This window comes from Amborella trichopoda, chromosome 12, assembly GCF_054954075.1.
Source record: "Amborella trichopoda isolate Santa Cruz 75 chromosome 12, AtrichopodaSantaCruz75HAP2 v2.0, whole genome shotgun sequence".
Lineage (NCBI taxonomy): Eukaryota > Viridiplantae > Streptophyta > Magnoliopsida > Amborellales > Amborellaceae > Amborella > Amborella trichopoda.
The window spans coordinates 8,322,390-8,394,478 of record NC_142347.1 but is presented as its reverse complement, the minus strand read 5'-3'; the positions used below and the strand labels follow the sequence as shown (position 1 = coordinate 8,394,478).

At 36.9% G+C, this 72,089-nt stretch overlaps 1 protein-coding gene across 3 annotated transcripts; it reads left to right on the top strand.

The window, feature by feature from the left end:
* The first annotated feature begins 12,756 nt into the window (after window positions 1-12,756).
* LOC18445598 (Nucleotidylyl transferase superfamily protein) lies at window positions 12,757-62,538 on the top strand. 3 transcript variants are annotated; one of them, XM_011629254.3, is made up of 13 exons: window positions 12,757-12,886; window positions 13,057-13,155; window positions 23,473-23,557; window positions 24,355-24,424; window positions 30,471-30,531; window positions 30,640-30,693; window positions 33,299-33,358; window positions 42,516-42,672; window positions 42,798-42,894; window positions 53,211-53,320; window positions 53,751-53,857; window positions 62,043-62,153; window positions 62,235-62,538. In XM_011629254.3, the coding sequence occupies exons 1-13, from the start codon at window positions 12,794-12,796 to the stop codon at window positions 62,349-62,351; spliced, it is 1,221 nt and encodes a 406-aa protein (XP_011627556.1). In that variant the 5' UTR covers window positions 12,757-12,793; the 3' UTR covers window positions 62,352-62,538. The 3 variants fall into 3 exon arrangements, with proteins under 3 accessions (XP_011627556.1, XP_006855797.1, XP_088710588.1); XM_006855735.4 differs by lacking the exon at window positions 33,299-33,358; XM_088854462.1 differs by lacking the exons at window positions 30,471-30,531; window positions 30,640-30,693; window positions 33,299-33,358.
* The last annotated feature ends 9,551 nt before the right edge of the window (window positions 62,539-72,089 follow it).

The following is a 72,089-nucleotide window of genomic DNA, read 5'->3' as shown; positions in this document are numbered from 1 at the left end:
AATGATAAAAACCATAAAAAGAGGGAAAAGTTTATAAAGAGTCAAGCTCTAAATGATCAAATTAGAGCCTACCTCAAAAATTTCACTAGAAGAGATTGTTTTAATGCCCAAATATCCTCAAATTTATCATCTCGACATCAAGATACATGAACATGACAAAAAAAATAGATTTTAAGTTTTGAAAATAATGTATTTTGTAACGCATTTTTGAATCGTCAATTTTCAAGATTATCAAGTTTTCGGAGATCAGCCCATCAACACTATTTTGAAGCTTTAAATTTCATAAATAAGGATAAAAATATATTTTAAGGCTGTCACAAAGATTTCAAGTATTGAAAACACATTTTTTGGCACTATTTGAAGGTAGGCTCTAATTTGATTGTTTAGAGCCTAGGATATGTACAAACCGCACCCTTAAAAAAAACTTATTACAAATAGACTCTTTATTTTTGGGATTTTCTTTTTTTAACTTTTTTTAAGTTCTCTGAGTTAGATGCTCAACTCGGTTATGCTCGCCAGGGTCGCAAGCCTGAGTGCTTGGAACTCGTCCCGAGTAGGCAAACACTTTTATTACTCTTTTTTCTCTCCGGGGTGCGGCTTGTATGAAGCCTAGGCTCTAAACAACAGCCTACTTTTAAATAGTATAGACATGTGGTTTCAATATTGGAAATCTTTGTGATAGGCTTAAAATATATTTTCATTTTTATTTATAAAGTTTAAAGCTTTAAAAATAGTGTACATCAACAAATCTATAAAAACTTGAAAATTAACGATCCAAAAATGCATTATAAAATACACTATTTTCAAAACTTGAAATCTATTTTTTTCTTATGTCCATGCATCTTGATGTCAAGATGATCAATTTGAAGATATTTGGGAAACAAAACAACCTCTTCTAATGAAATTTTTGAGGTAGGCTCAAATTTGATTGTTTGGAGCCTCAGCTCTATATACACTTTTCCCTTTCTCTCATCACTTTAGGATTCACTCTCGCTTCACTTCTTGAACCACATGAACCCGTAAATCAGCCTGTTGCTCCATCAAAAAAAGCCCTATCTAACTCCTCAAACTCATAATCCTTAAAAAATGTAGCCCATGTTCTCCGTCTAAGGCACAAACCAGTCTCCCATGACCACTTTGGAGGACGAGAAAAGGCAGTACCTGTCAGCCTAAACATCACCGCTATGAAAGAGGAGGAACTGAGCAGAGCATTGCTTTGTGGCATGTTTATGAAAGGATCCCAATTTGTGTGAGCTCCATTTTTTGGGTCTTGTAAGTCAATTAGGGTGTAGGATTTTGAATAAGAAGAGAAGGATGTTCTTCCTGCAAAGGGGGCTAGAGAAGGGGGGTTTCGGGCTTTTGGCTAGTCAGGATAGCTGAGGAGATCCAAATAATGGCAGAGGAATCACATATCAGCTTCCCCATTTTCTATTGAAAGATGGCTTACGCCGTACTCTCTCACACACATACACACATAAGAGAATTCCTAGAGGTAGAAAGACTTAGAGCAAACATTCTCTTCAATGAGGATCTAGTCACCCTTGATCTCCCATAACCAGTCCAAGATCCACGTATAGATCTTGGAGTTGCTTCTAGGACTAGCCTCCTAGAATTCCATTATGTTGGGTTTATGTGGCCATTAAAAGCTTTATTAGAGTTTGTCAAAGCATTTTATATAGTGAAACATAAACTCAGTGGGAATGCGGTCTTCTTGTGGACCATACTAGGTAAATGTTATTTACCGGTACTCAGATTAGATTCGACGTGCTAGGCAAGTCGAGTTGAAAAAACCTAAGGTACCAGGGCATATAATTAAAATCGATGAGGGTTCAGTGGGTCTACCCTCGATGAGGTTGGAGTATGCTCGAATGAGTGAACCGAGTGACTATGGCTCTTGTGTGTGATGGACAACCTTTAGAGACAGGCTAAAACATCATCATCGTATTATCACACGACGTGTACATAGATAGCCGTATCGAGATAGCAATCTACCAGTGAGGGTGAAGCGTGTACATGTGCAAGAGATTACCCTTATGCACCATGGAGCCATGGTTGCATCATGGTCTGGAGGACCATGGATTTGTCCCTAGGGGAGAATATGAAATCCATAGACTGAAATTACATCCCTTAACCTATTGGCTAACTTTGGTGACTCGAACATAAACTCCTGCAATGGACTGTGAGTCATGAGAACCTCTAGGCCAGTTTGAAAAAGCTAGTGTGGATCGTAGTCCACAGTTGAAAGTGGAATGCTTTAGTATATTAATAATTCCTAGATCTATACGAATATGATTCCCATCAAAATTATTTAGTTTTAATTAATTTATGTTTTATAATTTTTAGAATGATTACTTGAATTTTTTGTGATTCTCTTGATATTTAAATTTTATCATTTGGGTATATAAAATTTGCAAAAATCATTTTATAGTATTTTAAATAATCAAAGAGAAATAAAATATTATTTATAAAAATCAATTTTAATAATTTTATAATTCATAAATATTTCAGAGGACTCATGGAAGCCCACCATTGTGACGTGTGTGGGGCCCACATAGGGCCCCATGGGTGGCACACCCCACTTATTCGGGGTAATTTCTTATTTTCTAACCTTGTGAATCAAGGCAATCAATTAAATTGAAAATTTATGGAAAGTGTTTTGTAGAGATTTTGATTGAAACAAGAATATAATGCTTTGTGATTTAAAGAATTTTGATCATTCAAAGATCATGTGAATAAGAAATGAATATCCATAAAATAGAAAGTATGGGCAATATTTTCCTTATTTAAATAGAGGATAAAGTTATAGCACATTCATTTGAATCTTGATGGTGAATCTAAGGAATAGATGACTTCCATCTCGGTCCCCAGAAGTCTAGTTAGATCAATGGTCTAGATTTGATCTCACTAAAGATGACAAACCCTAAGGCATAAAAAATCTATAAATAGAAGCTCTCCCCTCGTAATTCTCTGCATATCTTATCTCTTCTCTCAAAGAGCGCTCTCTCTCTAAGCTCTCCTTTTCTCTCTTTAGGGGCCATGCCCCACCTAGGGCTGTCTCTCTCTTAGTGAGTTCTAAAATGGGAGGGGCACGCCCCAAGTAAGCTATCTCTCTCTCTCTCTCTCTCTCTCTCTCTCTAGTTGGCTAAAAAGAGGGGGCATGCCCAAGCTAAGAAATCTCTCTCGCTCTTGATTAGTCTCTTATCTCTCTATGATCAAGCCAAGGGGGACTTGAGAAAGACTAAGGCATTGAGACCTTATCAATTTAGTTCTAGATCAAGATTCATATGCTTTTGAAAAGGTTTTACCGTACATAATAAAGTCAAGAGACCGATCATTGATCCCGAGCACTATTAAAAGGAGGAGACTTGGCATGGGGTGGTGTACTAAGTCTGGCTGAGGTAATCTCCGACAATTTTACTTATTTTAAATCTTATTTTTTTATTGTTATTTTTATTCCCATAAAGCAATGTGTCAAGGTTTTTGTTTATTGAATAAAGAGTTGTATTTAAACGGTAGCAAGTGAACACTATTTTTATTTGTTTATTTCAAAAGTGATTTATTTGTAATTGGACATTGCAAGTGATCTCGTTGGTCTAAGAAAAGAAAAATTTTAAATATATGTACACCATGTTTTATCACATAGTCCAACTTTCACATTCAACACCCAGTAAAGTGAAACCAAGAACTAAGCATCGACTTAGATAATTCACCCATTAAGGTAGAGATATCCACATCAATAAGCAAAGACAATGTCATAACAAGGGCAAATAGTGAGGTTGAATCCTCATCCCATGAGTCCCAACACAACACATTGTTAAAACTTATTGTTGATCAGTCAAAGCATAACCTGCACTAATAAGTTGTTTGGCTAGCAAAATCATTTTCCTAACATGTTCAACTACTAAATCATTTTTTATTTATTTTGAAATTAAAAAATAGCATAAAAATAATACCAAAAAAATACTAAAAGAAAATAAATCGATATGCAATTTACTCGGATCTGTCTCTAAATATACGAGAGACTTAAGGTTTCATACCAAATCCTATTGACCAAGCCATTTTGGTGACAAAAAACTTTGAGAGTCCTCTTTGGTGAATCTCATTCACATGGCATCTCTCTTTTTCATCCTTCTTTACCCTTTTTGTATTTCTTATCTTTCTTGAGGGGGTACCCCTTTTTGTAGACAACACATTTAGTTTGTAGATATATTATTCATAATATGTAGGAGTTAAGATCCAAATGTACTTTCTGCCTTAATTCCCTTAAGTGTAGCTAATTAGGATTAACATGTTGCCAACAAACTATTAATCCTATGAATGATTTGAGCTAAACATGTCATTAGTCTACTAATGACTTACATAATAGGATGTTATCCAAGCATTCCTATAGTTTGATAAAATATATTAGAAATTAAATAAAGTTTTTATATCTATATTATAAAAAAATAATTCTCACAAGGAATCCAAACACATCATTAGGTTTTCCCTTCAGTGACACTGGGTTTTCTCTCAAGTGCAACTCTTATTAAAGTTCAATAATGGATCCAAGTATATGACATTGTCTCATGTTAACTACATTAGATATCACATATATTGCAATATGGCTTTTGTACCATTATTAAAAAATAAATTTCAGAGAGAAAAATGCATGATAGGCCATATTTCCAACACACATTACACTTAAGTGCCACCAACCTAGTCCTCCTCTTCCAAGGGTCCCATCAAGGTTCTTACATTGAGGGGTAGCACAACATTGAAATAATTCCAAAATTACCACCAGAGGTACAAACCAAAAAGGACGTGTAGAGGAGTTGGGTTAGCAGTCATCCACTCCCGAGCCAAGTGGCTCATTCGTGCCTCCGTAGGCTCACCACCAAGGGCACTCAAAACCCCATATCATTATTTTGCTTTCAAGCCTTACCTCATAATCAACTCCTCATAGAGCTGTCATGTATTGTTGTATTTTACTTTGAAAATATTATGTATAAATGAGATATTAGTGTTCCAAAGTATAATGTACTGGATAAGGTTTTGTCTTATTTTTAGAGAGAAACGTAGTAGGCTATTTATCCAACATTGAAGATGTCGATGATGGAAGTCTTCCTTAAATCTGAGTTTCCTCTTCATTCGTGTTCTAATAACCAAGGGAGAAAAGGTCTACACGGAGCACATGTAAAATGCAAAGGCGCACACATGTGTGCAAGGATGCAAGAATATTTGATGGCACACTTTTCACTCTGCACAATGTATAGAGTCTTTGGTGGTCAGGTGAACTGTGGCCCACCAGTGACGACGCGTATATCAAGATTGAACCAGTGGCTTGGTATGCTCTGGGATTTATGCCCCACTAGTAGAATTGTGTATAGTGAGTGATGGTTTGTCTCATGCTTCTAAAGGGGTGGTGGTTGGTTTTTTGGAACCCGAAGAATCACTACGTGACTGTTGACTATCTTATTCCATGTCAGTTATAGCAGATGCATCACTCTGATGGTTAAGATTCCTAGCGATAGAACTCTGTAAAGAATTTTAGAGAGAGATGAACTATTTTAGAAAATAATTATGCCCCACAATGTTTGTGGTGGTTCTTTCATTCTATATATAATGGTAATACAATGTTGTAGTATGCACTTTCGTATCTTGTTAAAGGCAATATACATTTTCTTATCTTCTACAATGGCAATATGCACTTCTTATATGCTACAATGGCAATATGCGCTTTCTTATCTACAATGGTAATATTTTGTTTCTATTACTACCCCTCAAACTCGGCTGGGGAGGCATTTGAAGCTTGAGTTTGAAGCAAAGATCTTGAGAAACATTTTGTGGCAAAGTTTTAGTAAAGATATCAGCTACTTGATTGCGAGAGGAAACAAACCGAGTGATAAGTAATACAAGAGCAACATTTTCATGTACAAAATGATAGTCTAACTCAATGTGCTTTGTCCATACATGAAAAACAAGATTAACTGTCATGCAGAGAGCACTAATATTATCACAAAGCAGTGTTGGTAGTTGAGGAAGAGGCAACCTAATATCCTGAAGAATAAAATAAAACCATGTTAATTCTGCACTGAAATGAGCCACAGTCGATTGTTTCTTAGCACTCCAAGATATGCAGTTGGAACCAAGATAAGTGCAAAAATCAGTAGTTAAATGACGAATGGTTGGACATCTAGTTCAGTCAGCATCAGAGAAGGCATATAACTCAAGGGAACTAGCATATTAGATCTTATACCATATGATTGTGTACCATTGAGATAATAAAGAATTCGTGTAACTGTTTGAAAATTTGTCATTGTAGGGGCATGCATAAATTGACACACTGTATTAACAATATGAGAAAGGTCTGATCGCGTCATGGTAATGTATTGAAGTGCACCAACAATGCTTCGATAAAGAGATGGATCAGGAAACAAATCAAAATTCCCATGAATAGTATTTTTCATTGCCATTGGTGTTGAAATAGATTTGGCACCACGCATATGAGCACGATCAAGAAGATCCCTTGCATATTTGCTTTGTGAGAGAAAAGTTCACCTAAAAAATGAGATACCTTTATTCTAAAAAAGTAGTGAAGAGATCCAATATCTTTCATTGAAAATTCCCTACCAAGTTGGGAAATGAACCATTTTTAGAATATCGAAACTGCCACTAGTAACCATGATATCATCAACATAAAGGAGAAGGATAATCATACCTTGAGTAGTACCAGAAACAAATAGAGTGAATTAGCGATGCTGAAATAAAACACTAATGATATTACATATGCACTAAATCAATCAAGGCCCGATGTGCTTGCTCGAGACCATATAAGGCTCTCTTTAATTTGTAGATATGAGTTGGATATTTTGAACTCACAAATCCAGGAGGTTGCTCCATAAATACAAATTCCTTAAGAAATCCATGCAAGAAAGCATTTTTTACATCAAGTTGTTTGATAGGTGAGTGGCACATAATAACTATAGTGAGCACAATCTGAATACTAACAATATAATAACAGAATTGAATGTTTCAGAGAAATCAATTCTAGCAACTTGATTATATCCTTTAGCAACTAGTTTAGCCTTAAGTCTCTCAAAACTTCCATCAGACTGTAATTTAGTTTTATAAACCCAACGACAATCAACAACATTCATACCTGAATAACGTGGAACTAGCTCCCAAATGAATTAACATGTAGGGCTTCAATTACCTCTTCCATCGCATAATACCAACCTGGATGACTCAAGGCAGACTTAATAGATTTAGGTTAGCCTCAAAAGTAGAAGCACTTGAGATTACTACCATGGATGGGAGAACCCGAGGTCTATGAGTATCATCTTGAGTTTTTGTTACCATATGATGATGATGATGTTCATGGGTTCGTAAAAAATTAGATCGATTGGTTTCTTATGTGACAACATTTTCAACACCATGATTGGGTGTTGTATTATCATGGACATCTTGTATTACTGTTGTAATGGTGACATCTTCTTCTATAGGTGAAGTTAGAGAGCTATCAATGTTGATGGAAAAACCAGATCCCAAGGGACCATATACATCAAGGATGCCCTATATGGGTGGTCTATGTGGAGGTGATGAATCAGAAGAGAAAGGAGTTTGTATGTCAGGCTCGTAACATTCTGACCACTATGCATAAGTGGATAGCTCCTCCTGAACCTGAGCACTTTCAAACAAAGAATTGGGGTTAGCATAATGATAAATATTTCCATCAAAAACAACATGTTTAGAGATATAGACTCGTCCGGTTGGTGGATGTAGATAGCTATAGCCCTTATGCTTGATACTATAGCCCAAGAGTACACAAGGACGAGAACAATGACTAAATTTGTTTGTAACATAGTGTCGAAGCTATGAAAAACATCGACAACCAAATACTCAAAGTGATGAGTAGTCTGGTAAGCATCCAAACAATGTAAGTATGGTGAATCCATTTTTAAATTGGTAGAGAGAATTTTATTGATAACAAATACTGCAGTATGGAATGCTTCAACCTGAAAATATTTAGGAATTTCTGCATGAAATATTACTGTAATACCCAATTTGACAATATTTCTATGTCTCCTTTCAGCTATTCCATTTTGCTCAGGAGTTCCAAGACATGATAATTGTTGCATGATTCCAATAAATTTTTTCTTAGCAAATTCACCACTTCCATCACATAGAAAAACTCGAATTCTTTTATCAAATCTCCTTTCAACCATATGATGAAATTTCATAAATGCTGAAAAATTCAGATTTTTTTCAAAGGATAAATCCAAGTAAAACGAGTATAATCATCAACAAACACCACATAAAATCGATAACTCTGCTTAGATAAAATTGGAGCAGGGCCCCATAAATCTGAATGAATCTTAAAAAGAGGTTTAGTAGAGGTTTTACCAGTACCACTAAAAGGAAGCTTATAACTTTTTCCCATCTGACAACCAGCACAAACAAAATGCGATTTATTCCATGCATCAACATTAATCAACTATTTAGATTCTAAATAACGAACAACTTTATTTTGAGGATGTCCAAGACATTGATGCCACACATCTTCTAATGTTCTTCTATTCCGACTAGAGAATAAAGTTTGTTTCACTTCTTCAAATACATACAATCCTCCATTTCTACTCCCACTGGCCAGAGTTCTCCCTATGCTCATTTCCTTAATCAGAAAACTATTTGACGAGAACTAACATGTTCTTTTTCATTTCAGGTACCAAAAGAACATTAAAAGCATTGAATTTTCTGACCCAATATCAAATATTTGTATCACCAACATGTGAAATAGTTAATTGTTTATCATTCCCAAACCATAACCATATCGGTACCACTATAGAGACGAAGATTTTGCAACTTACTTATATCTTTGTCATATGAGTGGAGGCACCTGTGTTTGAGAACCATTTTGAGTCTTGTGAATCAACTATAGCCATTGAAGGAAAGGCTTAAGGAGTATCTTCTGCTTGGTAGGTTTGGTTGAATCGATGTAAACATTTTAATGCACTATGTGGAAATTTCCCACAAATTTGACACTTTTCTCGAGATGTCCGTGTTCACTATTATATCTGATAATCTTGTTGGAAGTCGTGTCGCATAAGAAGTGTAACACCACTTTCTTGATTTTTCTTGGGCACCCCACGACCCACATTACTGATTGGACTAGTTTGAATAAATCCACGTCCTCGAGAGTTGAAGAACTGTTGACCACCAAAGTTGTTTCTCCCTCTACCTCTGTAATTTTGGTTACCTTTATTGGGTACAAAGTATTTTTGTTGTCCAATAAAAGCCATATTTCGATTTAGATCTAAGTGTTCTTCAAGGACATGGGGCTGATTTCTAATCTCATGGCTTTGACGAAGAGGTATAATTTTATAATACGAAGGAGTCAGAGGTTTAAGCATAACGGTAGAAAAAGTCTCATATTTTAGACCATGTCCATTAAGAAGCCAAAATACCTTATTTTCATTTGGTACATGTTTTCTAATGGCTGCCAAATCATCACAAATACTCTTGAAATTGCATATATATTATGATAGAGTTGAATTCCCTTTCTTGTAGAATTGGAGTTGCTGGGTAAGTTGGAACTCCCTAGCTTGAAAATTACCTGCATAGGTATTCTTAAAGAATTTCCAAACATCTGCAGAAGTTTTAACGCCAACAACAAGGCTAAAACACTCTTTTGATAATGTCCCTGTGATCCAGGCTTTAAGAAGCTAGTCATACTTTAGCCATGATATGTAGTCTGGGTTTTCGATTTCACTTTTACCATCAAAAGAGTGAATCTTTTGACTTAATGGAGGGCAATCATCATTTATGAATCTAAAAAGTTCCCGACTCTCACTCAAAGACACAGTTTGAGTTTCCCATAGTAAGTAGTTGTTCTCTTTCAATTTAATAGACACAAAGTTTCCTATATTGAGAGTGGAGGGATAGAAATACTTGTTTGATGAGGATGAAGTTTCCATTGGAACAAAGAGATATTTGATGAGAGGGCAAGAGAGAGTGGATTTAGATTTTTTTTTTTTTGAAAAATTGGGTATATAAAAGCGATGATTGGATGATATGGTTATTAGAGATAAAATATAATATTGCTTGATGGAGGGAGGATGATATCTTAGAGAAAAAGCAATGGAGGGAGAGAGTTGGACGTTAGTGAGAGTTGGCTATCAGGAAAACAAATTTGTAAAGTTTACAAAGATGTGTAGAGAGAGAATAGAAAGGGTTTGCAAGTTTGGGAAAATGTTTGCAAGATGATGTCTTTAGGGGGTTTGCAATAATGTTGAGAAATATGAATTGAAAAAAAAAAGGGATATCGAATGGAAGGGGGAGTTTAGTGTTGAGAGAGAGAGAGAGAGAGAGAGAGAGAGAGAGAGAGAGAGAGAGAGAGAGAGAGAGAGAGAGAGAGAGAGAGAGAGAGAGAGAGAGAGAGAGAGAGAGAGAGGAACAACTACCATGGAGCTGAGATTGAGATCGATGATCGCTCTGATACCATAAAAAATTTGTGAGAGAGATGAACTCTTTTAGAAAATAATTATGCCCCACACTGTTTGTAGTGGTTCTTTCATTGTATGTATAATGGTAATACAACGGTGTAGTATGCACTTTCGTATCTTATTGCATTTTCCTATCTTCTACACTGGCAATATGCACTCTTCTATCTTCTACAATGGCAATATGCACTTTCTTATCCTATTACATTATACAATAGTAATATTTTGTTTCTATTACTCTTGACCTAATATGTACTTGGATAGTCATACGGAGTAGGTGAAAGACACCTTATCTCTCTATTAATAGAGACTTCTTTCCTCCAATTTATAGTACAAAAGCTGTACTCTGTCCAAAGTGTTTTGTGAGAACTTTTCTCTCACTAGAAAGAAACAACTTTAGCGCTCTAGATCTTGTTATACTTATGCATTTGTATCGGCAATATAGTTTTCACAATTTTCTATTACCATGTATCTCAAGTATAAATTTGCCCGTTAGGAACTTTGATACATACTTATTCATATCAGTAAAGGGGATATATTGCCTTGAAAAAACTATCCATTGTGCATGGGATCATGGAGATTGAAACTTATTTGTTTAATTTGTTTGTTATTTTGCTTCGTTCCGCCCTCAATTCTTACAAGTTCAAGTCAATATTTTGGATGAAACATGTAGTTCCTCAAAATTATGAACATTGACTATTTTGATAAGTCAAACTTTCAAAGGTGACAACAAAAGCTCTTATTTTATTGACCACGCTTACGTTAGTTTATATCATCACTGGCCCTATGATGTAAGAGCTAGCACAAGTGGAAGGAGAGATAGATGAAAAAACACAACAACAAAAGGGGAAGTCAAAACTTCGTAGGAAGTGGATGGATGATGACTTCATAGGCAAGGGACATCCTCAACGCACTCACAAGCCTCGGAATACTTTAATATGGGTCTTTGTCCACATCAAAAGAAGTATAGAACTATTAATCAGTTATAAGTTTGAATAGTTAGGTAACCAAATATTTTCGATTTCTATTTACCTTGACTTTAAATTAACTATAGTGGAACATGATTCATGTAGTCAACTCCAAATAGTTGGGATAAGTTTAGGGTGATGATAGAAAAAATTGTATTTTCTTGATAACAATTAGTTGTTTTATTTTGTCATATTAATTCTTATTATTGATGAGTTATATCGTAAAAATAAAATTTAAATAACACAATAAGTGAAAATTTAAATAAAATATTGATATTACGTTGGAATTATCATTACTACTAATGAAACCATAATTAATTGATATTACAATGGAATTATCATTACTACTAATGAAACCATAATTAATATTGTTGTAGTAAATAGGTTACTATATTAATTTTAATCATGATAATAATATAATTGGTACATTACTATATTAATTAGTACATTACTATATTAATATTGTTGTAGTAAATAGGTTACTATATTAATTTTAATCATGATAACAATATAATTAGTACATTACTATCCTTAGAATTTAGTATACATGCTCACGACTTTCATTTGAAAGTGTACTTAGCTCTTTCAACATGTATTCTTTTAATTTGGTTTTTCATTTTACATAGAAATAAGGTTTAGGTGAAAAAATTAGTTTTAGATGTAATCTACCATATCGAAGATTTAATAGTCGATTTTGCAGCAACTCTTGTATCAAAATATTTGTAATCTTTCAAATTCTTCATTACTTTGAGATGATGGAGATGGGGGGAAGTTGGGAGATGATATGATTTTGAGCCACCTAGTTGGCAAAATAATTAAAATCCATAAAACTATAAAACTATATTTTTAAGAAATGAGCGCATAGGATCATAGTGTACATCTATTCCCTATGTTAAAAGTCCCTCTTACGAGGATTTTTACAATGAGAACCACTAAGAATAACGAGATGATTATTCTAAAAGAAATTGAAATCAGAGTTTTCTAGCACTTACATGTCACCCCGCTAAAATTGGGCAGTGTCTATTTATATTCAATCTTAAGACATTATCTTTTCAGGCTACATTATTTTTTTTTCAAGTGCATAAAGAGTGCAATTTGGGATATTTTTAGTTACGCTGAGGTTGCCAAAATATAGAGTCCTAAAAATTAATCCTGGGGTTTTCTCCGAGGGAGTAAATCTTGCAATATACTCCAGCGGGAGTGTAATATCTCTTAGCTCAAAATACTATACATTGGTTTGAAATTCTTTCATCGGCCCTCTGGAACAAGGAGATTTAATACCAAAATTCCCAAGAGCAAGGTATTTCCTGGTGGGGAGAGAAGTTTTTACGTAGAGGTGGGCAGAAGATGACAACAGAAGGCATGATCCGAGCCGTTGTAGAAGCCATCCATGCCACACCAATGCACGCAGTCCTCTTTGTATCTGGCGGGGCATCTCAGGTCTCTCTTCTCTCGCGTTTTCTCTCTCCAATTTTTTCGATTTTCTCTCTCTAACTCTGTATACTAGACCATCTGCCCCTTTTTGGGCCGGAAAATGTATTTTTCTGGCGCTATTATGTCATGGATGAGTTTTTCCCGGCTAACTCTTACCCAATGTAAAACTTTTTCAGGCCCTTGGATGGCTATTATCGTTGCCCGGAGCTTCGAACACCGTCCTTGAGGCTCTCGTGCCTTATTCTCGCCTCTCCATGACTCAATTGCTGGGAAAGGTGCCGGATTTTCTTTTATTCGATTTAAAATCTTATCTTTCTATTGGGTGGTTTGGTTTTAGGTTGTTTTGCTCCTTTATTTTTACGGAGTAACTGGTGTTTCTGATGCATTTGTTTTCCCTTACAATGGACGGGTTCATATAATTGATAAGCTTTTTCGGGTTGGTGTTTCTTAGTCTCATGTTTGACCTGGTTTTGTGTTGTTTTGAGCATGTAATTGGAGTGAATTATAGGTGTTTGTGGTGCATTTGTTTTATTATCTGCATCTTGTGATTTCAATGACTTGTTGAACTCTTACTGTGGATTTTTATTCTTTGATTAGATAGACCTTGGTTAAAAATTATAGAATTATGTTATTATGGCGTTAGAGAATCTGATTTTGAGATGGAAGTTGTCGTTAGTGGAAATGGTTGGCTTCGATCGGCGATTGTTGTACTTACTATAGATACTTGTTTGGTTAGTTTATGATGCTTGCTTTTATTTTTATTTTATTGTGTTGTGTTTGAGTGAATGGGGATTTTGCTTTGAGATTTTTCTCTGAACGGCACAGTAGGAAAAAACCAATGCTCTGTGAATCGCTCGAGTTGACTGGGACTTGGGCGAGTTATGGGTGAGTCCCAGTAGGTTGTACACCTATATTATAAGTAATGTTATGCTCATTTTAACTTCAGTAAAATACAGACGTCTTTTTGGTTGTTGTTTAAGGTTTGTGGCCCTTATGTTTGGGGTTGGAAATTATTTGCTACCATGATTTCCTTTTAAATGCATTTCCTTTTCCTTTTAATATGTAATTTAATTTTTCAAAAAATATGCAAAGGACATGGCTCTATCCCAAGACTTCTTGGGAGATGCCTATCACAACAAACCAAAGCATTGTGTCACGCAAGGTGTAAAGAATAGGTAAGTCTTTTATTATATAGTAAATTTTTCTTTTTAAATTTTTCTTTTTATTTTTTAAACAAGGATGGCCTTAAGCAAGTTACTTCGACTTGCCTGAGTAACTCACCGCTGCCATAATTACTTAAGATTGATGGCTCAAAAGTATTTAAAAGAGATTATTCTCTATATTTGGGGTCGATAATCTATGAGAATTGAAAGATTGAGGAAGATGTCGCACATAGAATTAAAGTTGGGTGGGCGAGGTGGAGATGTACTTTTGGAGTTTTGTGATCGCTGCATACCAATGAAACTGAAGGAGAAATTTTAAAGGAGAACTCTTAAGACTAGCCGTGCTTTATGAGGTAACATGTTGGTTGGTTAAGAAATAACATATTCCTATCATGAATGTAGCTGAGATGAGGATGTTGAGATGTATGAGTGGCAAGACAAGAAAGGATGGAATTCAAAATGAATACATCCGAGGAACTTAGGGGTGACTCATATGACGAGAGAAAGTAGACTTAGGTGGCTAGCCATATGGGATGTCGGCCTAGAACAATACCGGTTAGAAGAGGTGAGTTGGTTCAAGTGGAAGGCTTTAAAAAGACAAGGGGAAGGGTTAAAAGGAAATGAATGAAAGTAGTGAAAAGAGATATAGTGATTTATGGTCTAATCGAAGGGTACAACCCTTAATAGAATGGAATGATAGAACAAGATTCATGTAGCTGGCTGCAAATAGTTGGGATAAGGCTCAAATGATGATGATGATTAAATTTGTTGAAAGGGACCTTTGGCCTATTTTCTGTCCCTAGATGTTGGGAGCATGAGTGAGTGTAAGAGCCGGAGCTTGGGATCAACCCATGGCTAAAGCTCCCTACCATGGGAGTGCCTAGGATCTCTGTTTAGGTAGCAGACCATATATGCATCACATGTATATAAGAGAATTTGAGGTGGGCCCTTTATTTTGTATCTATCTATATGTATATGTATTATTTTTCAAGTTGATTTCATAAATTGAAATGTATAATCCTCTTCTTAGTATCTTCAACACATATGCATGTTGAGAATTCTGAGAGGAGGCATATAGGTTGTGTTAACTGTCATATTGTATTTTAATTTTTCATTAAACAACTTGACAAAACTTATTTACAATTGCCGCTTACAGAAAATTCCAACAAGATTCATATTTTTGTTTCTTAAAACAAAGTCAAATACATCTCAAGTGAAGGCCAAGGGCTTCCACTGTTATACCTCAACACAACATTCCATTCGTTAAGCGATATGAGAGTACATTTACAAGACTGCTTACACCTCAATTACAACACAAGATATACATCAAACACATGACATAAGACCTCTTTTCAACTTCAATGCATGAGCTCACATGCAATATCATAAACAGGACTACAAAAGCAAGGGAAGCTAAAAGAACAGAGTTGCCTAAGGTTTACCTCATTAAGACTTTGTACATACTGGATCACACATTTCGATAGAGCATGGATCATTCCTTATGCTCCTAACCGTGGAAGCACCAAGGAGAACCCCATAGTCCTTTCTCCAACGCTTTCTAATGGGCTGAGACAATGTTGGAAAGATGCGCTAGAACTCTCCTACTTGGTTGTGCCAAAATTTTTGAGGAATGGTGCTCAACACCACCCAAGTGAATTTAGCATATGCATAGAATGCCATTGTGGGGCCCAAAATGACCAACACAAGTGGGGAACAATAAAGGCTAATGGTGACTGATTTTATGGGCAAAGTGAGAGTTACATTCAGAAGTGTGGCTTGGGATAGCCATGGTTAAGCTTAAAAGAAGCAGACCAGGTTGGTTGTGAAGAGAGAGAGAGAGAGAGAGAGAGAGAGAGAGAGAGAGAGAGAGAGAGAGAGAGAGAGAGTAGTAGTATAGTGTAGGTTGAGATGGGCACTAACGAAGGTTAAGGAATCACAACACCAAGACCATGAGAGAGTATGCGGTCAAGTGTGGGTGGCATGGAGGCTAAGGAGAGAGTCTAGAGAAAATTTGGCAGCATAACAATAGCTTGGAGCGTGAAGAAAATGGGGGTACAGATGATCCCAATTTATATTGTCGAATTACGGTTGGATTGGAGTCTATAATTTTGTTCTTAAGGTGGAGCAATGTGGGCCATTGATAATGGTAATCTATAGGGTGAAGAGAGGCTCCAAATCAAGCTATCCAATCTTTGATCATCTAACATGAATCATGGGTTGGGATTGCACCTGTATCCCTTAGTCATCCAATAGGGTTTGGATGACTAACTCAACATGTATTCAGATCACAAGAGATGAGTGTCCCAAGAAATCAAAATCTTACTTTCATTGATTCAAAAAGCGGTCCGCTCAGGGGACTACGCCCTCTTAGATGCAAAAATCTTCATCTGGTGGGGCATTTTTGTCTTTTTTTTTTGTTTGAATTATAAAAAATGCATTTACAAAATCCAGACCTAAAACAAGATTACTGGTCACCCTTTTGTCCCTTTGAACCTAGGCCGTCTAGATCCTTGGGTGCCTGCCTAGGCGTTGGGAGGCCTAGAACCCCTCGGCCACTTAAGTGCGGCGTGACTTTTTTGGAACATTGCTTACTTTACATATGTGTCAAGGACTTGTGACAATTGTCCCCTCTTGAACCCAATTACAACCTTAACCCTTCATAGTTCACTTTAGTTCAAACATAGGAAAGTAAATAGTGTGGGATAGCTGGTTGATGATCTCTGCATGATATCATCATCGGTGGGACATTGTGGCTGGGGCATGCCCCCCCGCCCCCCCCCAAATGGACGCATAACTTGGGACCCATGGGCCTAGTGATGCCCATTGACCATTTGGGCCTCACATGTGCCTAAGGCTCACATGTTGTGTTCTAATTTGTCTTTTGAAATTTGTTTGTTCATTTTGTAGAAAAATTATCTAAAAATCTCGAAAATATCCAAAAGTTTGCCTTTATAAAAATAAGACTTTTGATCTTGTTAAAGAATATTAGATGAGAAATAGGTGCCTCTGTTTTGGATTCTCAGCTATACTAATGCACTTTTACTCTGGTTACCCCTGTAATCATGTTTTCAATCTGACGTAGCATAACTAATGGCCCCATAGTCTCATAAGCATTGGGCCTTTGACAGTGTTACCCATACACTCCAATTTTGCTTTTGTATCTCGTGTCAACATGTGTGGCACTTAAGACACTTGTCGACATGTAGACATCTCGACATGCTTCGACACTAGTCCAACACATATTCCATATATGTCGAGGAATAAATTTTGTCGATATGCCATTCGGACGTGGTTAGTAAGCATGTTTGACTATAGACATTACTTTGATTCATGATTCTTATTGTTCATGGGTTTCAAACCCATGATGTTCTACGCTGGTGTTGAAAGTACTAACTGTCAAACAATCAACAACAATTGTGACTTTACAAGTATAATAGATATCCTAAACAAAAATAGTAAGAGACAATCACCCTTGAGAAATGATGGGATTCCTAAGAGGCCAATACAATCAACATTAATGAAGGCTCTTCGTTTATATTTGTCATATCGGATTCAAATATCAAAAGTACTAAATGTTTATTCTCTCATGTACAGTGTTTCAAAAAGCGCTAGGCGACCTGGGGGGTCCAGGCCACCCAACGCCTAAGCGGGCGCTCAGAACCTGGGCAGCCCAGTTGAATCCAAATAAGGATTTTGCAGTGCAGTTATGTCAGTATCATTTATATGTATTGCAGTACATAATTCAAATTATACTACATATTAGCATTTAGCACACACTCCATAAACATATCCTCCATCCTTGTTCTCTGTGCAGAAGATTTAGTGGCCGTAGGAGGGAGCTGATGTCCCTAAAGCATCCATGACCATGTCCCATGTCCCATGTCAATCCTTCATGCACCTCGACGTCATTATCATCAACTAACCACTCCATAGTATGGTTCATATTTTTTGATCTGATGGGGTCTCTCTTATCTCTCTTATTGAACCTGCCTTTCAAGAATCGATTGTACTTGATATAGACTAGGTCATTGAGCCTTTTTGATTCAAGCCTGTTCCTTTTCTTTGTATGAATCTAACAAAGTCAAATGATAGTATGAAACTAATTAAAATCTAATATCTATGGTTCATGTATTATTTATAAAATTATATAAATTACCCTTACGGCCTTACCCCTTCAAAAGTACTCCAATTGAGCTCACAACCGGATGCAGAAGTGGTTAGGTTTAAGATCCGAATGGCCAACTTTTATAAATTTGGAGAATTAAACTCATGTTGGTTCCACCAATGGGCTGCAAAGATATAGAATAAAATCGTAAATAAATAATAGAATTACTTGATTACTTGAACTTGATGAACTTAAGAATATTATTAATACTTGGATCAATTTTGGCCGTTTGCCTCATCGCCATTGGACTTCCAAAAGACTTTAATGAGCACGTGTAATTTATCAGCTCATCAGCGTATATAATATCTTGCATATCAGGATCAGGGATTAGCACCTCTGCACACTCATTAAATCCATTCATAATTATGTCATTTGTTTGTATATCCTTGTCAATATAAAAACAAGCTGGGTTCAAATAATAACCAGTTGCATGCAATGGTCGATGTAGCTGCCTATCCCACTTCTCATCAATAATCTAAAAAACAGGCTTGTAGCAGGTTTCTTCATCATTGAAATTTTGGGCTCTCTCTCTTTTGTATTTCTCCATAGGATCATATATGTAGCCCATAGAAGACTTGTCACTATCCACCATGCGAAAGACTTTAACAAGAGGAAAGAATACCTTAAGAGCGCCCTTCACCTCTCTCCAAAAAGCCTTAAAAAGTATAATATCTCTCACCTTATTCCCAACCTGATTCTTAGACCACTTGCATGCTCTCCACTCATCTGAGACAAACATTTGCCTCAACTGCACTCTCCTCGAATGTATGCTATCTAGGGATAAGTACCAAGTCGCAAATCTCGTGACCCCAGGCCTCACAATCTCTTTCTTCTTTGTAAAGGTACGCATCATGCTGAGGGTGAGATGGTGGCTATAAATGAAATTTGTAACTAACTTGGCCTTTTTCACTGCACCTGATATCTCGGTTAAACCGTCAAGAGCCTCAAGCATGAGGTGTATGCAATGTGCTGCATATGGTGTTCAAAAGATTCTAGGATAAGCTATGTGCAACAAATTAGATGCAGCAACATTAGGAGTAGCATTGTTTGTGACAACCTGTACAACAAGATGCTCCCCAACCTCCTTGATTCCCTTCTTTGTCACTTGAAATATGTAATGGGCATCATGGATATGATTAGAGGCATCAATAGACCTCAAAAAGACAGTCCCTGCAAGACAATTCACAAGCAAATTCATCTGACTTCTTCTCTTCCTATCACTCCAAGCATTAGTCATAATAGAAACCCCATACTGAGCCCATGCATCCTTCTTAAGTTCTACAGCTTCCTTCTTGGCACTCACTGCCTTTTTTAAAAAAGGCTCTGAAAGCTCATATGGGGTTGGGGGTTTCATCCCAGGGCCAAATTGGCCAACTGCCTCTATCGCAGCATAGAAGCTGCTTAAGCGAGCGGTATTGAAAGGAATGCTCGCTTCATAAAACCATGTAGCAAGATAATACGCAGCTCTATCTTTTTCTTCCTTCTTGATTCTATTTTCAATGGTGGTTTGTTTTTTTGTTTTCTCTTTGGCAACCTCAGGGTTAGGCCGAGGTAAAAACTATCCATAGGGCCTCTAACCCGAGTCTTCTTAGTCCCAGAACCAAAAGCAATTATAACTTCCTTCCCCTTTCCCTTAATAATGGATTGCTCAACCTCTTGACATCCCTCCCTTTCCTCATTACTATCATCATCATCAAACTTGATCTGAACCCCAGACCTAATCTTTGCTATAAAGGCAAATCTCTCATCTTTTTTCATTTTCACCATGTTCAAAAAATTGTTTATTTCCTCTTTAACAACATCAGGAGTCTTTTTACATGAGGCAACATCCCCCTTGATACCGACAAGATGTCTCTTGAAGTGGTTTATTCCCCCTTTTGTGTCCTTTTCACAAAACTTGTATCTTATGCAATTTTTATCATTAAGATCTTGGTTATAGCCATATTTCCAACCAGGATCACCACTCTTATTAGATCCCAAAGAACATATCTAAAAAATAATGTAAATTACTAAAGCAATAAAAAAAAATCACTTACTTTGAGTTTGATTGCTCAATCTTCAATCTTCCACCTCAAAGATGCATCTAAATACCCAAAATTTTCTAAAAGCCCCCCTAATAGCTTTGCCAAACATCAAAAAGTAAATCTAATATCATTGGGTGATGTTTTGATCAATTTTGTTAACTTTGAGAAACCCTTCGATCCTAAAAAAAACTAGATTTTTGGGGCCCTTCTATCTCTAAAATTGGCTCCAACAAGTTTTAGGGTTCAAATGAATCTAAAACCCTAAATTTTGGCCCTTAAAAATAAAAAATAATGATCAAAATTGCCTTTATCGAAATTCCGCCCTTGGGAGGGGTGTAAGCCCTGGGCCTGGGCACCCGCCCAGATTAGCTACCTTCGGACCGCCTAAGCACTGGGCGGTCCGCTTTTTGAATCATTGCTCACGTACTATATCAAAGAAATATGGTTCCACATAGACTAATATGTTAACATAGTCCCAAAGGCTTAAAATAGTTATTTTATTAAAAGTAAATAGTCTGTTTTTTAAATATAATTTTTTCTAAGAGATTTGAGCTTACATCTTTTAAGGATCAATATATTATGTAAAATAGTTATATCAAAGCAACTATAAATAATTTTTACCTACATTCTATAAAGACAGAATCATTGATGAGATCTAAAGAGCAACATTTTGGAAAATAAAAGAATTAAAACATTCATTTTTATTTTTATTGTATATTTATATTTTCAAATTTTATATTTGTGACCTTTCAAATCTATTATTATTTTTAAAATTCTTTTTACTTTTAGTTATTATTTTTTATATATAAAAAAATTGTACGGGCATGTCACGACCGTTCTGGGTTTTTAAGTTGAAGCACTAGACCCCTAAGATACGTACTAGACATGACACCCTTGTCAGTGTCCATTTAACACTGTCCAATGATTGGTTCGTAAAAGCTGCCAATAGGTGACAAAACCGTAGCTTTAGTGGATTTCAGGGCCCCCCAAGGACAAGTTTACCTTTTCTGGTGTTTGCGCCATAATATGCGCACGTCCTCTTCGTGGAGGTGGCTTCTCATACATGCAGCTATCATATGCACATATCGTGGGGTGGAAATTGTTGAGGATTTAGCTCATACCATCACAAACCGCTCACCTCACGTTGGGGTATATCTTCCTCCCGGCTAATGGCCACTAGGCATCTATCTGACCTCGACAAGGACTGAGCCTGCAAACCCTCCTCATTTTGTTGAAGCGGAATGAGGAGGTGCAGTCTCTCATACATATATTGTTTATTGCTTATGCCACGCTGCTTGAAGAGTATTATAAAGAGTCTCATTTGGTCCATATGTCAATGGGAATTTCATTGGAATTTGAGCACATATGAGCATCCTCTCTTCATAAATTTGACTTACCGAGTTTGGATGATACTATGTTAGACTTAACTGCTGAAGGCACACGGTTGATGTCTTTGAATAATATTTTGGAGAAGTAGAACTTGTGGTGCATTACTTATCTCAAGGTGTCCTCCATTGTTTGATAGATAAACCTTCACTTGCAGTCTTTATGGTACCTACAGGCCATCTGTATCTTCTGGTCATGTTATTCCAATTTTTTCCTTGATAAACTTCCATTTATCCGTATCTGATGCTTGTGACATGGACAGGGCATTCCATTATCCAAGGAAGATCCCCCCTTGGAATTTGCCTAGCATTATTGCAAAGCTTCTTCCCTTGATTTGTCCCAGTATCATCTGTTCTTTGGCTGCCATTGTAGCCTCAAGTATCTTATCCAACAGTTATGTTGCCTCTTGATAACATTTTTTGAGGGTTTTTATGATGCAAAATGTCCACAACTTGATGTAGATGCTCTAGTTCCTCCATTAGTCATATACACAAGACTATCATCAGAACGATGTGGAAATCAACAATGCATTTGTTCACATATTTACCCATCATCATCATCATCCGAGCCTTATCACAACTATTTGGGTCGGCTATTCACATATTTACCCATGAATGTGAACTTAGTTCCATTCTCTTTTTCCTCCAATATAGTTTTGTAGTCAAGAGGGTAGTTGGTTTATTCCATCAATTTTAGGTTTCTACAACATTCTTCATCCATTTTCACTTTTTCAGTTTGTTTTCTTGCCATCCTTCAGGCAAAGATATTTTATGTTTGTCTTTATTTCTAAGGAAAATATAAGTATTTTTCCTCCTACAAATGATGACATGCTTTCGTAATATATAATATCCTTCCATGGGAACCACAGGCTGGTTCACCCATTCAAAACATGAGGTACAGGTCGATTTCTATAGTATTTTTATTTTTTTATGTTTAGTTATTCATGAATTTTGAGTTTATTATGTATATGTGGTTGAACTGGCTTTGGGCTGCCGATCACTTTACGAATGCAATATGGATGGACCTCTATTTGCCCCTTCTTCTCTAGCTGAATCTTCTAAAATTATATACCAGCCAGCTGGTTCTGGGGAGGTTGGATAAATGTGATGGAGTTTACCAACTGGACAATTCTTATGCTCCAACCACCTGTTTTTATCTCCACCAATCTGAGGACCTAGCTGGACCGGACAAGGGACTGGTTTGGCCAATACGAGGTTGAAGTGGCTGTCTAGTAGGCTTTTAGTAACGTGGTTATTGATAGAATGTTGTATCTTTTTGCTGTTGGAGATCCTGTGGGTTGTTCAGGAGGATAGCATGGTCAACTTCGTTGCTTCAGATAATTGTGACCTGCTTTGATTAATTAATGGTATTGTCATTTCTTTTACTGATCATGAGATCTAGTAAAAGCAATTTTTACGTTGTTCATATAATATCAGTTCAAATCTGAATCATTGGAAGTTTTTAGGTAGTCCTTCTTCTTGTTTTATTCCAAGGAGTCATGCTATGCTATTTTATATGTTCTATAAATGTAGAACCGATGTATTTGATGGCTCCATGGAAGAAATTTTAGACCTTTTTTAATTTTGTCACTATTAAAACAAGAAGTTGTCAAAGATGAAGGAATGGTGTACCGATGTTTCTGTTGTTTAGGTTAAGAACTGGTCTAGCATGTTGTTGTTCTGGTAGTGTACCTTGTCAGTTGATATACATGATTTTGTAGTGTTTGTTCTTGGCCAAGTGTACATACAAACTCTCCATTAACTTATGGTTTCACTTGTGAATATTTATGCAACTTCCCCCAAAAGTATGTAAATGATTTGAGACATCCATGTATCACATTTGACTCATTTGCAGGTTCCTGCAGCATTCGTTAGTAAACAAACTGCAGAGGAGATGGCATTGCTGGCATATAATCGTGCTTTGAAACTTACTAAAATAGGTTTGACTTGTCCTTGAGTTTTAGTATGAAAACATTGCTAAATTCCTCTTTGGAGAAAGTACCTGCATGGTTTATATATCATATTATCTCTCTTGCATGTCTATGCATATGTGTGTTTAGGTTTATTAGTGGGGGTTTTGTGCTTCCTTTTACATCCTGGTTTAATTTTTCCAAATACATGCTAGTTAATAATTTCATATTCTTGACTTTTTACTGAAAAATTTGCAAAATAAAAATATCATTGATTATTTTCTAGAGGTGGATACTTACGTTTGTCTTGTTATATGTTTAAATGTTCATTTAAAAATGGAAGAAGCATTAAGTTTATCTTGCAGAAACTTTTCCATTGTTAATTTGGATCTTTCTGAAATTGTCAAAGATAATGTTGGGTTACTAGTATCATATATGATATACAGAGTGAGTCACCAGCATTCACAACTTATATCATAATCAGTAAAAGAAGTAAGTTAAAAATGTTTTTGTGTTTGATTTGGTAGCGATGTTTTACAATTTTTAAAGCAAGTTATAAGAAGAAAAGAATGCATACAGAGTAAACTGGAGGTTTTTTATTGGAGCTCATATGAACAACAGCCACGATCACTTACTGAAAATATGAATATTTTGAACAGAAAAAATAAAATTTACTCAGATTATGATTGTTCTTCATCATCATCATCATCATCCAAGCCTTATCCAACTATTTGCAGTTGGCCACATGAATCCTATTCCACCATTCTGCTCTAGCAAAGGCCATATCCTTAGTCAGATTGTTCTTACAATAATATTCTATTTGATAGGTGCTCCGGTTATGGGGATTGGATTCACTGGGTCATTGGCTAGCACGCATCCAAAGCACGGGGACCATCGGTATTGCCTAGATTTTCCTCATTTATTTTTATTTTTATCAACTATTGAAGAGCTTACTCTTTGTTATAATGGGTTGTTTAAATATAAGTCAAAGGGAAAAATGTTGTGTCTATAGACTATATCGTCTACCCCACTGGTCTCATGGTGGCTGTCTCATGAACTCAAGCCCTCTTTAATCGTGCCTATTTTAGTGGAGCTATCAAAGATCTGCCTCATTTGCAGCATTACTTACATAATGAATTTTTCAGTACATGATAGATCATGGACAAGTCATGAGAGCAAAAAAAACAAAAGAAAAAACAAATCATTTGTAGTTCAATATTGGGACTTCTTCATCTTTAAACTATCCAAGTGACTGCATCCGTGTTGATGCCTTAATTACTTGTATTGTTTTTTACTACTCTTGATGATATTTCCATTTCTCTCTGGCTATAACCTCCACATAGTTGCTAGGATTGAAATTCCATATGAAAGAACACTCACTACTTTAAACTTGATGTATGCATGGACAGAAGTGAAAGATGGACAATGTGATCTAGCCAAGTATGTACAGTTAATTTTTTTTTTTAATTCATACCGGCTTGAACACTTACAAGTGTCCAAAATTACAACTTCATTAAAAAATTATACCCAAATATATTCTAGGATCTCCTATTGTATCCATTACAATTCTTTATAATCAAACAAAAATACAATGCATGAAGAATCAAGAAACTTGGAGCAATTAGAATACCAAATACCTTGCCTTAGGTTACCTCCATGGACTTCGTGCACCCCACACCGGGTCTCCTCCACCAATAGAACTTGGGATCTTAGTCCTAACCTTTTCTCATAATTTGAGAAACCTAGGCAAAACCTCTTGAGAGCATGACATAGGATGGAAGCAATCTCATAGCACAAGAAAATAACACAAGTACCATCTGGTCTAGGGTATGCCACCCTCTAGTGGCTTGATTGTACCCCTTAGGGTTTACTCTAGGCTAAAAGCAACTCAAAACCCTAACTAGAAGATAGAAATAAGAGAGAGAGAGAGAGAGAGAGAGAGAGAGAGAGAGAGAGAGAGAGTGGGGGATACCTCTCAATGGAAGAGAGAGAGAGAGGCCAATCCAATTTCACAAGTGTAGAGAATACACCATCATAGAAAATATTTATATAGAGGAGGCTATGGTTTTGCCACCATTGTGAGTTTTAATCTAGACCGTAGATCTTGGAGACCTGTGGGGTGAAGAGATCTTAGTCCTTCATTCCTTAGATCAACCATCATGATTAAATGAATGAGCTAGATACATCATTCCTCAGTTCTCATAACTCTATTTCTATCAAATATTTGTGTAGAGAAAATATTATGTATTTACATATTAAATTTCAATCAATCTCTACACCTTCCGATTTTAAAGCAATCAATCTTCATTTCACAAAACCTTCCTCTAATTCCATCACAAGCCATACATAAAAGGAAAGATGAATTATGTGGGGCATCCCACACATGGTGGGCTATGTGGGGCCCATGCCCCCACCTTATGGGCTCAAATGTGTTGGGCCCAAAGCTCCAATGGGCCCCCACGCCCCAAAGTGAATTTTAAATAAATAAAAATAATTTTAGAAAACAAATAAATATTTTCTCTCTGAATTAAATAAATCCAAAAATTTGATGTTTATTTATTTAAAATGTTTTTTTCACTAAAATAAAATATCTAGAGGCCTAAAAATTCATTTTACTTATCTAAAATATAATTAAAACATAGTTAAGCTTATTTAAGAAGATTTGATGGAAATTAGATCCATAGAGTTAGGAATATCACAAAAATACTAAAGACTCCATCCTTTCTGGGAACTGCATGTCTTTCTTCTCAAACTGACCCAGAGCCCTTCATAGGGGTTCATGTTTGGACTACCAATGTCGGCCAATAAATGAAGGGGACATGATCCTAGCCCATGGATTACAGGTTCCTTCCTAAGGACAAGTCCAGACCCCATTCTAGCACAATAACTGGGTCCTTCCAACACAGTGCAATATTGTAGGGAGACATCTCTTCGACACATGTACACAACACACCCACCCTCACTCAAAGGGCTGCTTCCCGGATAGCTATCTAGTGTACATGTCGTGCGTTGGTAATGATGTGGATTTGGCCCTTGTCCTCTCTGGCTAATCACCGCATACAGGGATCACACCTAGTCCCCTGACCAACCACCTTGGGGACAACTCTGACCTCATCAAGGGAATGATCCAACGTCGAAACCCTAATCGGTTGTGCACAAATTCACAGGGCTACGGGTTTTTAGACATCAGCCTGAGCCATAGCCCATCCAAACTCAGGTGAGTCACAGCATCAACGATGCTTCACAGTCCACCCTGGATCATGCAACACCGTCTATCCGGACTACGTTTCCTCTGGAGCTACCATATCACTATAATAATAGTTTTACATGCTCTTATAAGGCCTTTAAATGGCCATATAACCCCAACAAGAACCATGTGACTTATTAGGCATCACTTAAGAGAATTGAGAAAATACTAGAACACTTTCACATGCTCTCCTTGTAATCCTGCATTATAGCATCATTTGATCCATTTGTTCCACTGCTTATTCTACCTGCCTAAGAAATGTATATTCAGTTCCTTACATTGAATATTGGTCTTAAACTAAAACAGTAGCCAGTAAAATAACCTTGCCGAGGGCTCTTTTATACCAAATTTTAGAAGCTAGAGGATCTATCTTCCTAACATGGGGCCCATCTTGGCCATAAATCATATCATGACACTATTTGAATCTTCCAAACTTTATACCATGATGGGGATCTTATTGGCCTCTCATGAGGAGTTGCTCATCTCCTTTGCTTAAAAAATGTCCTTAGAGACCCATAAATTCATTCATTCCTTTTGAAGATCTCTATTATCTTTGGCACCTAGATATGTCATTTCTATTCTTGTAGTTTCTAGCACTCTTTCGTCTACTGTTTTTTTTTTCCCGTGTTTGCCTCCAAAAAAACAAACAAAAAAAAACACTTCCGAATGCTTCAAAATGGCTTCCTTGTCTCCCCCATCTGCCATCACAAAATTTGCCTCCTTTACTAATGCATTATCCTCAAGAATTTCTACCTCTGTCTCAATCTCTTCATTAGCTAACCATCTGGAGGGCATCTTCTGATTCACTTGTTTGAAGTCCTAAATTTGTTTGCCTGTAAACTCCTCTCCAATTGGCATATGAAATATATTTCCCCTCCTCAATCCATTTCGTGAAAATCACATTTTATATTCCCGATCTTAAGCACCCCGACAATAACCTTGAAAATAGGGATACATAATTGATGCTAAGCGATGTAATATTTGGCTTATGTGTAGTCTTTCTACCATGCGGCCCAACTTTCCCTCTGATTTAGTGGCTTACCCTTATATTTCTAGCATAGGATGCCATAATTGGCTGTCACAAACCAATACAGTAACTTGTTCTCGCTATATTCTTGAATTTATCCTAGTTTCTTGAGTACTCTAGAGAATGCCCAAGTCTTACTAGTGACCCCACTTCAACACTCATTTAGCTGAGTCCATAAAGAATGCAATTGTGCCTACCAATATTAGAAACCACATGGGTCTATGACTCATTAGGTGTAAAACTCTCTCCTTATGTCAGTAGGCAGCGCCGTATAGGTTGGGCAAGGAATTAGACTTTGCTAATTCCTTTACAAACATGGTGCTTTCTTCCATCATGTGGTATGGTTCTTCTTTGCTCGGTATGCTCTCCAACCTTCCCCCCCCTCCCCCAACTCCCCAAGCTTGTGCACAAACACAAGCATAGGGTGTGTCTCGTTCTTCTTCTGTTTATAGTTCTTCATACAACCTCCAACCCCAACTCCCCCCCCCAACCCCAAAAAAAAAAAAAAAAAACAAGAAAAAAAGAAAAAAAAGAAGAACCACCATCACACAGACATACATCCCTACACAATTATCTAGTGGCTCTAAACCATAGAACCAACCATATGAATACAAAGAACCTTCTTCTCACACTCCATCCATCCCTTGTGGTGAGGGTGGAGAAGGGTGCGTTATGCTTCCGAGCTATGATGCTCAATGCTAATATCGAGACATGAAGCAAAATACAACTCGGCTTTTCCTAAAATCTTGGACTTGGATATATAGGTACAAGTATCCTATGTGGCACAATGAAATTATAGGATACGGTATGACAAGGACATGGTAAATATCAATTTAGGAAAAAATACAATGATATACCGAAGAAAAGGATTAATGATACCGTTATATTAAAAGTTAGGACATTGAATGTGTAACTCGTGGGATTCAAATGGGATTCTTAATATTCTAACTTCAATATAAAAAATTTCGAAGCTGCCAATGTAAAGGATTTGATACACCAAAGTTAACAAATTACTTGTATGCATTACATGGTAATAATTCTACTTGAAAATGTGACCTAGCTAATAAACAAATAGCAAACAAGGAGTGCATAAAACTAGCTAATAAACAAATAGAAAACAAGGAGCGTGTAAAAATAGGGACTCATCATCCTTGAGTATTATAATATTATTTTACACGTGATCCTTAGTATTAGTTACGTCATCTTCTAGATAATAAGTTTTATAAGATTTTTTACTCTTTATCGTTAATATTATGTAGGGTAATAATCAGAAATATCCCTTTTCTCTAAATTCTTTGAAAAATACCTAAATTCTTTGAAAACTATGTCCATAGCTATTCTTTGACTTTCTATAATTTTTTTACCAAAAATCCCCTTCACAGTTCTATTAAAATCGTGATGGTCCAACGCCCAACTCTCATGACTCTTTAAGTTGTTTTTGTAAACCATCACAATACTTGTGTCCCTCTCAGTTATTGTAACCTTTCTTCTTAATTTTTGGTCTCCTTCGCCTCTATGCCACCTTCTGCAACCTCTATTCTTCTCTCTCATCTCTTCTTCTTTCTAAATTATTCCATGCAACAACCCAAATCCTAGAATGCTTGAACCAGGGTCTACTTTTTTCTTCTCAAACCATCTTCTACCCATTAAGCATCTTATTTTTTGTAATAAAATTGCTTGGTTATTTGCCTGCTTGCGAATCCAGAAAATATCAGGCTGTTGTGTATGCAATTAATCCTAAAAAAGAAAAAACCCAATTCAGCCTATAGCTTCAATTCCCTAAAACCTGTTTTGCATCCTCGTCCCGAACCATCCCAAGCACCTAATTTCCACATTGAACCTATTCTTTGTTGCTGACCTACTGAAATCCAGAAGGGTACCGACCCTATGACTGCTGTAGAACCTGTCTGAAACTTCACCCTATTATTCCCAACTCTTCTTCTCTCCGATTACTCAACTTCATGACCTTAGCAGCCTCATACTATTTTATTACCCTAAAAATCACATTAAACCTTCGAAGTCTGCGGCTATCTAATCCTTTCTTAAAAACCACAGACTAAATCATTGACTTGTCTAATCCTGCTGGACTGTCGGCTTCCAGAAGGTATTTCCTATCTTTTATGGACCTATTCTTCCGCTAAACTCCTACCCATCCATACCAAAGCCTTGCCTACTAGCCCACCATAACTCAAGACTATTCAACCTTATATGTCCCCAATTAGGCTGGTAATTGATTGTAGCCATCTGAAATAACCCTCGTCAACTCCTATTTACCCACCTGTTGTGACTCTTTAAAATCATCCTGCACTTCAATACACTTGTATAGGCTCCCAATTGCGCTGATCTTACTCATAAGTCCATCTTGAACCTTATCCGCTGTTAAAAATAGATCCCATTCATCCGCATCCCCCATTTCTTCCCACAATTTCCTCCTGGTCCACATTGCCTTTGATTTGAACTTGGTGGAATATTTCTGAGAACCTTGTAACTCCCCAAGCCAGCAAAACCGCCTTGCCTCATCTCCATTTTACATCTGCCTGAAACCTTGTATCACTTCGAAGTGCCTTACAGATAACATATATATTCTACGTACTCTTCAACACTGGATATTCTCTCTCACATTTGCCTTTTCTAGTCTGATAGCTTGCTTATCTTTTCCTGTTCTATAGGTTTTTCTTGTCAACAAGGACATCGAATCTATTAAGGACATCTAAAATAACCTTGATTAAGGTACTCAAATCATTTCTCCTATCCACAGCTGGAATCTTTTTATATCGGTTCAGCTTGTGGATTTGATGTCAATAATCTAATACTCAATTTGTTGGGGTTGTTTTGTAGGGCCTTAGGGATCGAGAAGAGGAAGATTGGATTTCAAGTACATTTTTACTCCAGGTATGTAAACATTGAAAACATGAAGAAGACTAAAATGTGTCTATGACAATGGATTGGTGGATCCTTGATGCACAGATTGTCATGGATCAAAAGACCAGAATACCGTTGAGTTTGAAATATGATTAAAGCAGTACCACTTACACACAAAAAATTCAAAAATCTTCTCTCAAGGGTCCATAGACATGAATATCTATGCACTAAAAACCCCTTTAAAATTTGAGCATAGAGATAAATGAGGGAGAGAGTCTGCTATATTAGAAACTTACAAAGGTAATAAGTCATAATCTTAATGGACAAATTTGAGGTGTGCTTCTTGGTCTTTCATATGTGGGAGATTGGTCTTTCATATTTGGCCAATTTTCATATGTGCTGAGAGGCTTACAGTCATATGTCCTATGTTGGTTAAACACTTTATCGAGGCAATGAGATTTAGATAGCCACAATAACCTATATTCTCTATCTCGCATTATATTAATTCCTAGATATAGTCTGCCTCTTCCAAGTCCTTAACATCAAATGTGGAGTGTTGGGTTTGTAGCCTTTAAAGGCCTTGAGAGCATGTAAAACTTGTGACTATGGTGATATAGTACTTGGGAATGTGGTCCATGTGGGTTAGAAAGGCATGCTTTGTAATTCCTGTTGACTCACGGGTTGGGTGGTCTAGGCCCGAGAGTAGAGTCTAAAACCATTTAGCCTTGTCATAAGGCACAACCATGGAGGGTCTGTATGGTCATCCCTTGTTGACGTCAGAGGGATGCCCAGGGTGGATTAGCTCCGAGGTGGCTGCTTTCATGTGTGCAGTTGGTGGCCTGTGAGGCCAAGGGCCAAAATCCTCAATATTACCACCGCACATATAGGCATGATAGCTGCATTCTATGGGAAGCAACCCATTAGTGTCATATGTGTACATGTGATGAAGAAAGGCTCCCTACACCATTGCAATAGCGTGCACATGTCTATGTAAGACATGACTCTTCCTTTGGGGCAAACTGTAATCCACACATTAGACTCGTGTTCGTTCTATTTATTAGCCAACTTACATGACTCGTCCTTTGGGGCAAACTGTAATCCGCACATTAGAATCGTGTTTGTTCTATTTATTGGCCAACTTTAATGGATCAATCATGAGCCCCTGTGATTGATTGTGGGTCATATGTTCCATCGGGTTGGTTTGGGAAGATAGATTGTGGACCATGGGAACTAGCATATGTGGAGTGCCTTGATGGATAGATAGACCGTGGACCAAGGGACCTAGCATATGTGATTTTGCATATTCCTGACTTGATGGATCCGATTCTCATGTAATCATGTTTATTTATGTATCACAAAAATGAACTTTTAAAGTAGGTTACATATTTTATTTTTGCTTCATGAGTTTTTAATTCAAACTTGATGGATCCAATGGTCGTGTAATCATGTTTATCTATATATCACAAAAATGAATTTTTAAAGTAGGTTACATAATTTATTTTTGCATCATGAGTTTTTAATTCAAAAATGCTTTTTAATTAAAAAATAAATAGCTTTTGGAATTAAAATTTCAGAGACAATTGTTTGGGGCATAAAAAATTATTTGGGACCCATGTGGGGCCTGGTGGCCAAGAGCCCAACTGTGGGAGGGCCCAAGATGTGCGGCGTGTGGGGCTCATTAGGGCTCCATAAGCCAACACACCCCTCCTTTTCCTATTTTTTTCACACTCCTTTTTGACTTAAATAATTGATTTATTGTTTTCAGATGTTTGGAAAAGTTAGGAAAGCTTGATAAGTCTTCTAGAAGGATTAAAAAGCTTCTAGATGGTTTTGTGATAGAGTAATAGTCCTATGAGACCCTCCCACACCCATGTGTGTAGGACTCCAAAGGATCAACATTAAATTTAGCACAGATATCTAGAAAAGTTAAGTCCCACACTTATGTGATAACTTTTCTGCAGATTTGTGCGAAATTTAATGGTGATCCTTTGGGGTCCTACACACATGGGTGTGGGAGGGTCTCATAGGATCATTACTCTTTGTGATAAGGTTAAATCAAATAAATTGGATAAATCCTATTCCTCTTGGATTATAAGAGAATAGGTCAACGATACTAAGGGATAAGGGTTCTAGATCTTTCCATCATGATGGTTAATCTAGGGAATTGAGGGTTTAGGTTAAATGCCTCTTTTCACCCCATAGATGTGATTTAAAATGGCATTCTCGAAAACATCTTTGAACTCTGTTTCTCACATGTATCAATTATTACATTCCCCCCTCCTCCTATAGCCATCACAAGAAATCAACTGTCCAAATTGAATTCCAAATAAAATGGCAAACCCTGGCCTTGACACCATTATACATAAGGGGTTCTACCCCCTCAATTAAACACACCTTTCATGAACCTCTTTTTCTCTCTCCTCCACAAACCACTTCTCTCTCTGCACTCTCTCTAGAATAGGTGGTACGCACCACCTAGGAAGCTTATAGGTTGGAATGCTTCACCCAAATAGTAGACTAGGGTAGGAAGCTTCACCTAACCCTCGGTCTAGTTTGATTATCTTGGATGTGCTCTCTTGCCTCAATTAGTTCTAGGTTTGCCATAAGAGCTTCCTAACTTAAATGGATTTAGCAGGGATCAAGATCAGTGTGCCATCGAGCTAACCGGAGTGGGGTGTACCAAAGTCCTTTAGAGGTGATGTTGAGGCAGCTAGCTCCTTTATAGGATTCCTATGTTCTTGATTCACTATTATGTTCGTTAGTGTAAGTTTCTGATTTTTATGAATAAAAAAGTTTGTTAAGTGGCAACAAGTGAGGATCCTTAGATTGTAATTGGTTTATTTTATTGTGTTTGCATTGTAAGGGCCCTTGTAAGTAGACTTGCCGATAAAGTTGCCAAAATATTTTAAATACACATACCGTGCTTGATCTACATTGCCACCTTTCATGGAGCTCAACCAATTTTTGACATGATGCAACAACTGCAAATCATTGCTAGCTGGTCTCATATCATTTGCATAAAGTGCAAGTGAAATGATAGAACCCCCACATATTTTCATGAATAAAAATGGATTTGGTTACACATTTGAAATCCAAACGCAAGAATTTAGTGATGAGTTTTTATACTGTTTTTGGGGTGCTTCTTTAACCCATGCAAGGAGTTACATAACCTGCAGAATTTATGTTCATCGCCTTCCTTGATGAATCATTCCGGTTACTTCGTATACACCATTTCATCACTATCATCATTAAAAAATGTCGTCTTTACATCCAACTGATGTAATTCCAGCTCAAGACAGGTAATTATGTTCATCGCATTCCTTGATGAATCCTTCCGGTTACTTCGTATACACCTTTTCAGCACAATTATCATTAAAGAATGTCGTCTTTACATCCAACTGATGTAATTCCAGCTCAAGACAGGGAATTATTGTAACCCAAATAGGAATAGTCTTAATACTTGTGTATGACAAGAGCATGTCGATGGCATGCTTTTCAGGCTAAATTTTTGCAACAAGTCTAGCCATACTGCTATTAAAGTTCAACTTGTTTTTCAAAGGGCACTTGCATCATGCTGGTTTCACTCCTACTGGTGCATTCACCAATTCCCAAGTTCCATTCATCATAACCGACTCCATTTCCTCCTATAATGCTTCTTCCACTTGTAATTATTAGGAGACTTCATGGCATTAGCATAGGCCAATGTCCTCCTATGGGTGTATTGTTTTTTGTTTGCTCAACATTCAGCCCCATAGAGCAAAACAGGTGTCACAACTGTCCTAATAATACAAATTCCATTAATAAAATAAATGTAAATATATAATGTACAATACAAATATATATTAATAATACAAATATAGATATAAATAATCTATGATATTTATATATTATAGATAACATATATTTAATATGTATTATGATAAATAACATATATTTAATATGTATTAATATCATATATTATTATCTATAATATATAATATAATATAAATATATATTATATTATATATTATATAATGCTATGGATGACCCAGTATCGAATACTAGTAATAATATCAGCAAAAGAACGTTCTCCCGTACTTCCAAGCATGTTCAGCTTCACATATTCTTGTACAGTCAAGGGGGATCGATTTTGTGAAAGATAGAGATTAGTAAATGGAAAACCAATGATTTTTATTCTTGTAAGATTGTCATATCTCCCCAAGTAGGATTTGAACCTACAACCAGTCAGTTAACAACTGATTACGCTACCACTTAGCTATTGAGGAACAACGGGAGATTAAATCTCATAGAGTTCAACTCCTGTTCTCAACTCATGACCAATATGGGCCCGACGCTTCCTTCATAACTCCTGGAACTTCTTCGTAGTGGCTCTGTTCCATGCCTCATTTCATAGGGAACCTCAAAGTGGCTCTATTTCATTATATTCCATCTCCATGAATCTAGGAACTTTTGCTCGCATTTTATCATTTGGTCCACATACAAACTGGTCACATTCGGGATTATGCAGGGATATACATTCGGGATTATGCAGGGATATACACGAAAGATCCTTTTTTGGCTTTTTTCAGCCCATGTCTCCTATCTGTAGGAGGTATTCTTCCATTAGTAGGTTTTTTTGGAAAACTCCATCTATTCTAGTGTGGATGGGTAGGCTGGCCTATATTTCTTGGTTTCGAAAGATCTGAAGTGACAACACTTCGGGTTAAAATAGCACTTGGAGCGGTTATTGAACTTAAAAAATTCTTATGGTTATGTATTTTAGAAATCATATGAATAAGAGAGAAACCCCATGAAAGAAAAATTAATGATCCATCTGGAAATCTTGGTTTAAAACTTTACCAATGGATACAAGATCTTCCTTCTTTGCATTTATTGCAGTTTTTTCTCCATGAGCATCAAAATTGGAATAGTTTGATTACTTCAAATGCAAAGAAATGCAATTGTTTTTTCAAGAGAGAAGCAAAGATTGTTTTTGTTCTTGTACAATTTTCCAGTGATGGGTAGGAGCGGGCGAGTCTGTATCGTCGCGGAGCAACTGCGGTATCCAGATCAGGTACTCGGCAAATCATTTGGTGATTGAAGGGTCGCCAAAGAAGCCCCAAGATATAGGCTTGAGTCGGACGTCAAATTGTTTGGATTTGAATTAACCAGAGGATGCCTTATAAAATATGTATAATTAAACCTATTTCTCGATTCAATAGAAGCCCAAACGAAGTGAATATGGTACCAAAAACGATAGATATGTAAAAAGCCGACGCTTTGATGGAGTAAGAAATATAGAATGGAATGATTTTGAATATCGAATTATTAGTAAAAAACATTCTCCCACTTTTAAATTCGTAACATTTCTGATTGGCTATCTTGTGTTTCTAATAAGTTGTTTAATAGTTGGCATGCTGAATCATATACAAAATAAATTGGTTTAGATTGATCCTAACCAGATAATCAAGAATCACTTTCTACTATAAAATAAATATATATTAATAGTGTACATTCTATATATATTATAAATTATATAATGTATTTTATTTAATATATATATATGTATTTTATATAATACGTATATGTATTTTATATAATATATATAATTTATATAATCATCATCATAGCCTTTTTCCAATTATTTGGGGTCGGCTACACGAATCCTGATCCGCCAGTCTACTCTATTAAATGCCATACCCTCAGTGGGGCCATAAGTCCCCATATCTTTTTGGACTACTTTCAACCATATCCTTTTGTGCCTGCCCCTTGTCTTTTTCAATCCTTCCACTCGAACTAATTTTTGCACCTCCTAACAGGTGCTGTACTGGGTTGATGCCACACATGATCAGCCCACGAAAATCTACTCTCTCTCATCTTATCGCCGATTAGTGTCACACCTAAGTTTTCTCAAATGGATTCATTTCGAATTCTATCCCTTCTTTCTTTCCACTCATTCATCTCAACATCCTCATCTCTGCTATACGCATTCTATGGGTATACTATTTTTTGTCTGCCTAACATTCTGCCCTATAGAGCAAAACCGTTCTCATAATTGTCTTATAGAACTTGCCCTCCAGCTTTGTTGGTATGCGGCGATTGCATAAAATTCCAGTTGCACATCTCCACTTCGCCCACCCAGCTCTAATTCTGAGTGTAACATCTTCCTCAATCTCTCAATTTTTCTGAATTATCGACCTAAGATATCGAAAGTGCGGTCTTTTTGTACTTCTTGGCCGTCAATCTTAACTACTTGCTCGTCTCTACTTCAATTATTACTAAACTTGCATTTCATATACTCTGTCTTAGCCCAGTTAATTTTAAAACCTTTGGATTCTAGAGCATCCCTCCAAAATTCTAACTTTGTGTTGATGTTGTTTCGGGTCTCATTGATCAAAACTATGTCGTCTGTGAACAACATGCACCATGGTACCTTATCCTGTAGGTGCCTAGTTTTTTTTTCTTGTCAAGGTTATATAGGAGTTGAACTTGAGATGTTGGGCAATGAAAACCAAGCCTCTTTCGTCTTGAAGTATGGGCTCAATGCTGACCCTTGATGTGAACCTATTGTCATTAAAAACTCACTCGTCTCTCCACTAGTTGTTTGTACACTAGTTAGCGTTCTATCTACATTGCTATCACCAAGTCGATGTAGTGTTTGGAGACTCCTTTATTTTCCAACACCTGCCAAATCAAATCTCGAAGTACTCTATCATAAGTTTTTTCTAGATCAATAAAGACCATATGGAGGTCTTTTTCTTTCGCCCTAAATTTCTCAATCAGTTGCCTAAGTAGGAAAATAGCTTCGGTTGTTGATCTTCTTGGCTTAAAACCAAATTGGTTTTCAGATACACTCATTTCATGCCTTAGTCATTGCTTAATTATTCTCTCCCAGAGCTTCATAGTATGGCTCTTAAGCTTGATCTCTCAATAGTTCGCACAATTTTGTATGTCTCCTTTGTTTTTGTAAATAGGTACCACAATACCTTTTCTCCATTTGTCTGGCATTTTATTAGTTCTCAACACCATGTTGAACAACTTCGTCTGCCAGTCAATACCAATCTCCCCCACGCACTTCCAAACCTCTATCAGGATACCATCTGGTCCTAAAACCTTTCCTATCTTCATCCTTTGCAAAGCTTCTTTCACTTCCAACATCCTAATCCTACAAATGCATCTATGACCTCCGCCATCATTTATGCCAACAATTCTTGAAAGGTGGACTAGGTGACCGGGCAAGTAAATATCGATTAAAATTTTTCTACCCTTTTATACGTATTGCCATCAGGATCACTTACAAGGACCTCTCGCTTGCTATTAAAACAAAAGTACTTTCATCATGTAGAACTGAAAATTACATAAGGAAGCAATAGAAACACGAAATGTTAAATACTGCGTACTTTGCCTCAGGTTATCCCCAAAGATTTCGTACACTCCAAACCGGGTCTCCTCCACCGATGGCGCCTGAGATCTTTGTTCAAGAACACACTTCACAATTAGGGAAGCCTAGGCAAAACCCTTAGAGAGCATCACATGGGATTTCTTTGACCAAGGCTCAACACATGAGAAAGAGGTGAGGACCTAGGGTTAGGGCTTGTGTGGTTTGGGCATGCCACCCCTTAGGATTAACTCTTTCCTAAACCTTAATTTGGATGAGAGAAGAAAAGAGAGAAGGCTTGAGTGGGGCATGCCCCCTTTGGTTGCTTAGAGAGATAGATAGATAGAGATTAGAAATAGAACCCCCATAGTTAGTATTTATAGACAAGAGGCTAGGGTTTCTAGGGTTAGGGTTTTACCATCATCGTGAGGTTTAATATTGACTTTTAATCTTGGAGACCTATGAGATGAAGAGATCTCAACCATTCATTCTCCAAATCAGCCATCGTGATTAAAGGAATGATGTGGAACCCTATCTGTCAGTTTCCATGACTCCATTCCCATAAAATATTTTGTATAGAGAAAGTAATCAATCAATCAAAATTAAATTCTTACACATTCTTATTTTGAAATCAATCACAATCAATTTCTTGCACTATCCTATTTTAAAATCAATCACAATTAATTTCTTACACCTTATTTTGAAATCAATCAAAATCTGTACACAACAAGGTTTCCTAAGATTTCAAGTCAACATATGACATAATTGGCATCTTTCAATTTAGGAATTATGGAGGAGATGGGTGGCCATGTTGGCTCACACTGCCACAATATGGTGGGCCCAATGAACCTAATGGGTCCTCAATACCTTAAACATAATTTTTAGATAATAAATTAATTTTTTATAGGACCTACAAATATTTTATTTTTCTTTTTGATTAAAATAAATCCAGGAAATGGATTTTTCTCTATTTAAAAAGCATATTGTAATAAAATAAAATACGTAGAGTAGTCTAAAAATTCATTTTAATTATCTGAAAAATAATTAAAACATATTAAAACTTATCTAGGAAAGTTTGCCATCATCTCTAGAGATCACTTCTCACTGAATCTTTCAAACTGACCCAATCGATCCCATAACCCACAACGCATCGCAGGGGTTCATGATTGGACCATCAAAGTCAGTCAATAAGTGGATAAGATACGATCCTACACCATGGATTACAGGTCCTTCCTTGAGGACAAGTTCAGAGCTCATTCAATATGCTCCATGGGTCCTTCCAACACAGTCCAGTGTTGCAGGGAGTCAACTCTTCTGCACATGTACACGTCACACAGCCGTATCTGAAGGGTTGCTTCCCGGACGACTATCTAATGTACATGCCGTGTGATGGTAATGGTGAGGATTTAGGACCTTGTCCTCTCTGGCCATCCATCATACATAGGGCTTAAATCCATGTCCTCTGGCCAACTGTCTTGGGTACATCTCCGACCTCATTGAAGGATAACCCCACATCGATGCCCTTATCAGTTATGCTTACATGATACTTAGGACTACGGATTTTGGACTTCACATTGAGTCATAGCCAGTCAGAACTCATGTGAGTCTAAGGCATTGTCAATGCCCTACAGTCCAAGCTGGGCCATACTCCCATTGAGTCAATAATTCATTATATATTTTCAGTACATGCTCTCATCAGGTCTTTAAATAGCCACAAAAACCCAATAGTTCCTTCTACCGCTATGTTCCCATTGTGTTCGTCATTTAAAAGGTTGTGACAATAAATTCTCTACCTTTCGTTGACCTCATTATCCTCCACTAAGAGCCTTTGATCCTCACTCTTAATGCATTTAATATGGTTTAGATCCCTATATTTTTTCTCTCCTAGTTTAGCTAATTTGAAGACATCTTTTTCACCTTCTCTTGTTCCTAGTTTGTTGTATAGATTATCATATGCCTTAAGTTTAGCTTTACGTACTATTTGTTTAACGTTTTTCTTAACATTTTTTTATATTCTTCTTCTAAGTTTTGATCATTTCTATTATACTGCTAAGTTTTATAACATGATCGTTTCTTGCTAATGGACTTTTGAAGCTCATCACTCCCCACGAAGTTTCCTTATCGAAATTTCTTTTCCCTCTAGATTCTGCTAAAACTTCTTCATTTTCTTGATACAGTCAGCCATCTCATTCCATATTACATTGACATCATTTTCAAAGTTTCATTATTCTTTTTCAACTAATTTATCCTTAAATAAGTCTAGTTTCTCATTTTTTAAATTCCATCACCTAGTTCTCAGACACTCATTACTTTCACCCCTTCTCTTCCATATCTTTATGTAGACGTTCATAACCACAAGCCTATTTTGGGTAGTCAAACTCTCTCCTGGGAAAACTTTGCAGCCTTTACATGATGGTCAATCTACCTTCTTAACTAGGAAGCAATCTAGTTGGCTTTTATGTGATCCACTTTTATAAGATAGTAAATGTTCATTTGGCTTTTTAAAGTAATTGTTTGCTATTGCCAGTTCGTAGGCCATAATGAAATCTAGAATAGTCTCAGCAATCTCATGTCTTTCCCCAAACTCATATCCCCTATGTACCCCTTCGTATCCTCTACTATCCTTCCCTACATGACCACTTAAGTCCCTTCCTAAAAACGGTCCTCTCTCCATTTGGTATGTCTTGGACTATTCCATCTATGTCCTCCCCTCCCCATTTCCTTTGACTTTTGACCAAAACCAAAAGTTCTAAGCTACCGTCATTCGATAGACCTAACTAGGCTACTTTACAACCCTATACGAAGCTACCTCCAAGGGTAATGGGGTCACTCAAGTTCCCCCAAAAAATGGAGGGGAGCAGTTCCGAAGAAAGGAAGTGGGTATTAAAGGTTTTGACAGTTTCTAGAGCTTATCCGCCCGCGCCCTTGAGTAGCTTCGCAGCCTAAGCTGGATAAGGAATGACCTCCCCTAATGAATTTCGACAGCCCGAATCCGACCGAGGCATTTGTAATAGCGCTTAGCAGCTCTTCTAAGGTAATCCACACTTAGCCTAAAATAGTTGGATAAGGAATTAGCCCTTTTGAAGGTTCCTTAGAACTCAATAGATTGTCGCTGCCGAACTTCGGCAGCTTAGTGGCTAATTCAACTGCTAAGCGAAAGAGTTGACTACTGAGTTATTGAAGAACGCCTACTACTGGGGCGGAGTGTCGGAATTGAATAACGGCTACAGACGAAAAACCTTAGTTTTAGATATGCTAGTCGCAGATTGAGACCGGATCTAGTTGTTTCATATCTAGTTCCACCTCCTTACAAGGGTGGGCTCACTCACCAAGAAGGGGAAGGGGGGCTATGCACATCAAGGAGCTAGGAAGAATCGGAGGGCACCGCGTGAACCAATCACTCACTCGTAATTACTGGGGGAAAAGACCAAAGAATTTATATGAATTATTGATGAAACATTCTCTTCTTAATAGAGGGGGTAGTAAGCGACTGCTTGGAAGAGAAAGCAGTATCAACTAGGGGCAAGCGCGAACTCAACCCTCGTGAGGGTTGAGCGCCTAGTCGAGCTCACCTGTCGTCTCTTTCTTCATTTGTGTAAAAAAGACTGGGTTGACGCTCTGATTGATCTATGCTTGCACGGGCCGACTTATCCACAGATCAATAGTAGGGTAGCCTCTTAGTTCTCTGGTCATGGACCTTACAAGTTTATCACCACAGCCCGGATTTCCCCGGGGGCAGCACTTGGACATGACGCTTAGCTGGTCTTTCTGGGTGATCAGCCACATCGGGATAGAGATAATGAAGATTACCCTGAGAATTCTTTTTCTTTTTTGTGCTGGCCGGACCAATAGATAAAGGGAGAATGAACTTTGATGTTCATCTTCGTCTGTTCTTCCAATCCAGTCATTCGTAGAGACGAGAAAAGGAAATTCCAATGAATTGATTTGACTTTTCAAATCCGAATGAATTGGGAAAGCAATGGATGGGAGCAAGGATAGAAATAGGGATGGGAGGTCAAAAGGAGTTATTATGCGGTAGGGTAAATTCAAATTGATGTGCCGTAATTGTCTTTTAATTCTATCATTTAATCCTACTTGTGGTGCATAAGCACTAATTACGTTAATAATCTCTTCCCCTAATACAAGTTTAATTAATAGGAGCCAATCACCTATTCTTTTGACATTAAGTACTTTTTCTTTTAAATCTTTGTCTAATATTATGCCTATGCCATTTCTATTATATATATAATTATATTATATAAATATATATATTATATAATACAAATTATATTAATAAAATAAATATAAATGTATAATATATGATAGTGTATCAGTTGCTATAATAGTGTTTTCTTCGTAAGTGGTTAAAAGATGATCTTCTAATTATTACATATGTTAAAACCAAAAATTCATTCATGATGGCATTTCTACATTATTTTACTTGCTTCATTACACAAAGACCTCAAAAAATCTTATCAGTATTTTACTCGTACAGGAAATGGCGGATGCATGTCTGGTTCAATGTGCGGTAAATATGGGATTGCAGGAATCTGAGGTGCCTGAAGAATCTCAAGAGTCATTTGATGAGGATAAGGAGCTACAACAAGTTATAGATGGAGAAATTTCCATGAAGATTTATCCATTTTCTAGTGGTAACTGGAAGTATTTGCTTGATTATTGTTGGCAACTGTGTTATTTTTTTTTTATTTTTATTTTCAAATGAATAGTTTTATTTATTTTTATAAAACATCTTTTTTTTTTTTGTTAATCTTTGCAGATATGCATGCTTTAAAATCTGAAAGAAAGGTTATACTACCTGGTTCATTTAATCCCTTGCATGATGGTCACCTCAAACTTTTGGAAGTTGCTTCAAGGTATCACTCCTTTCCTACCTTGAAATGGACCTTCAGAATGCTTTTTTGACTCACTAATAACTTCAGCCCAAATGTATGAATTTCTGGATTCTCCAAAATATATGAATGCCAAATTTTTACTTTCAATAGCCATTCCATCTTGGACGTTGCTTGGGTTGCTGCACATTCTGGTTCATATGGGTCGAGATCGGTCCAGTCTGCAACTTGCTTGATGTCTTTGCACTTCCTCTGCGTGGTGCACAGTATGTTTTGCCATTATCACCCATCATTTTTTCTCATATGGATGTTGGATATTGTGTACCATCGAATAAAAGGTTAGGTGGAGTATAGTCCACTAGCTGCCAAGTTTGGTGTCGATTCCCCTGGGTTTCTCTGATTTGAACAAGACTGACATGTGTGCTTGGCCAACTTATGCTTTCTCTCCTCTCTCATATTGGAATTTCTAAGGAAAGGCTCTCTTTTACACGGACACAATTTTTGCTTTTTAGGAAAGTCCTCCGTGCTGCCCTCCCTCCAACAAAAATGCGCACGTGAAAATTTTTCCTATGGATTATCCTTGCTTAAAGCTCATGACCCCTATTTGTAGCATAAACGCATCTACCTTGCATGTAAATTGGCTTAGCTATGTCCATTAAAAGGTTCTGCACTTATAGGGTCTGCTTTGTCAAAATGTCAAAAAAGGAGATTGGCATAACGAAAAGTTGTTTTCTTTCTTGGCCAATATTGCTTTCAAGTTCAACAATGCTGTTACTGTGAAAATATATTTTTGCTACACTGTTAGTATGTCAATCTTTCTTTTTGGATAGTGATTTTTTATGGAGTTGCTGAGGCCTGGATTGGTTATTAACTTATTAACTTGATCAGATGGGTGACAGATTACTGCTTGAGTTGTGGCATTTGACATTTAGAGAGGAGGAATGGAGTCATAAGAGAAATATTATTGAGAAGTAGTATTCGTAAGAAAAAAAAGAAGATAGAGGTTATGCATAAGTGGAAGAGAGTGGCTAAATCTGCAATGGATCGTCCAAAACTAACAATTATGTTCTTGGGCCTCCTTATATTCAGATATATATGTTGTTGACATTATGAATATGCAATATAAAATATTACATATGGGTGCAAATCAATAAAATGAAACATAAATGTCAGTCCCTGCAAGTCATATCATTAATATGCTCCCTCAAGTTTCTCCCTCAAGTTTTACATCAGCATTTGGCAACAATCATGGATAGCTATGTCTATGCTTGTTCAACCCTTTTGTGAAAATGTTGGACATAAGTTCACTGGTCCCAACAAACTCCACAACTATTTCTTTGTCTTCAAGTTTTTCTCACCGAGTGTTGATCTGTTTGAATATGCTTGGTTTTTCCATGAAGCATTGAATTCAAGAAAACAGCTATATTACTTTCATTGTTGCTATATAGAACACTATTGCACAATTTCTGGCAAAGAACCATAGCAAGGCTCCTTGTCCATGTAATTCTGTGCTTGACGACCTCAACATTTCGTTTTTCCACAAGATTGCTAATTGTAGATGGCAGGACAACACCAGCACCCGCATCAAAGTGGAGAACTTCATCTTCAAACACCCTGCCGAGGTTGAAAGAGCCATCCTTGATTTCTTTCAAAAGCTCTTAACTGCTCCCCCCTGGGCCCAAACCCACCATGGGAAATCTTTCTTTCCTGACCCTCCGTCTTGAGAAGGGCGAATGGCTCGAGAGACTGTTCTCAGAGAGGAAATACCCAGGGCTATCCATGACCTTGGCCAAGACAAGGCCACGGGCCTGGACGGCTTCCCAATTACCATTTTTAGTACCTTTTGGAGCTTGTTTCGATGAGATACCCTCGCATTCTTTGTAGAATTCTCCCCCAGGGAAATAGTGCATAAAGCCTTTAATGCCACTTTCATCACTCTGGTCGCCAAGAAAGGACCGGAGGAACTCAAGGACGTCCGTTCGATTAGTCTCATAAACAGTTTTGTATAAAATTTTGTCTAAGGTGCTTGCCTCCTGCATTAGAGAAGTCCTCGGCCTGGTAATATCCCCACAACAGGGCGCATTTGTGAAAGATCGACAAATACTTTACGGGGCCTTAGTGGCTTATGAGTGGATCCACTCAAGGCACCTATCCAAAATCCCAGGCCTTATTGTCAACCTCAATTGGGCAAAGGCCTATGACCACATCGATTGGGGTATTCTTGATGAAACCCTTCACTGAATGGGCTATGGTCAGCGGAGGAGGAGATGGGTCAGGGGCTGCATATCCAGCCGTTACTTCTCAGTTTTGATTAACAGTTCCCCCAGGGGCTTCTTCCCCACTTCTAGGGGTCTGCGCCACGACGACCCTCTCTCCCCTCTCCTCTTCGTCATTGTAGCCGAAGTCTTTAGCCATTCTATCTCCCGGCTTTTAGCGAAGGCCTACTCCATAGGTTTATGTGTTACCATTTCGTACTTACAATACACCCACGACACATTGGTGTTTTGTAACGCTTCCCCCCAAGAGACCGATACTCTCTTCCTATTCCTTAAATGTTTTGAATGGGCTTACTGGCTTCAAGGTTAATATGGGTAAATCGAAGATGATAGGGGTAGCGCTCAACTCCCATGTAACCCATGCCTTGGCCGAGAGTTGGGGCTGCAGTACAGATAGCCTTCCCTGAACATATCTCGGACTCCCACTCGGCATTGGCAAACCTAAGCTTAGCTCTTGGGCACACATTATCGATAAATTTGAGCGTGGGCTCACTACTTGGAAAGGTCGTTTCCTCTCCCTGCCCGACAAAGCCGTACTTATTAGAGCTACCCTATCCAGCATCCCAATCTACCAAATGTCCCATTTCAGAATGCCGACAATAGTTCTAACTCGCCTAAACCACCTGATGAAAAATTTCCTTTGGGAGCTCAGGATCCACCTTATAGCTTGGACAAAGTATGCTCACCTTGCCATCTTGGGGGGTCTTGGCATCTGAAAGCTCAGTTAACAATACTGCCCTCTTGGGCAAATGGTGGTGGTGCTACGCCACCCAATCCAATCACCTGCGGCAGCTGGTTCTCCAACAAAAGCTCAAAGTTAACAATACTACCCTCTTGGGCAAATGGTGTTGGCTCTACACCACCCAATTCAATCACCTGTGGCAGCTGGTTCTCCAACAAGAATACCACCTCCAGCCTTCCTCCTGGCTACTTCCCTCCAGAGCTTACAGCAGGGCCTTAGGTGTATGGCGCACTCGCCTTAGCACCCTCAAGGTGTTCAAACAGAATATTCGCATTTTAGCTCGGGCTGGTACTCAAACCAAATTTTGGTCCGATTTGTGGTTTGGAACCTCCCCTTTATGAATCTTTTCCCCTCCCTCTTCTCAGAGTCTATAGGCAGGAATCAGGTGCTGAAGTATTCAACATCCTAGGACCCAAGCGTGTGTGGAGCCTTACCTTTAGGAGGCCCCCTTTAGACTACGAACTCCAAGAGTTTCTCGACCTCTCAGCTCTTCTAGATTCCTCCCTCATTGTAATCCAGGGCGAGGATAGGCTCATCTGGTGCCCCTCACCCTCTGGTTTCTTTACAGTATCCGCTTTATACCGAAAGCTTATCCAACCTCCCACCTTTTCCTTAAGCCCCTACTTCTGTTTCTGTTAAGGCTTGGTTTCTCCTTGTGCCTCCAAAGATCCAGTTTTTCAATTGGATTGCCCTCCATCAAATGGCCCTCACAGTAGACCACACACCATCTACTTCGAGGCTGAGGAAACCAACAAACACCTATTCATCCACTGTCCTGTTGCCTCCCTCCTCTAGAGTCTCGTTCTTTGCCTTTTTCACTGGCAATGGGTTACCCCCCAATCTATCCCCTGGCTATTAACTTTAGCCCTACCCTTGGCCTAAGCCTGGCATTCTCCTATGGAAGGCATCAATCTTTGCGCTCCTTAGGACCATGTGGATCGAGTGCAATCATCGGATCTTCCAAGGACAATACCAGTCTATTGCAGTTTTGCTTGACAAGATCAAATCTTCGGGTGACTTTTTGGGCCTCTAACCAAAACTCTTCAAGGGAATACACCAGTCGGCCTTTCACCTAGACTGGCTACCCCTCCTTCATCTCTCGTGCCGCAGGGTTCTCTGTGTCTCCATCTGTACTTCTCTGGACCCTGGTGCCATCAAGTTGAATTTTGGTGGGTGTTGCCTTGGCAAACCTGGACTGGCCAGCATTGATGGCTTGTTAAGGAACCACAAGGGCAAAATCTGGGTTTCCTACTCCAAACACATTGGACACTTTGACTCTTAACGGAAGAAGCTCTCGCTCTCCTTGAAGGCCTTAGATTGTTCGACCATAGTTGGTCCTCTACTCTCATCGTGAAACGTGATTCGTACAACCTCTGCCTCCACCCCTTACCCCTGGTCTCTATCATACATCTTCAAAGAAATTACTCATCTTTGCTCAGGCCTTTCGTTTTCTTGGAAACGCATTTGGTGCGAAAGTAATTAACACACAGACGCTCTCACCAAAGGAGGTGCTAATACTCAAATGACTAAGTAATATTTTGCAGTCTGAGTCATTAGTTGAAACTGATGGAGCGTCCAGCCTCTTCAACCCTCCCTATTTTGTATAGGGCTCCCTTATGGGGAGTGTCATTTTTTGGATGTTTATAGTCTCCATTCTTATGGGATTAAATTTTGTAACATTTTGTACGTTTTCTACCTTCAATACAATGTTAACATTCTCAAAAAGAAAAGTGTTACTCGTGCAGAATTACATCCTCTACTTCAACATGAAGCTATGTTCCCTAATAAAAGGATGACTTAACAATCAAATGCAAATTCTTATGATCGTTTTTTTATCCAACAACGATTATTCATCTCCTGGGAATGATTTTCATGGAGGTAGTGGCAGAGGAAGAAATGATAGAGGATGTGGCCTTGTTTTGTTAATAAGGATGCCAATGCGTAACATCATAGATTGGGTCATTGTAGTATGGACTCTTTAAATAAGTTGTGTAAATAAGGACTTGTTTCCTGCAATAATGATCATCGTATTGAGTTTATGTGTCATGGTTGTCAACTGGGAAAAGATGTCAAATTGCTATGTATTTCTAATAAGAAAGGTGCTTCTCCGTCTGAGTAAGTGCATTATGATATATCGGGTCCAGTGCCTACTGCATATCAATCAAATTCCCACTATTATGTGATGCTTGTTGATGACTTCTGTAGTTTTCTATGGATTTTCTTTCTTAATAAAAAATCTCATGCATTTGAAACATTTAGGGTCAGTTTGGATGTCAAATAAAAAAAATTGTTATCCAATAAAAATACAGTTTTTCAAATACCAATTACAAAAAATACCAAGCCTTTTTTCTTTTCTTAGAAAGCCATTTGGGTGTTAAAGTCTATTTTTCTCTCTGCGATTCTCTTCATCAACAAGAAGGGGATAACTACGCAATTAACGCTCTCTCTCTCTCACCTTGTTGCGTGTTTCTCCCTCTAACCTTGATGCAACCAGAAATCCACGAGCAGCAGAATGGAGCAAACTGTAATGGTGGATTAAAGATCTCCTTGCTTCCCTCTTCTCTTCTCCCCTTTAACAAGAGACCCAAGCTAGCAAACCGTAATGGTGAATTAAAGATCTCCTTGCTTCCCTCTTCTCTTCTCCCCTTTAGCAAGAGATCCAAGCTCTTGTTATTGTTGTTCTTCTTCTCTGCCTTATTTGAGCTTCTTCTTTTACCTCTGTTATTTTTCTCTGTCTTATTTGGGGTTTATGAGAGAGAGGGAGTAGATTTGGGGTTTTTGAGGTATAAGAGAGAGAGAGAGTAGATTTGGAATTTATGAGGGACAGAGAGAGTAGATTTGGGGTTTTTGAGGTAGAGAAGAGAGAGAGAGAGAGAGAGAGAGAGAGAGAGAGAGAGAGAGAGAGAGTAGATTTGGGGTTTCTAAGGTTTCACGGTGTGGGTTGTTGGGTCACAAGGTGGGGTTTGCATAGGGGTTAGAGAGCCGCACTTTCATAAAAAAAAATTCAAGTCTGGCTTGAATATTTTTTTACGGTAACTTTGCCTTGATACCGCATAATTGTTTTTTTCAATCCAAAAATCTAGGAAAATCTTGTGCTTGTCCAAATGGTTCAAATCTACTTCACAAGATTTTTGGATTGCAATCCCAAAATATTACAATTTTGGGTACATCCAAACTAGCACTAAGACGTTTCAAGTTTTTTGTTGAAAAGGTCCTCCATAAGAAATTTTTGTATTTTTGTAGTAATGGAGGGGGGAAGTACTCATCTCCAACATTAAAAAATTACCCTAGGGACAATAGGATAGAGCACCAATTTCTTGTCTTTGTACTCTAGAACAAAATGGATTGGCAGAAAGGAAACATAGACATGTAAATGAAGTTGGATTATCTCATATTTTTTCTAGTGGAGTTCCAAAGTTTATGGGCTAAAGCTTTCCATACAGCTACCGGTTTGGTAAATAGGCTTACAACTGTTGTATTGGATGGAAAATCTTCATACCAACACTACTTGGAAGAACCCTTGACTATTCTGTCTTGAGGAGTTTTGGATGTTGGTGTTGTGTACATATTCATCGTACCCTTAGGACCGAACTTTAAATTCCAAGGCGAACACATGTATTTTTGTGAGATACTCCAAGGATCATAGAGGTTATAAATGTTACCATTGCTGAACAAAAAGAATTTTCATTTCTGGACATATAACATTTATTGAGTTGAAATATTCCTCCAAATAATCATATTGCAGATGAAAGTCCTTATCCAAAGGAAAGTGACAAACACAAGAGTGACAGTGAACCATTCTTCATAAGTCGATATCAGATGGAGAAATTTGTTGAAGACGATGTTGAGAAAGGTTGAGATGATGAAGACATTGTTCCCTGTGATCCAGGGGAGGCCGTTATGCCATTCTTCGAGGATGACCATTAAATAGGCCAAAGTATGGGATCAACACAAAATGGTCCACGCGAAGTCATTGTATCAGATGAAGAGCTGAGATGGGGCAACAAGTGAGCACATCAGAAAGACCAGCAAACGAATGCGCAAACCAGCCAGTGAGCACCTAAAGCGGCCATGTTAAGCAAGCCTGCTGATTCAGATGTTGACATCACATCATTGAGGACGTGGACGCGCATTAAACATCCTATTGAAAGATTCTAAGCTATGAAGGCTTCACTCATGAATATCAAGTATTCTTAGAGTAAGATCTCATCAACATACTTGGATGCATCCATGTCGATGACACATGGGAGATTGTTATAAGACCAAACGATAAAAACGTGGTAGGTAATGGGTATATTAATTTAAGAGAACCAAAGAAGTAGAGGAGCATTCCATGGGCTTTATAGTATCTCACATTAACACGACCAGATATATCATATGTAGTGATTCAAGTTTGTCAATTATGTATATGCCCACTTCATCTCATGTGGAAGCCTTAAAAGAATTATTAGATACATTAAAGGAACAGTGAGCCATGACATAATCTATCATAAGAATGAAGTGAAGAATCTGCAAATTGAACCAATTATGGGGTATTTAGATGCAGATTACGCTGGTGACCCAGATTCAAGAAGATCAGTATAGGAGTTTGTTTCATCTTGGGATAAACTTGATATCATGGAGAAGTAAGAAATAGAAGACAGTAGCTAGGTCAAGTACTGAAGCTGATATTGGTTGCTAGGAGGTATTATTTTGGAGATGTTATGGATCCATAGTATGATGACCACATTGGGCATGAAAATCCAAAGATCCACAATGTCTTGTGATAACAAGAGTGCCTTAGCCTTAGCAGCAAATCTAGTATTTCGTGATAGATCTAAACATATTCAAATTGATTTTCATTTTGTGTGGGAAGGGATTGAGCCAAATAAATTGAAGCGAGGTTTGTGGGATAGAAGATCAAATAGCGAAATATTTACAAAAGGGTTATTAAAGGACATTGGTATTGGAAGGACGAGTTGTACATGTTTAGACACGATGTAGAACTTAGGGAGTGTTAGTCATAATTATTCAGGGATATATTTGTAGTTCTATATACTGCTGTAGCTTCCTCTTGTATTTGTAGTTCATGTTCATTGTAAAGGACAAATATACAAGTTCGACATTTATTTGTACCCTTATCTAACCTTCAATTAATGCTGGTTAGAAACAATATACATCTTTGAGTGCAGCTTCTCACTCATGAAGGAATTGGGCTTCTCCTTGCTTCCTCTTCATCCATCTCTACCTGAATGACAGCTTGTTTTTCTCTCTCATGTATTCAAGGTGATATTTTATCATTCTCTAACAAGAGCCTACTTGTGATTGAAGTTATATGGATATATGAATAAAGTTTATTTCTGCTTCTATTTGATAGCATTTGACTCTTGGGCTTAAGGTTAATCACATCTGGCATAGATGATAAATGCATGATTGCGAGGAGGCCAAGGGGACAATGGGGCATCTATAATTTATTCTATATGTTTGATCATTTCCTCGTTATCTCTTTGCATTTTTTATGGCTTTCTGGGTCCTTCTTCATAAGGTTATCTTCTCTAGAATTATCACTTAGGGGATTTGGAACAAGTAAATAATTGTATATTGTATATCATAAAGAAATGTGAAGAGGCGTATTGATAAAGATTATCCTGATTAGTATTTCTTTGTTGGATACTTACTTGAGAGGAGCTTGGCGGAGCCAGATTGGAAGATTTGGCATTGTAGACCATCTTGGGTGTAAGAAAACCTTCGGCTTAGGGCTATGGAAGTTTGTACTCGCCTGTTCCTAAGGTTTCTCAAGATCAATTCTAATGGGAGATTGTTTTGTAACCCATCTCTGGTTGGGATAACTTGACGCTTATTTGAGATGTAGTTGGTGTGGTGTGGATGCATTTTGTGGGCTCATTTGGTTCCATCGGTAGTAGCCAAGACTCTAGGACCATGATACATTTGGTGATTAGGACAAAAGCCTTATACAGATTGGTAGACATGAATGAGGGTTTGTTGGAAGTATTCCTTCTTCTATCTTTCATGTGAACTGTAAAATTTGAACTCAGCTTGGGTCTCAATAGAGGTCCATGTGTAATGAATCGAAGACTCGGACTCGGGGAGTCTTTTCCATTTCCTCCCAAAAATCTTAAGAGAATTCCCAAAAAATTAAAGAAAACAAACAAGGGTTTCGGGCTACATTAAAATTTGAGATGTTTGTTTATTTATTTATTAATTTTCTTCTTTTCTAATTCTTAAGTTCACAGTCTCGCATTAACTAATTCAATTTGTTAACTTTCCATTCCATATATCTCATTGTAATGAAATGAGTTTACAACTAAAAAGTTTATAAGTCACAGCGTCTTTTTGGTCCTTTTCAAAGAAAATCTGGGAGAACTTGAAGTTCAAATGCAAAAAACAAAATAAAAAAAAAAGAAAGAAAGAAAAGGAAACATACCCACTGATATGGTGTTGATGATACAACATGGGGTTCAACTGCCAAGTGGTTTGGGGGAGGTGTTGTTGAAAATGTGCTAAAACAATTCTAAAAAAGGCAGAGAAAAAAAAAAAAAAACGATGTGCCTAAGGAACCCACGATACCCGCAAGGTTAATATCATTAGAAATTAAATGAGCTTTTTCAGTTTCTTTCGTCTAAAATTGCATAGAAATATGTCGAATTTCTGAGTGTCTAGGAGTCTGGGCAGAGCTTCTATGCTTTTCTATCTCCAGTTTTTATTATTATTTTTTATTTTTTCCTGTTTTTTGGAAATGGACACAGTACATGGCTATGTTGAGTCAACTCAGGCTAGTCCGAAGTCACCATGATGATATGTTATATCATCTTTGAAGTATTTGCTGATGTAATGATGTATCTTGTTCAATAAAATGTCTTAGCTAAATTAATTGTATAAGACTTGAGCATATATTCTTGTTAAGTGGACTCTGAATTTAAGACTTGAGTATATATTCTTCTTATGTGGACTCTGAATTTAGAGTCTATTTAACAAAATTACAGTGACTGTGGTCATTAATTTGCTAGTGTATAATTAACGTCGACATAATAAAAATTTTTTGTTAGTGTATAATTCCATTAGTTATCAAACTCTAATTATGGAGTTCTACAACTAAACTCAGCAATCTAACAGGTGGAGAATTGGAATTTAATATTTCCTGCAAAGTATTCCTATGCTGTATTCTTTCAACGTTGCTACTTCCTCCAGGGAGTGTAGTTGGATAGAACACGGAGCCAATCCTGTGATGACAATATTGTCCTTCATGTTGCCAAAGGAAAGTTTCTTTTTATATTCATTACCTTTTTTTACTCCTCTTCTAACTTTAAACTTCCACCTTGCAGAATGTGCAGTGATGGTTTTCCTTGCTTTGAGATATCTGCTGTAAATCCAGATAAGCCACCTTTGACAATATGCGAAATCAAAGAAAGAGTTAAACAATTTGAACATGTTGGTAAGTTGTCATGGTTTCTTCTAGAAGTTATTATTTCACAAATGTAGTTGCTATCTGTGATATTTCTTCAAAGGGAACTGTGGTAGCTGATAAACTTGAGTGATTACCCTGTTTATACTCGTTCCTATTTATTTCCTTTCATGGTTGGGGCACTTTTCAATTCCCTCTGGATAACTCAGAGAGATCTTTATTAAATATCCAGTTGCAAGGGCTTTGAGAGTATTTTTAGGCTCATGTGTATTGCGGTATCAGTGTGTCTGTAGTCCCATGTATGACGTTCTTATTGCATTAATGATTTCAAGAAATATTTTCCTAAAAATTTGAAGTTATTCTTTGCAATATTTTCTTTGCTAGCCATACTTAGTTGTAACTTCATCAAGTTAATTACTGACATGTATTTCATATAATTCTCATTAACTTTCATTGACAGGGAAAACTGTGATCATCTCTAATCTACCTTACTTCTACAAGAAGGCAGAACTGTTTCCTGGCAGTGCTTTTGTAATTGGCGCAGATACTGCAGCAAGACTTATCAATGTGAGACAATGATAATTCTTTTCTAGTTTGTGCTGTACTATATATTATGAACCTGTCTCAAGTAGCCATAGACAACTTTGGTTTTATCTGTGACCTTTGCATTTTATGACATTCTTTATTGATAGGATTTGCAACAGAGTTATGCATAGCAAATAAGTTTTCAGGAGGAATCCCATTTATCGATAAAAATGAACTACATCTTTTATTGTCTATTCTCATGAATATTACAATTTACAAAAATTGGGCTGCACTAGGATAAGTTGAATTTGGTGAATATGAAAAACACAAAATCTGGTGACACCGTGAAAGTTTTGAATGATTGCAACCATGAAATATTTTGTTATGGCAACGTATCTCAAGTATGCTTTTAAAGTTATCTGTAGTAAACTAGTAAAGCATACATTATCTAATTATGATGCTCTCCCTATTTCATTCATAATCGTTGAAGTATATTTTTCTCAAACCATTAAAGAACCAGCCATTGCATGAATAACATACTGAATAGGAAATTTGGTCCTTATCTACTGTATTGGTATTATAAATAATGAGCTTGTTGTAGAGGTGAGTGGAATGCTGTTTTTACGTTCTGTTTGATGTTTTCTTGATCAGTGCTGCTGTTTGATATTAGTCACTGGATTTTAATCACGAGCATGCCCAAAAAAAAGATAAAAGAAAACTGAGCTTTCATATGGATCTCGATCAATTCCTTATTGCTAGCATCATTCATCTGAGGAAAAATATATCTTAATTTGCTTGGATGATTCCAGGGTTCTTTGACATACTTCTAGTGATCTTTGGAAGCTTTTTATCTTTTTCCTTCCATTTATAATAAATAGGAAAAACCCATTTTGATGTTGCAATCATCACTCTAGAAAAAGGTTGTTCCCTTTGTGACTTTCCTGTTTCTGAGTCAACCTTGTTGAGTGTGATTATAGTTTTTAAAATATCTCCCTTCAAGTCCATGCCTCGGTAACAATAAAGTTGTGCTGTGCCCTTCTTAGTTCATAGTGAGTATTGGGCTATTCTTGTCTGCAATTTACTCACTGGATAAGTTTTTGAACTACAAATATGTTAGTTCTTGACTGTATTTGTACCTGCTTTAACCTTAGTTCTTGGATGGACATTACTATTGTCTAGTTATTCATTAATTTGCTGCAGTTTATTCTTCATCTGCTCCATATTAATGGTGCAAATCGATTCTTGTCACGTTATTGGAACTGATATACCTCACTGTGGTACAGTATTATTCTTAGGCATGTTATCTAAAATTGAGCTAAGGGTGAGACTCAATATAAGGATGTCAAATGATCACGGCTTTCGTTTACCTTTAAGATACCTGTCATACATAAAGGTGTTAATCGGTAGCGATCAACATTGCAGTTGAAAATATAGTGTTAATGATGCCATATGTGCACATTATTTCTGAATAGGAAGCACATTTTGGAGAAATCATTTACATCAAGTTGCTTCCAACCAGACAGATGGACTAAGATAGTCACTGTAAACAGAGAGAGAGGCAACAAGAGAAAGGTGTCGAGGTGGAGAAGGGAGGAACATCACTGGGGAAGTGGTAGGGGGACTAGTTCCAGCATAAAGATTGATGACCTGGGCGCCTTCTAGTTCATTTGGCTTCCTTGGGATATAATGAAAGTTAACCAATATTTCCTTGATGCGGATCTATAATCTCTTCAAACCTTCACGGATGTGGCTCTCTTTACTTGTTTGTGTTCTCACTTTTATAGAATTCCCTTCAACTGTTAATGGTTTGAGAAATCTCAGAAACAGATTTTGAGCCAAATGAAAAGGGCAGCCACCTCAGCTCCTAATGGTGACTCTCTCGACCCCTGAGGGGTCTGGAATGCCAAATGAACTTTTGTCGAGAACCTGAAATTTCAACTTCTAAGTGTCTGTCCCCTTAGTGGCACTTTGCAAGGAGGCGTTTGGAAGCTACAAGCTGGAATTAGAATTGGAAATTTCCAATTCTGAAATCTCGATGACCCAGTTCTCCGACTTCATCACCGAAAACCTATTGATCAATATTCCCTTGGAAGAAGCCCTCTACACCTGGTCCAACCATTCTTCCAATCCCTCCCTATTCAAATTGGATCGTTTCTTAATTTGTATCTCCTGGGACTCTACATTCCCAGGACCTCATTCCTTTGCCTTCCCTAAACTCACCTCCGACCACAAACCCATACTCCTTGACATTGAAACCGCACTCGGTGGCCCAAAACGATTCCACTTCGAACCCACCTGGCTGGAAGAAGCTGAGTTTCATGGTCTCTTTCAATAATGGTGGGCGTCCTTTGCTTCCTCAGCCATCAGATGGACTGGCTTTAGGCTGCAGCACAAGCTTCAAATGTTGCACCACTCTCTCAAATCTTGGAGTCAAAGTTTACTAGGAAATGTTCATATCCAAAAGACGAACATCCTCCAATCCAGTATGGATTGAGATCTCTTGGAAGAGGCTAACTTATCTGCACCCGAACAGAATGAGAGAGCCAATCTCAAGTTCCTCTATCAAGCTATCCTCCACAAGGAAGAAATTTATTGGTTCCAACGCTCAAGGCTTTGATGATTGAACTAGGGGATCAAAATACAACATTCTTCCACAAAATTGCAAATTGTAGAATGAGAGATAACATCATCTCACAAATCAAATCGGGCAACCAGACCCTTATGGAGCCCTGCCAGGTGTAAACAACCATCATCGAATATTTCAAAAACCTTTTTCTAGCCAACAACATACCCAAACCAAGAATTTTTTATCGTTCCGGCAAAACCATCCCCGTTGACAGAGCCTCTTGGCTAGAACTCCCCTTCTGTGAAGAGGAAATTGCAAGTGTCTCAAACTTGGGCCAAGATAGAGCCCCGGGACCGGATGGCTTCCCAATAGCCATATTCAAACACTTCTGGGAGACCATGCGCCCATCACCTTCTTCTGCAAATTTCACGAGGGGCATTGTGCACAAGGCTATGAATGCAACTTTCATTGCACTCATGCCCAAAATTGAGGGCGCTGAGGAGATCAGAGATTTCAGACCCATTAGTCTCATAAATAGCTCATATAAGGTGCTATTCAAGGTACTGGCCACTAGAATGAGAGAGGTGATGGGCTTCATCATCTCACAAAACCAAGGTGCATTTGTCAAAGATTGTCAAATCCTTGATGGGGCTCTCATTGCCCATGAATGCATTCACTCTCGTCATTTCACAAGAGTGCAGGGACTGGTTATCAAACTAGATTGGGAGAAAGCGTACGATCATGTGGATTGGGATGTATTGGATGAAACTCTTAGGCGAATGGGCTTCAGTTGAAAATGGAGGTCATGGATGAGGAATTATATTTCTAACGCCCAATTTTCGATATTGATCAATGAATCCCCTGAAGGTTTTTTCTCATGTTCAAGAGGTCTTCGATAGGGAGACCCTCTCTCACCTTTCCTCTTTGTCATAACTGCCGAAGTTTTCAGCTGTTCCCTTGAAAGAAACCATGGACTGTTGGATGGTTTCAAAGTCAGCAATGGGATCCCCATCATCTCCTACCTCGAATATGCCGACGACACTCTTGTATTTTGTTATTCTTCCAAGCAACAAGTTCAATCCCTTCTCCTGTTTCTCAAAGCCTTCTAGCTAGCCATGGGATTCAAAGTGAACTTGAACAAAACCAAGATGATGGGTGTGGCTATGGACACCCACCACACTGCCCAGTTTGCACAATCTTGGGGCTGTGGGATAGAGTCTTTACCTACCTCCTACCTTGGCCTACCTCTATGCCTAGGTAAACCCAAAATAAAACTATGGAGACGTATCATTGACAAGTTAGATCGCAGATTTGCTGGTTGGAAGGGTCGTTATCTCTCTTCAGCTGGGAGAATAACAGTCATTAGGGAAACCTCATCGAACGTTCCCATTTATCAAATGTCCCTATTTCACATCCCGGCCTCGATAACAGCCCGACTAAAACAACTAACGAGAAATTTCCTTTGGTCGGGGGATGGTACAACCAACAAATACCATCTAGTTACTTGGGAGAAGGTGTGCAGGTTGAAAAGCACAGGGGGTTTGGGCATTCGGAATATAAGAGACTCCAATGCTGCACTGTTGTCCAAATTATGGTGGCTCCTTTTTACTCAAGAGGGTCACCTTTGGCAGGAGGTTCTATCCTGCAAATATCTCATCGACTCATCTAGATCGATGCCCCCATGCCACGCCAATAGCCTTTCATCTGGATTTTTGCGCTCCATCTGTTGCTATGACCTCTTCAAAGCTGATGCAAGAATCCTCCCTAGAACTGGCTGTAGAACTCTTTTTTGGACTGATATCTGGGTAGGACACACTCCCCTGAGGGACTCTTTCCCTGATCTTTTTCGTCTTGCTACAAATAGAGAAGCTTCTGTCCTCCACTACTTTTCCCAATCCAGCCACAGCCGCTCTTGGACATCCATTTTCAGACGCACTTTGCATGACCAAGAATTAGTGTCTTTCCTCCGACTCCAAGTTCTCATGCAACCCATTTTTCTCCCTCTTGCAGGCGAAGATAGACTTATCTGAATATCCAACCCATCGAGTAGATTCACAGTGGCCTCGTGCTACCTGGTCTCAGTATCATCACACAACCCCCCACAGGCCTCCCCTTCTTCGGCCAAAACATGGTTAACTTTTATTCCACAAAAGTTGCAAGGGTGCTTACTATGGATCAATTACAAAGGCGTGGTGTACTCCATGCCTAATCGATGCCCCATGTGCCTATGCGCTGAGGGGATGAATGCTTATCTCTTCCTCCACTGCTCCGTCGCTCAATACCTTTGGGGGATAGACTCTTCAACGCTTTGGCTGGGTTTGGGTGAACCCCCAGTCTGTCCCCGGTCTTTGTAAACCTCTCCCAATTCCTTCTGTGGCCTAAACAAGGGACAATGCTATGGAAGGCCATGGTATCAGCCACTGGTGCATCTGGATTGAACAAAACCACATAGTATTCAGAGGCGAAAGTACTTCACCAGAGTGTCTCAAGGGAAAAATTGTTACCCTGGTCATCTTTTGGATCAAGAACCACAAACGGTTCAAGGTCTATTCCTCATCGGATTTTTGGTCAAATTGACAGGTGCTATCCCATTCCACCACCCCAAGGGTTGTTCGCACCTCACTATGGAGACCTCCGGAAGAGGGCTGGATCAAATTTAACTTTGAAGGCTGCTCCCTGGGAAACCCAGGACCAGCCAGGGTTGGAGGACTGTTCAGGGACCATTCCGGCTCCACCATCCTCTCTATCTCCAAACCCCATTGGAATTGCTGATAGCACCACAGCAGAGGCCAATGCTTTACTCGAATGGCTAAGAGCATATAGACCTGAGTGGGGCAACCAAATTGCCATTGAAGATGATTCTAAATCTTCATGGCCTTCAGGCTTTGGAGGCTGGCCCACATATTCGATGAGATTTTTGGCATCACCAGCCAGATCCATGTTTCCTGGACCCACAATTGGCGAGAAGCCAACTCCCTGGCTGACGCTTTAGCAGATGACGGAGCAAGACCGCCTTCGGGGAGTGGGCCACTGATTTTTGTATACAGTCATAGTCTTGATCTTTATCAGGAAGAGAATGTATAGAATTTTTGTATCTATCTCACCTCCTTGGTGACATATGACCCTAGTAAGTATACTCATTTCTTATACTCAATACCCGTAAACTTTTCTTAAAAATATTATGGAGAGTCTGGGAACTATGTTTGGTTTAAGCTGAAATTTTGTAAAGCACGTGATCTAAAAATTAGCCGATTCATTAATGAGATGGTAATGTTTGTTTTAACTGAATGAGTAGATCTAGTTAAATGGGCATTCTAAATCACCAAAAAAAAAAAAAATATCTTGGATGAGGTGAGAGCGTGTCTATGCATTTCAATTTTATTTTATTTTTCTATACATTAGATTGAGCTAGAACTTTGGGCTTCCACGCTTCTGACGCTCAAGAACCTATAAAAACTATAGAATGAATAATTTGGAAAAAAAATATAATGATCAGAATATCCTCACCGACGATTGAGAACACTTCCAAGTATTTCAATTTTATTTTATTTTCTACACATCTATTGAGCTAAAATTTTGATCGTCTATGCTTCTAATCCTCACGAACTTTTAAAAAATATAAAATATATTTTAAGAAAAATAGAATGACCGAAACACCCCTGAAACTCATTATAATTATAATTCACTTGAAATAATATCAATCTCAATTGTCCGAACTTGATTGGACTGTCCAGTGCATGTCTTCATATTTCAATTTGAATTTTTTATATATATTAGATTGAGCTGAAATTTGGGAGTCTATACATTTAAATATTAAACAACCATAAAAGATATTAAAATTATTTTGTAAACAATAAAATGACCAATTTGCCTCTGTAACTTTGTGGGTTAGTTTCATTATTTTATTTTTTGTGAATTATTTTTTAATATTTTTTATAAAAACTACCTAATGAGCACACATACCCTACATATATCATTTGATCTGCTTGGGAATAAAAGTAAAAATATTTGAAATTTTGTCACATTTTCTATATGATAAAAACAGCCCAAAGATGAGAAATCTACATTTTCCACTTTTTAGGGAGTTTACACTTCCATGAGGAGTGGAAGTACACATTTCTCATTGCGAACTTCACATTCCCAGTTGCCAAACTGGAAAATGCTATTACATGCATATTAACTTGTGTCACATAACTACATCCTATCTTGGCGTCTGCCAACGAAATTTCTGGTTGTCGAGCCCCACAAATCACATGCATATTAACTTGTGTCACATAACTACATCCTAGCTTGTGCTATCTTTTAACCATATGCTGAAGTCGGCTGCCTCTGACTTCCTCCCTTTCAAGTGCCACACAATCATACATTGGATCACCTCTCTCACGCTCAAGTGTTTACGTTCAAAACTCTTTTCTCTCATGGAAAAATACCCCAAAGATAGCTTGCAACTAAACTTCCTGCGGGTTCTCCCTTTCCGTGAAAATGGGCAGGAACTCCACATAGATAGCATTTATTCCGCTGATTTAAAATGTTAGACTTTAAGTTCTGCAAAATGGAATGTTATAGGCTTTAGTAACCGTCACAAAATGAAGTCATAAAACAAAATAAGCATGCTTCATGCCTGATGGAGCATTATCTGTAGATGAGACATGTTTATAAGAATATGCAGTGAGTGCTAACATGCTTCAGATGGGGTGACTTGTGACGTCTGTTTAACCTACTTCAAGAACTTGGAATTTAAAATATCCCTGTCCTCTTTGGAAACCTCTATATTGGATGGGAGTAGTTTTCATCATTTAACATTATGCCTTTGGGTGGGTTTGACTTGCAGCTCACATAGTGCATAGATTTGGACCACTAATTTACGTAGTTGATTTACAAGCCACAGGTTTGCAAGATGAATCCTATAACAATTCGGAGTACGTTTCAAAGCTTTTTAAATTGGTGGCTCAGACTTTTGATATCGGATGTAACGCTGTGGTACGATTATCGATAAAATTGAGTCTCACTGAAGACTGAGTGAGTAAATCCATTATATACAGATACATACAATATATGGCTTACATGCCTCTTATAGGAAATATATACAGTATAAACATGCATTTTTCATGGAGGATAGTTCCACATGTGAATATGATAACACAGTTTTGAATTCTCAATTTTCAGATTTGATTGATAGGGTTATGGATCTAGAGAACGTAAAAAGTCAGAGGTGTAACATCCTATAAACTAAGATTAGGGTTTGTAATGTAGCGTGTTTATTAACATGTAAAAGTGAATATAGTTTTGTGGGGAACTTGGTATTTTTAGTCAATCTAATTCTTGTTGAAGTGTGTCACATTGGTCACAGATTGAAATGAACAAGAAATTGCCAAGATGTCCCTCATATGTAGTATCTGATGCAAAATAAACTTGAGATTTGCATTTCACATCATAATACATTAATATTGGTATTCATTCATTCGTTCACTTGAGTAATCAGCTATAAGCTGAGTCTTGTATTGTCTTATCCGTAATGCTTTCAACATGCACCATGAATTTCAACCGCTTAGCTTCCTAGTTTTGTTCTCTCTCTGTGTACACAGCCATACGATATGCATTCACTGGAGAAAGAGATAAGAGACGTTGTAATGTTGGATTCTTATATTTGTTTTTGTACAGCCAAAATATTATGGTGGGGATTATGGTAGAATGGTGGAGATAATGGTGGGATGCAAACGATTAGGTTGCACTTTTGTTGTAGGGGGTCGAAATGTTGATGGCACCTTCAAGGTATTCCCTATTTCTCAACTCTCATAGACGATAGACCCTAACTCTCTTTTTAGCTTAAAAATGCTTCCCTCTTTCCAACAGGTTCTGCGGGATTTTGACATCCCAAATGAGTTAAGAGATTTATTCCTTGCAATACCAGAGGGGGAATTTCATATGGATATTTCCTCGACAGAAATAAGGAAAAGTCGTGGGCAGTAGACAACTTTATGATAGTGTTCTGGGTGCTGCAGGTTCAAGTGTTGTATCATTTGATTGGTTTGAATTATGTAGGTACAATTGTTTCTAGAATCAAAATGTCATCCAAATGCTTAAAATGTAAAATTCTTGTCATAAAATGGTATTGTTGTTATTTTAAATAAAACACAAGGGTAGTTATGGAGTGAAACGCTAGATTGTTAATATAAATGCAAGTGAATAATTCAAAAATGTCAGATGGAAAATATACCCTTGTATTTTAGTAGAAATACCAAGAGTACCTTTTTAAAATAACCATAGAATGAAGAGATGAACAACTATAGCAATTTTAAGGTTCACACCCTTTCTAAATGTAACTTATAAGATTTGACGTGTGCTAACCATAAAAAAACCACACGATAGAAAGATATGGATTTTGTTATGGCTTACAATTTAGCAATTGTAATTACCTATTTTAAAAAAGGAAGATGACCGTTTGATAACTTTAAAAGTGGATAATATAAATGCCATATGGACTACTTTCTAGTTAAGATTACAAGTCGACTATTGTGTAAAGACCGTAAGATTATTTCAGGACAAAGTTTTAACACACAACATAGGCTTGTGGTTATGGATGTCTCTATAAAGAGATAGAAGAAGAGCGAAATTAATAGATATCCAAGAATTTAGGTGGTGGAATTTAAAAAGGGAGAAAATAAACTTATTTAAGAATAAAGTAAACAAAGAAAAATAGAATTTTGAGCACAAAGTTAATGTTATGTGAAATGAGTTGGTTGATTGTATCAAGAAAATGACGAAAGAAGCTCTAGGAGAATCTACAGGGAAAATAAATTATGATAAGAAAACTTGGTGGTAGAGTGATGAAGTTAAAAAAGGGCTATTAATGAAAAATAATCATATTATAAAGCTTGGTAATATAATAGAAATGTTCAAAACTTAAAAAATAAAAATAATAAGAAAAACACTAAGAACATATTAAGTAAGGCCAACTTTAAGGCATATGATGATCGATACATTAAATTAGGGACAAGATAAAGTGAAAAAGATGTTTTCAAACTAGTAAAAAATAGATGAAGTATAGCGATCTAGATCATATTAAATGCATTAAGAAAGATAATCAGAAGGTCTTGGTGAAAGCTAACGAGGTCAGCAAAAGGTGACAATTTTATTTATTTATTTTTAAATGATGAATGCTATGGGAGCACATTGTTAGGAGGAACTTTTGACATAGATGAGGTCAAAGGTCCATGTATACATTCACATGATTATTATATTTGAAGTTAAAGAAGCTTTGAGAAAGATAAGATATCAAAGGCTCTAGGACTAGATGGTATTGTAATAGAGGTATAGAAGTGCATGGGTGAGACGGACGTCATCTAGCTGACCAAGTTGTTCAACATAATGTTAAGAATAACAAAAATGCCAAACAAATGGAGAACAAGTATTATGGTACCTATGTGCAAGAAAAAAGGAAACTACATAACTGTATGAACTATCGAGGTATTAAAACTATGGAGCAATAGGAGAGAGTGATTGAGCAACGATTAGGACATGAAACATGTGTATCAGAAAATTAATTTGGTTTAATGTCAGGGAAGTGAGTAATTGAGGCTATTTTCCTACTTAGGTAACTGATCGAAAAGTTTAGGGAGAAGGGAAAAGACTTCCACATGGTTTTTATTGATTTAGAGAAAGTATATGATTGGGTACCTAGATAGTTAATTTGGTGGAAGTCAAAAAAGAAAAGAGTCATTAGAGGATATATTGACATGATGAGAGATGTAAAAAAGAGTGCTAAATAATGTGAGCATAACTCGTGCATAAATAAGTGTGTTTTCAGTAACTGCAAACCTATATCAAGGGTCAATATTGAGTTAATATCTCTTTATTTTGGTTATAGAGGAATTAACTAGGCATCTAAGATGAAGTACTATAGTGCATGTTGTTCGTAAATGACAGTTTCAATTGATGAAACTTAGATGCAACGTCAATAGAAAGTTAGAACTTTGAAGGGATGCTCTAGATTTTAAAGGTTTTGAAATTATTCGGACTAAGACAAAATATACAGAATGCAAGTTTAGTAATAATATTAGTATAAATGAGAAAGTAGTTAAGATTGATAGTCGAGAAATACCTAAAATACCTAAAATAAATTATTTTTATTACCTTGGGTGGATAATCCAAAAGAAAGGAGAGATTAAAGAAGATGTCAGGTATATAATTAGAGGTAGGTAAACAAAGTGGAGATGTGCTTCTAGAGTTTTACATAATCGTTACATGCTAATAAAACTAAAGAGAAAGTTCTATAAGAAGGTGTAAGACTAGTCATGCTTCATGGGATAGAATGTTGGGCAGTCAAGAAACAACAGTAGTTGAGATGATGATGTTGAGATGGATGAGTGGCAAGACAACAAAAAATAAAATTTGGAATGAATACTTCCAAGGAAACTTGGGGGTGGCTCTAATTCACAATAAGATGAGGGAAAATAGATTCAGGTGGGTTGGCCATGTATAATGTAGACATAATACAACTCTAGTTAGGAGGGGCGATTTGGTTCAAATAGAAAGCTTTAAAAGAGCATCGGAAAGACCCAAAAGGACATGGGAGTGCAGTGAAAAGAGATATGATGACTTGGTCTGAGGGTGATAGAGCCGAATGGCAAAACATTATTCATGTAACCGACACAAAATAAACGAGATTATATATATATATATATATATATATATATATATATATATATATATATATATATATATATATATATATATATATATATATATATATATATATATATATAAAGGTTAAAGTTAAAAAGGGTTGTGATGGGTGTATTTATCAAGATCATTACTTTTTGTTTAAAAAATTACTTTCATAGGTAACTTAATCATGAAGCAAGGATAAGTTTGAAATTTTTACAAAAATACAATGACATTTTGGATGTTAGTGTTCTGGAATTTTATTTGTAGTGCCCTTGTCTTTTAGTAAAAATTTCAACTTTACCCTATATGGAGATGACAAAAGTATCGCTTCTCTTACAGTAATATTTACAAAATTGCCCTTAATGATGAAGATATCACAAAAAGTAACTTTTTTTAAAAAATAAACTACAAAATTAATAAATCCAACCCTCACAACTCTCTCTATCTTTAGCCTTTGTAATTTGAAGGGCTGTGAAGTTTAGATTATCCCTATATATATAGGAAGATACTATAAAACGCCTATAAGCGAAAATGAACAGTGATTTCGCCTACCCTCATCACCATCCAAACTTCATTGTATGGTCACAGTTGTTCGGTAGTGTTTCAATTTTCAATATTTTTTTATTAATTCGAATGATCTGAAATTTGAAGCGTACTTACATCTTAGTGAGGCACACTTAATAAAAATATAAAAAAAATAATTCATAAAATATAAATTGATCAACATACCCTTGTAATATATATATATAAAACGCCTATAGGCGAAAATGAACAGTGCTTTTGCATGCCCTCATCACCATCCAAGCTTCATCGCATGGTTACAATTGTCCGGTAGTGTTTTATTTTTCATTTTTTTACTAATCTGAATGATATGAACTTTGGAGTGTGTGTACATCTTAGTGAGGCACACCTAATAAAAATATGAAAAAAATAATTCGTAAAATATAAATTGACCAAAATACCCCCGTAGAGTTTTTGGGGTATTTTGGTTAATTTATATTTTGCAAATTATTTTTTTCATATTTTTATTTGATGCGTCTCACTAAGATGTGTACATGCTCTAAATTTCAAGTAATTTGGATTTGTAGAAAAAACTTGAAAATTAAAACACTACCAGACAATTGTAACCGTGTGATAAAGTTTGGATGGTGATGAGAGTATACAAAATCACTGTTTATTTTTACCTATAGGCATTGAAAAGAGTTTTCTTATATATATATATATATATATATATATATATATATATATATATATATATATAGGAAAATGTTGAGATCAGCCCACTAGCTTATATGAACATATGTGGTTTACATGAGCCCCAACGGCCTAGATTCAATTTGGGTCGATCTGACTGTCACGATCTCATTTCGTATTTGAATTTTAAATTTTTTTATACGAATCCAAATAATTTGAAATTTTAGACGTGTATTCTTAAAAACGGGAGATTCTACTAAAAATATATATAAAAAAAATTGCAAGAAATAAATTGATCAAAATACCCTTGAAACATTTTGGGAGTATTTTGGTCAATTTATTTTTTACAAATTATTTTTAAAATATTTTTATTAAGTGCGCCTTGATGAGAAGAATACACGCTTAAAACTTCAAATTATTTGGATTCGTAGAAAAACAATTAAAATTCAACTACGAAATGAGGTCGTGACCGTCAGATTGACCCAGATTCAATATGGGTCGTTGAGCTCATTTGTTTATATGAGCTAGTAGGCTAATCTCACCATTTTCCTTATATATATATATATATATATATATATATATATATATATATATATATATATATATATATATATATATATATGAGATTGTCTACAAAGATATTATTTATCTTTTGTACATGAAGGTCACAATCGTTCTCACTCATTCACTCATTAGATGTCAAATTGGATAGCTTGAGGTGAGTCACAAAGTGAGTTTTTTTTTTTGAACTTTCTAACTATTTAATGACATTCTTACAACCATCCATTTTGAACTTCAAGGGACAAGAATAAATGTCTCATACACATCTAATGCACTGTTTCCCATTGACTCACCAATGACTTTTCCATGAATAAAAGGAAAAGGTCATTCATTAACATCCATCTAAGATAGATGTTGCAAACAGCTTGCAAAATTCAGAAGTCCTCTCTCCTTAGACTTTGTAGTTTTAGGTCTTTCTATGAAACTCTTTGAGTCCCTGATTTATGTTAGCTTTCTCCCTCTCTTTAGGTGTTTTACTATTTTAGTTCCTCACTCTAGACTAGCCTAACAAAGCGCCATTTTTTTCACTTGTTCTATGGTACTGCATAAGAGCAAAGCCAAGAGGATGGAATAGTTTCTAGCCCTCAGTACACCCTCACAAAGATAGAGTGAGACTGGAAGCTTGTTGGTGATGTTTCATGGAAAAAAGTGTCCATTTTGTTTAGTGTTTCCATTGCCAAACAACGCACCTACTATTCAAAATGTTAGTAAATATTGATGGAGTGTGGATGAGATCAAACCCAAGATCGGAGGGGAGGTACTGTGAGGCTGGTAATCGTAGAGCCCGAATTTTATAAACCCCATTCACTATTAGAGAGAGAGATATGCTATCGATATCTGTTTCGCGAGGAAGCTCTGTATATTTTTCCCTTTTGTTGTTTTTTTTCCTCTCTCTGGTTTCTTTTTTTATAGGGAGAAGAAGGGGTTAACCGTTGTATTTCTTCAACCGTTGTATTTCCATTCAATTTTTCAACTTTAGAAAGTTCAGTCATTCCAATTCTACTAGCCATTTGCTAAGTTTTGTGTGAGCAACCTAATACTTTCTAAGTTCTGAAGAAGCTAAAGAAGGCACCAAAAATTTAATATGTGGTCAATACTTGTACCGAGAGAGCTGTAATTATTTCATAAAACAATATCAGTTATTAAGTAATGCCTTAAAAAAAAATTGAAATAGGCAATCTCTCAATCTATAAGTAAATACTAGGATTATCAAGGATAAAATTCCCCTTTATATTTATTTATTTGGGGTGCAAGAGCAATATCAAGGGTGTGTGCGCCCTTATAATAGAAGAACAAATATCAAGTATGAGATTCTTTAGAAGACAAATCAATTTCTATATCACACTAAAGCAGTAAGTGCATTAATTGTATTCAAATATCATCAAAATAAGTTTTCCATAATTTTTTTTGTTAAATGAAAATATCAGCAATATATAAGGCAATGAAATAGCAAAATATGTATTCAGCCCCTTTTCTATTATTTTTATTTATTTATTTTTATTTTTTTTAAAAAAATAGAAATATCAACAATACGAAAAAAATGAGAAAAATCGAATTCTTTAAGTCATTTGTTATCTCATTAGGGACCGCCAGATACAGACAATATAAAATAATAGATTCACACCAAAATCAACGCTTAGAGGTAGGAGATAACAAAATCAACGCTTAGAAGGTTGTGGGTACATAACAAAGTTTGGAGAGAGAACACGTGGGCTAAAGGTTTGTGATGGGCTGGCATAAATTTTTGTTCTTGGTTTGTGATGGGCTGGCATAATATTTTGTTCTTCTTCTCGATATTGATCGAAGAGAGAGAGGGGGAATGTTTTGTGGTATGCTCAAATATGCGCCTGCTCTAACGTTGAGTTATCCAAAACTCTCCTTAGCCTGTTCAAACACGCTTAAAAAAAACAACTGTTCACAGTTTTCATAAATACAACGTGGGATCCAATCTCAAACCCCTATTTTTGTGGATGTTGTAGAGAGTTCCAATCATAAACCCCTATTATGGATATTGCAGAGAGTAAATCAAAGTGATCAACTAACCCTATTTTTGTGGATGTTGCAGAGAGAGTAAATCAAAGTGATCAACTAAAAAAATTAGGTAGTCAATCCCATATCACATAATAGCATATATCCATATCGCAACTTATCAGATAAAGCAAACAACAGAACCGTAAGCCAAATCACCCTCACAATTCAAACACTAAACCAAACCCATAAAAAATGGGATAGAGGTGATTTGAAATTGATTACACATATACTTATCTTTTAATTAATTAACATTGTGAACCAAAGTAACACTGTGAACCAAGATACGATAGCAGTCGGTGAAATACTACCCAAACAGTAACAATTTATTTGCAAGTAATATATTACGCAATAATGTACTAACGCCAGAAATAAAATAATATATTTTTAGGTATCCAAACAGCCCTTTAATTTCATAAACTACTAGTTTACCTAGGATAGGAGAGAGAAATATACGCTTGAAAAAGAGTTTTGTTTTGAAAGTAAGGTGTTAGTGAGAGGCTTTAGAGAAATAGAAGGTAGAAGAGTCAGACAGATGGGGAACATGAGTTAGAGGAAGAGAGAGAAAGATGAAAGGGTAGAGAGAGAGAAGAAGGAGAAGGCTAGAGGACAGACAAGCAGGTAGGGTGAAGGATTTCCACATTTCTTTTTCATCACCTTGAAGAAGAGTGGTTGGGTTTCCCATGGTTGTTGGAGAGAGATGGATACTGTAGGACTGGAGAGTCATAGAGAGAGGGAAAATGGGGAAAACATGGTAAGGATCGATGGAATTAAGAAATATATGCACTTGGGACTAAATTGAATTTCTTTTCAATAAATTACAGTCTTTTGCGCTATTGACAAATGAGTACAATATTTTCTACGCACCTTTCTTCTCATGTACTAGTATTCTCTTCTTTTCTTAATCTTCACACCACATAACAAGCATAAAATATTTGTAAGCATACAACCTTTCTCTAGAAGTGTCTACGTCTAATGCAAAGAGCAACCATTTATCAAGGAAAAACAAAAAATTTTGATCTCCCTTAACGACGACTTTACACTGTCAAAGGTAAGTAGGCCGGCAATAATCAATGCCTTACCAAATACTTGAAAGGGTTGATTTAGATCTGGACTTTTAATGAGACCAGTCACCACATCCACACCATATTTCTTTTTTAAATATTCACACAATAGCCCATCCTGCTGTGAATGGAATCATCACCAGCATTTTTTTAAAGGAAAAAGTTTGTAAAAGGTGTGAACTTTATATTATACGGGTATGGTGTACCTAAAAAACCCACTAGAGAAAAGTCTTTTTTGTGTTGGAAAACCCTCAAATCGATCATTTCGCCCTCGCAATTCATATATATGAAAAATAGGCAATTTATAGTCCTAACAATAGTTCATTCTCTAATGCATTATCTGGACCGTCTATTTTCAAGATTTTCACATATTTATAATTCTTTTTGATCTTCACCATTTCTGAAACTTTATATTTCAGAATTAGGGACAACAATAGATTTTAATCTCACTACAAGGTTTTGCAGCACCGAAATTATATTTTTGGCATACTTTTGAGGTGTACCTTACCTCAACAGTATAAGGTTGACACCTTATACAAACCTCACCCTTTGTTAAAAGACGGGTATCCATCAACCTGAACTTTTGAATCCCCATACCACTATCTTTTATCGAGGCACAAACCTTATGCCATTTCACAAGCTTCAATTTTTTGTCACTGCCCACATCACCTCACAAAAAAGATTTCATAATATCTTTCAGCTATTGAATAACTTGTTTCGACATTTTAAATATGGAAATGAAGTACACATGTAGATTGGATAAAGTAGATTTAATAAGGGGTCATTTGGGTACCGAAAATCTATGGGAAGGAAACATATAACAAGGAAATATGAGATTTAGCATGTTTGGGTACATTTCGAAAATGGAAATAAATTATACACTATTTTCTTAAAATACCTGAAATTTAAAATTACACAATATTTTTTCAAAATACGTGAAATCTCTTATGCACACAATTGTTGTGAAATTCAATACGGGCTAAACGGTAATCTAACTTCGCACGTCTCTTATCCAAAAAAATCCTATCTCCCCCATTCTCTCACTCCTCTATAGATCCATTCTCCCGACATTCTCCCTCTCTCATGTGCACATCCATTTCTACTTTCATTCTCTGAAGCACATACTGCGCACATCCATTTCTACACTTTACTTCATACATCCATTACTACATCCCTCCATCCCCACTCATTTGAATTCATCAGCTCTCATATAAAAAGAAAAATAATAAAAAAAAAATTTGGTAATCAATGATAAATTACACAACACAATCATAATAAAAAATTTCACACGACATAATTCTAATAAGATATTAGTAAAAGCTCAATTGAAATAAGATACATCTTTTGTCTCCTCCAATGCCTCAAAATTTTCTATTGTAATTACCGAACCTTCTAGTTTACTAATCAAACTTCTTCCCATTTTGTAACTTCTACCATAAAGATTTTGAATTTTCTATCATAAATTTATTGTTTATTTGAAATTATATAGAGAGACATTTGAAAGACTTTTATAAGAAAAAATAAAAATAAGGCTTATCATAATAAATCATGTTATTCCAATCATAATATTCCAATCACTTATCATGTTGAAACCAAAGTCTAATCATGTTAGAAGACATGTGATTCCATATAAGTATCAAAAACATGCAAAATAAATAGGAATTGATGTCATGATGACTTTAGAATGGTACAAGTTAATATTAGAAAATCTATTTTGAATGGTGATGATGTTATTATTAGAAAATATTTTTGAAATGGTGTGACTTTAATTCTGTATTTCAGTGAAATTTTGTGACAAAGAAGAAATAAATGATAGTTTATGGGCAAGTGCTACTAAAATGTTAGTAATGCATTTCTCATATTTCTTCCCGACATAGCCAAACAGTGGTAATTTATTTCCCAAGTTGCATCTAAATACTACTCAAATAGTAACAATCCATTTGCAGGTAATGTATTACGTAGTAATGTATTATGTCAGTAATATATTTCACAGACAATATATTTCCAGGTATCCAAACGATCCCTAAGAGTAGTCCTTCCCTTAAAAAACAGAAGTTTTGACTTCCAAAAGTCTCGCTTCTTATTGAACCTTTCAACAATGGGGTCCCAAAATTTTTGAGCACGATTACTTGCCAATGCACTTATTTACATTGATGACATTTTAATCTTTTCCAAAGATATGCCTTCCCACTGT

Coding starts and splice junctions, on each gene's coding strand:
- LOC18445598 (XM_011629254.3), top strand. CDS start 12,794: ATGACAACAGAAGGCATGATCCGAGCCGTTGTAGAAGCCATCCATGCC. Junction 24,425..30,470: donor CCAAAGCACGGGGACCATCG/GTATTGCCTAGA, acceptor CCTGTTCTATAG/GTTTTTCTTGTCAACAAGGA. Junction 30,694..33,298: donor CAAGTACATTTTTACTCCAG/GTATGTAAACAT, acceptor TGGATTTAGCAG/GGATCAAGATCAGTGTGCCA.